This window comes from Garra rufa, chromosome 1, assembly GCF_049309525.1.
Source record: "Garra rufa chromosome 1, GarRuf1.0, whole genome shotgun sequence".
Taxonomy (NCBI): Eukaryota; Metazoa; Chordata; class Actinopteri; order Cypriniformes; family Cyprinidae; genus Garra; species Garra rufa.
In genome coordinates this window covers 19,211,995-19,282,716 of record NC_133361.1, presented here as the reverse complement: position 1 = coordinate 19,282,716, position 70,722 = coordinate 19,211,995, and the positions used below count along the sequence as shown (strand labels likewise).

The following is a 70,722-nucleotide window of genomic DNA, read 5'->3' as shown; positions in this document are numbered from 1 at the left end:
CCTCATTTCACCCATGTGACTGTGTTGTTTTTGTTTCATTAGTACTGTTGGCTTAGTCACTATTACTACATATGTAGTGATTTACACTAATGCCTAGCCCTTTGAGAATTACGGTTAATTGTCAAATTGAATAATGCTTCCTGAAACGTGCAAGTCTCAAGTGACTCACACTGGTTATTTGAGTATTACGTAACTGAGAGAACAACTCAGCAACTCGAGTTTTAATGCGGCATTTGCGCCGGTGCTTTGACAAAGGCTCTGTAGAAAAATCTAAATCTCTTCACAAGTGTTTATCTAGTAGATCAGTCTACAGGAACAATATACATAATAATAAATCTTGAGCTTTTCAGTAGGAGTTCACCAGGCAGTTAAACTTGTTTTGGTGGCTGCATACCTGCCGTCAAAGAAATGTGCAACGTAAGAATGTGGGTGAGCTGCTTTATAAAAGTCTTGGGGAGGGAAGGTTCCTGTCATTCGTTCTTCAGGCCCATCAGCCTGCCACACGTCCGTCGGCTCTCCTTATTTGAGCTTCTCCAAGATGGACTGCAAGGAAAGAGTGGGACGCTGCTTCCTCTTTCTGTTTTTGGCCATTCTGTGTGACGTGGCCGGACTAGTTCTCTTCCTCGTGGGCATTTTTGCACCCCTAAGTTTTTGGGACTTGTTCGTCCTGTCTGGACCACTCATCATCTTCCTCAGCCTGGTGTTCTGGATCTTTTGGTATCTGGGAAACCTGACGGTGCCGTACCACGAACTCTTGCCCAAGTGAGCACGGATTGGAAGAGGAATGTGGACTGGAGAAGTCGAATATGTATACTTCAAGGAAGGACTCCGGGAAACTGAGTGACTAACAGAAAGGATGAATGACGTGTCACTTGAAGGCCTGCTGGAGTCAACCATTGGACCGCCACAGTTTTAAAGCTTGGGAAAAGTGAGAAACATCTTAAGATGCTTCCAGAATGAGAATAAAAGTGGGGTGACAGAAAACACATCTTGTCAGTGAATTTTAACAGCAAAGAACTGGACAGCTCGACTGCCAAAAATGCAGCTACTTAAATTCTTATCCATGTTTTCCAGTTCACGAGACTTTCTAAACTTCTAAATATCACATGTAGTTCCTGTCTCTTTTTGGAAGAACCTGTTATGCACTTTATGGAAAACCTCAGGTGAACCTCTGAAATGCTGAACTTGGCCATTACACTATGATTATTGCATTGTACTGAAAGTGAATTATTGATTTATTCTTGCCTTTTGCACAGTCCTTTGCTTTTATTTACAGGTTTACAAAAAACTGTTGTTATTAGATCCAGTATAACCAATAAGACCTGAATGTGAACACCTATACTGTGGTATTGTGAACGTGACATACAAGTTTAATTTATAAAATGCAAATTTTATTTGGCCAGTGACAATTGGAGGCGTTGTCCTTTATAGTCTTGTGTTTTGGTTCAGAGATGCCTTCCTGGAAACCAGATGAACTGGAAATGCCAGCGCTATTGTCAGCATCGAGCGTGAGAGATCCACCCTGTGAGCATGACGCAGAATATTTTTACACTCATTTTGCATGAGGTGCTTCCCTGTCATGGGGTCCAGTTTGGTGAGTTCATATGACCAGCCAATGCTACAGATTCATCAGACATTTTGAACGCAGAAGAAATTGATCCTGGGTGCATTTCCGTGATCCACACCAGTAGGTGTCAGTATGAAATACATTTTCATATATGACGCTGGACCATAAGGATCAATTTTATGAAAGCTGAATAAATAAGCTTTCCACTGATGTATGGTTTGTTAGGAGAATATTTGGCTGAGATACAACTATTTGAAAATCTGCAATCTGAGGGTGCAAAAAAATCAAAATATTGAGAAAATCGCCTTTAAAGCTGTCCAAATGAAGTTCTTAGCAATGCATATTACTAATCAAAAATTATGTTTTGATATATTTACGGTAAGAAAATTACAAAATATCTGGATGTTTGCTTAATATCCTAATGATTTTTGGCATAAAAGAAAAGTTGATAATTTGACCAGTACAATGTATTGTTGGCTATTGCATCAGGGAAAAGCAATGCTGAATGCAAATGATAAAATGCAACTAAAACAAGCCCTCATGCACAAAACGATTGTGCAAGCAAGACTACTACATGTGTGTGAATTTTGATATTGCAGTGAATGTAAATATGGTTTGTGTTAAATTAGTAGCTTGCAAGGGCATAAAGGCATTGCAATAATTGTCCTATTCAGCTTGTGCTCTTGTAAAATTATTGTTTGTCAAACTAGATGAGCTGCATAAGCATCAGTTACCGTTTAGGGGTAGGCTAATTGAGGTACAAAGTGTAACTTTTGAATGGTAACAGCTTTTGTACTTTTTGTACTTGTATCCACCTTATTTTTCCCATAGAGTGGGCACAGCTGTTTGTAAATACTGCTTGATATTGCAAAATGGTGTTTCTTACCATATTACTTTAATGTATTATCTTCATTATAAACACAATGGTTTGTAGTGCAAGCTGTTTTACAGTTTACATTTTGTTATTCTTCTTGTTATTTCCCTACGGCGGCTTATAAACCCGGAAGTATAACACATTGTCTCCGCATTAAAAAATAAGGTGGACAGTCTCAGCAAACTACTGCCCAGCAAACAGTGAACTTTCCCAGAACTTTTAGCTAATGTTCCTGCAAGGTTCTCTTAAGTTATGAACAGTTATCCTCCAGTAATGTTAAAGGGTTAGTTCACCCCAAAATGAAAATTTGCCCATTATTTACTCACCCTCCAGGCATCCTAGGTGTATATGACTTCCTTCTTTCAGACGAATCCAATCAGGGTTGTGTTAAAAATTGTCCTGTCTCTTTCAAGCTTTATAATGGGAATGGGCGGGTGTTTCTCTTCATCAGTTTAAAACAAGTCCAATAAAGCGCATCTATCTATAATAAAAAAAAAATATCTCACACGGCTCCGGGTGGTGAATAAAGGCCTCCTGTAGTGAATCAATGCATTTTTGTAAAAAAAAAAAAAAAAAAAAAAAATCTCTCTCTCTCTCTCTCTCTCTCTCTCTCTCTCTCTCTCTCTCTCTCTCTCTCTCTCTCTCTCTATATATATATATATATATATATATATATATATATATAGCCATGTTTAAAATGTTATAATCACTTTTATCCAGCCTGCCCGAACTGTCGTACACTGAAGCTGTTTTGGGTGGATGACGTAGGCATATGCACCTGTGAGTCTCGTGAAAACCAATGTTTGTTTACAGGAGCAAAGGAAGCAAAGTTTTCTTACTTTAGCAAAGGACAACCAGTCTCCTCTTGGCTTATATTGAAATCACCTGACATTTTTCTTTACAAATCCTCGTTTTGTGCTTCTAATTTGTGACTGTTGTTTTGTTGTTTTTGATCTCTTCACTGTGCGTAACACGGCCAAGAACAGCTTCCATGTACGACAGTTTGCACAAGCTATATTAAAGTGATTATTAAGATTTAAATATGGATATTTTTCTTAACAAAAACACATTGATTCACTACATGAGGCCCTTTATTCAACCTCCGGAGCCGTGTGAGACACTTTTTTGGACTGATGAAAGGAAACACCCACCCACTGCCATAAAGCTTGACAGAGCCAGAACAATTTTTAATATAGCTTCGATTGTGTTAGTCTGAAATAAGGAAGTCATATACACCTAAGATGCCTGAATAAATAATGGGCTGATTTCCATTTTTTATTGGGTAAACTATAACCCTTTAATAGAATGATCTTTCAACGGTCATTTCTTAAACACAAACGCTGCGTCCGAAATCGCATACTTCCCTACTATATAGAATGCGAAAAACAGTTTGTGAGGCGAGTAGTATGTCCGAATTCATAGTATTCGAAATACAGTAGCCGAGAAGTACCCAGATGACCTACTGTTTCCGCCCGAATTCTGCAGTACGCATACCATGGACACTTCAGGCTCCAGGAGAGGAGTCGTCATATTTGAAAAGTGGTGGAAAGTGGAGACACGGCGGATGTAGTACGTCCGAATTACATTCATACTACCCATATTCATACTATATAGAACATCCCTGGTGAAAAAAATCAGCTAAAACCAGCCTAGGCTGGTTGGCTGGTTTTAGCTGGTCAACCAGCCTGGTTTTAGCTGGTCATAGCTGGTCGGCAGGCTGGTTTTAGAGGGGTTTTGGCCATTTTTCCAGGCTGGTCAGGCTGGTCTTAGCTGGTCAGGCTGGGAAACCACCAGCCTGACCAGCCTGGCCAGGCTGGGAGACCAGCTAAAACCAGCCATTTCCAGCTTAAACCAGCTAAGACCAGCCAACCAGCCTAGGCTGGTTTTAGCTGTTTTTTTCAGCAGGGATACTTTTTTAACGGTCGGGAAGTACGTTCAAATGTTAATGTAGTAGACTACCTACTGAAGCAGTATGCGATTTTGGACACAGCAAAAAAAAAAAAAAAAATGTTTGGAATGCTCAGAGAACCTCAGAAAATAACGTTTTCACAACATATAAGAAATGCTAGTGAAACAATCTTGAGCATATTTTTGTTAGCTGGGTTTTTGTTTTGTTTTTTGGTTGGGGAATTGTATAACAAAGGTCCGTTGCTGTGCTCGGGACGTTTCTGACAGCAACCTTTGGCCAATCGGTGTGTCGTTTGGAGCCATCAGCCAATGACGACGTGTGGCGCCGGTGAGGGCGGGACTTCAAAAAATGTCAGTGGCCAGATAGAAAGCAGTTACGAAAATGGTAGATGCTGCGTAGCGAGGCAAGATTTCGGGTGACAAAGCTCATTCCAAAAAGAGTAAATCTGTGGTTGGTTTTCACCTGCTGGCGAGCACTGAAGAAGAGATTTACTATTAAAAACGGCAGATTTACTGTTAGACAGGTATGTGCTGGTGGTTGACTTAGCTACAGCTTGGTAAGTAAGTTATTGGCTTTTCCATTCAACAAACGCAAAGTTCCTGCAGTAGAAGCTTGCGGTGTATGTACATGTACAACGAGTTTATACACTAAAATCCAACGCTATCCATTGACTTTGTATTGCGGGAAGCTGATTGTCATTTCTGACTTATAACAAAAACAGAACAATGTCTAAAAGCGGCTATGTGACTTGTGACAAGGTGTAGAGTAAACAAGCTAAACAACACAAAACGAATGTTTAAGGACACAAATAGCTGTACATGTCAGGATTCACTTTGGGCCATTCAGTAGGATCATTTCTCCAACAAAAGGAAGGTAAGGAAAAGGAGCACAGACATAGACTAATAAAATTTAGTTTCTCAATATATCCTACCTTTTTCAGGGTGGTGAAATAATCCTTTGACATGGTAAAAAATAATGTTTACTGTAGCTCTCAGAGTAATAAGACACGTTGCGCTCTACTTTCGTGTCCTTAAACGCCCGTTTTTTAGGTCGACAGCTTATAAAATTTAGGTTGTTTACTGTACACCTTGTCACATAGCAGCTTTTAGACATTGTTCAGTTTTTTTTGTTATAAGTCAGAAATGAAAAGGAGGCAGCTTCCCGCAATACAAAGTTAATCGAGAGCGTTGCCCAACCTCCCAATATTTTTGATGAAATTCTAGAGCTTGTTTTCTTTGGACAAAAAGCTTGTAGCTTCATAAAATTATGACTGATGTCACATCATGGACTATTTTAATGACGTCCTTACTATGTTTCTGTGCCTAGAACATGATAGGACCCTCGCAGTCTATGGAGAGTCAGAAAGCTCTCAGATTTCATGCAAAATATCTTAATTTGTGTTCCGAAGATGAACAAAAGTCTCACGGGTTTGGAACAACATGAGGCTGTGTAATTAATGACAGAATTGTCATTTCTGGGTGAACTATCCCTTTAAAAGCAGCTATATATTTTCAAATTTAAAAGCACAATTTATACTTGTTATTAAAAAAAATATAAATAAAATATGTAAAATATTATTTGATTTTTTTATTTTATTTTATGTCACATTTTAAAATTATTTCTATTCACTTGTTTATTTAATTAAATCATTTTTTTTCTTAATTAATTTTCAATAAATTATTTATTTATAGGCTACATATATATACTGTTTTTCTCTAAACTTTTCCAAGGCCCTTCTTGTGGATGCAGCATCAAAACATAAACTTCATACTACACTGGTTAGCTCTTACTCCAAATAAATTCATAAGACACTCAGAATGTGTGTTAATATGAAAACCTCACAAAATACTGTCATCAGATCTCTTTCACCTGACAGGCTCTCCAACAGGTAAGCAATTATGAGTTTTCATGTTCTTCATTACAGTGTTGAATTTTTACAGTGTATAATTTATGATGTTCATAGGGTTAAAGGAGAATATGAAAAAAGGCTGTCAGCAGATAAACTCACAGACTTACGAGACAGGTACGTATGTTTTACTGACAGGTGTGTTATTGAAATTATTATTTGACAATGAAGGGTGGTGTGGCTGACGCACTGGTTTGTTTTGGTCTGAATGGCTCTCATATGACATCTAGTGGATGAAAAAGTCATGCACATCACCTTTAAAAACGGGAAACTGGAAGCTTGTTTCCTGTTTGATAAAAAAAGACTAAGGATATATAAATCTTTCTAATCTCACAATTCTGACTTTTTCCTTGCAATTCAAATCTGACTTTTCAGATTTTTTGTATTCATTACCGTGTTGAACTTTTACAGTGCAAATATGCTTCATTTGTTCATAAGGTTAAAGAAAAATACAAAAGAAAAGTTAGAGAGTTTATATCACTCAATTCTGACTTTTCTGAATAAGCGAGGTATAAAATCGTAATTTTAAGAAGAAAAAAACAGAACTGTGAACTTTGGTGAAAAAAAGTCAGGTCAAATTTGTGAGGTAAAACAATTTTTATACAAAAACTTGGATGCTAGAAATGTTTTAAAAAACGAATATAGAGAAATCAATGTATTGTTTTTTTTAAACGTTATTTATTTGTGAATTACATTTTATGAACCTTCTGTATTTATTTGTTGATCCTATTCTAATTTATTATAATTCAAAATTTAAAAAAATAATTAAATAAAATAAAATCTCTACATTTATTTGTGGCTTTATTTTTCATGTAATTCCGTTAGGTGCCACTGGGGTGCTAAAACACACCTCAGCTTTATTTATTTATTTATTTTTTTAGGGTAAATTATTACCACCTTCTTTTGTTTTGTAATTTATGGGAGCAGCAGTTAAAAGTGCTCATTTATGGAAGCCTGTTTTCACCACGGGATGAAAAAAAAAATGTAAAAAAAGGTACTTGCAACTTTTTATCAGACATTTCTGACTATTTTTTGAAAATGTAAACTCGGAATTGCAAGAAAAAAGCCAGCATTTAGAATTTTTTCCCTGGAATTTTTGAGAATAAACTTCTGAATTGTGAGAGAAGAAGTCACAATTACGTGGAAATGGGCTTATATACTTACGCATGATTTATAAACTGTTATGACCTAACACTGTATACAAGCAACAAATTCCCATCATTCTGATTATTCTGATTCGTGATGCCTGAAATGTTGCAACCAGATGTTTATTTACAGTTCATGGGTTGGAATATATTTGATAAATTCTCGTAAAAGCTGCTAAAATCCCATTCTGCATAAGTGGGATGCTGTCGTTAGCCGCAGTCCCCCAGCTGAGTTATTACACCGCTTTCCTAAATGCGTTCTGTAAGAGCTTTCCAATGTAATTGTTGGCTTTCTGGAGTGCTGAATATTGATCGCTCCTCTCCTTACTTTAATAACCCATGAGCATGCATCCTGGTGGTCATCGGTAGATACAGAAAAAACCACAAAGAAGCACAAAAAGCAATTGTGTGTGTGAGAGAGACAAAAAGAAGCCATGCAGAAGAAGAGATGCTAATGGCGGCAATAATAGGATGAGGCCAGCCAAACAAGTAATCATATTTCATCACATAATAAGGATTGCATTTCGAATGATCCATATAATTAATGTGAAAACTAATATGATGGCATAGTCCAGCAATTTCTTCTTGTCCAATATGTTGATGCTCTCAAGACCAAATGTTGACCAAATGTTAATGACTCATCTTTTTCACAGGGCATCAAATGCTCTCTAGAATGAGCGTGAGTCTCTAATTTTTCACTGGATTCATCTTTTAGGTAGTTATGTTCGCATAAAGGGTTTTTCACCTTTATTACAGAAACTCAAATTGAGGAAAATGAACATTTGCTGAAAATGTATCCACCCTGAGGGCATCCAAGATGTAGCTGAGTTTGTTTCGTCATCAGAAAAGATTTGGAGAAATGTAGCATTACATCACTTGCTCACCAATGGATCCTCTCCAGTGAATGGGTGCCGTCAGAATGAGAGTCCAAACAGCTGATAAAAACATCACAATAATCCACACCACTTCAGTCCATCAATTAACATCTTGTGAAGTGGAAAGCTGCGTATTTTTAAGAAATCCATCAAGATGTTTTAACTTTAAAGCATTGCTTCCATCTTAAATACCAGTCTATAATCTGTAATAGTGCTTTCTCCAGTGAAAAATCTACACAGATCAAGCACCGTTTACAAGCCAAAACAGCTCTAAACAAACATGTTGGTGCATTTTCATGTGAGAGGACAACAGAAGATTTATTATTATTATGCATTATTATGGATTATGGAAGCAACAGTTTAACGTAAAAACATCTTATTGGATTTGTATTTTACAAACATGCAGTTTTTCTCTTCACAGGATGTTAATTGACCATATGCATGGATTACTTCCTTGTTTTAGACAAGCCAGCTCGGTGAAAGTGATTTAACCAAGTACAACATGTTCCTGGATCAACATCTTTAATTTGTGGTTACCATCCCAGATGGTAAATATAGTTTAACTATGGTTTTTGGTTTTTAGTGAAAACATGGTTAATTTTTGTAAGGGTTGTATTGTTGTTAGCCTTAGCTCCCTCTAAACGTGTTATAAAACAATGTGAATATTTGTCTGCTAAATTCCTACAAAATTATGCCATTTTGTTAATTTTGCAGCAAACTGACTGCTATTGATAATATTTGCAAGCAGTTTAATGCTTAACTAAGAAAACAAAACTACAATAGTCTATTTACAGATGTATCTGACAGGACAGTTTCGACTCTCTGCTCCACCTGGGCTCTCCATTCTCGAGTCTTGCATTCTTTTGGCGGACGCGCGGATGGGCGGAGCGTGCGCGTGGCGAATTGCGTTGTCAGTCAAGACAAACCGGATTACGATTTATTATTGAATGGCGAATTTGGAAATAATCACTTTAGTACATTCGGCAGGCAACAGAAACAACAATATATATGAAAATAAAATATAAATTAAAAAAATGGCAGCGGGCCAAATTGGCTGCCAGGCCACCGGGAATTGTCCCGGTTCTCCCGATGGCCAGTCCGCCCCTCGTAACAGGCATTACTTTTTCATTGTTTTATTGGCTTTAAGAACAACACATTAAATCTTTAACCTGACTCTAAGGTTTTGTACCTTATGTAGTTTTTCACATATGGATAATAAAACAAAGCATCGTGTCCTGTTGTTCGGATGTGTATTAGGTTAGGTGGCCTAATAGTGAGAATTGTTTCAAACATACCATCCACAATAATCAATTGCCACTTACATAACAAAGGACGCACCAGACATACAGATTTGAGTAAACACTAAAGGTCATTGCACACTGAGTGCGAAATTTTCGTCCGAAATGTTCGCACGTTAAAAACTAAATACGACCTCATGTTGTGTCAATCACGTTTGCAGACTGCCTCCGAGACGTTCGTCCGTCATAAAAAAGTTCGGATCAGGTTTGTGTTTTAGGGTTTCTTTATGTGAGTGTCATTTGGAGGCAGATTTTTTTGTTTTTCAGTGGTCGTTTGAAAGAGGTTTAAAGGATTGTATGGCAGTCAAATAAACATTATAAACAATAAACATTTGCTTAAACTGTCATTTTATTTGTGTGAATTTCACCATACTCGTTCCTAAAACAAATGACAACAACTTGACGTCTCCCTCTAGTGGATAAAGTGGAATTAACTAGTCCTATAATACTCATGTCGAACAAAAAAAAAGTGTTGTGCCATCAGAATAATCAAATTCACTTAAAAATAAAAGTGCTTTAAAAAGTTCACAGCGATGCCATAGAAGAACCATTTTTGGTTCCACAAAGAACCATTCAGTCTAAGGAACCTTCAAAGAACCGTCTCTTTCTTGCCTTTTAGAACCTTTTGTGAAACAGAAAGGTTCTTCAGATGTTAAAGGTTCTTTATAGAACCACTTAGACAAAAAGGTTATTCATTTTTATTTATTTTTTTATTATGTGCAACCATACTGTTAACATCCCAAAATGTGTTTTAGGGTTTCTTTATATGAGTGTCATTTGACAGCAGATTTTTTGTCCAGTGGTCTTTTGAAAGAGGTTCAAAGGATTGTATGGCAGTCAAATAAACGTTATAAACAATAAACATTCGCTTGAACTGTCATTTTATTTGTGTGAATGTCACCATACTCACTCCTAAAACAAATGACAACAACAGAAAGGTTCTTCAGATGTTAAAGGTTCTTTATAGAACCATTTAGACAAAAAGGTTCTTCTATGTTTTTTATTTTATTTATTTATTTATTTATTATGTGCAACCATATCTCTTAACATCTCAAAATATGTTTTAGGGTTTAATTTGGCAGCATTTTTTTTTCTAGTGGTCATTTAAAAGAGGTTCAGTCAAATAAACATTATAAACAATACATGTGTTTGAACTGTGTGTGTGTGTGTGTGTGTGTGTGTGTGTGTGTGTGTGTGTGTGTGTGTGTGTGTGTGTGTGTGTGTGTGTGTGTGTTTGAATGTCACCATATTCGCTGCTAAATCAAATTAAAACAGCTCAACGTCTCCCTCTAGTGCAGAAAGTGAAATTAGTCCTAATACTCATGTTGAACAGAAAAGTGCAAACATCTTACCTTTTGACAAGGACTATTTACCTTTAATACACTTATCACTTGCACTTATCAGTATTTACATTTAATAAACACCTTATTTTTAACAGTAGAGTATGGGCAACCATTTGTAACTTTGAATGTGCATTTCTTCAGGTGTCACTTCCAGTTATTTGACCTGTACAAAAATCAGTTATGCTGCATAATATTGCAAACTTTTTTTTCATCATAATATTTTAATTCAGATGAAAGGCTATAAATTGATAATGCAACCTCTGAACTAACCTATAGGACATGGAAAGCAATATATTTAAACATTTGTGCCATATGCAATCTGTCTTCTGAATAAGGGGTAAGAAATGGGGTGATAATAGCTTTTACAGTTTAAGATAAAGCTTAAAAGATGTAGTTATTAAATGATATAAAATATTTCAAATTGATTATTGAGTGCATTATTTAATTCTTATACTATTAATATTTAACTTATTTAACTTGTAGTGAATATATAAGTATAGAACTAAATCACCCTTATAGGCTGTTTGTGTCTGAGCTTAATGACTTTCTGCACTTGCTATACTATATACTTCAGTGCGGTAAAAGTACAATTTATTATACTAATTTTATAATTATTTGAAAAGCAAGACGTCTTAAAAACTAGGGAGTTGAAATGGCAGCTGCAGCCAATGATTGATCCTCTGCTGCCATCTTTTGGTTATATGAGTAATTTCATGTCATTTTCATTTTAAAAAGATGTTTTCTGTGAAAAGACATTTTTTCCATGTCGTCTTTATGAATGAAAAATGAATCTTTAAAGTATTGCACAGCTGTAGAGTTGAAAACAATAAAGGCTTTAAAATATTATATGTATATAATATTATTATAAAATAATATAATACTGTACAAAAACAATCAGTTGTGCTGGACAATATTGCAAACTTGTATTTGTCACCATATTATTTTAATTCAGATGAAAGGCTATAAATTGAAACATAATGCACCCTTTGAACTAGCCTATAGGACATGGAAAGCAGGGGCGTCGTAGTTGGGGGAAAAGGGGGACTAAATTACCAGGGCCCCAAGTGTGGGGAGGGCCCCCGAAGATCAACCCCCCCCCCGGAACGTAGTACAGCGGGGGCCCCTTAGCTGAGTCAGTGCACAGGGCCCAGAACGACGCAGCGACGCCCCTGATGGAAAGCAATATATAAGTAAACATTTGTGCCATATGCAATTGGTCTTCTGAATAAGGGGTAAGAAATGGGGTGATATAGGAAATGTAAAAAAAGTATTTATTTGATATTGTCAATGTGGATGTTGTGCGAGGCCAAGACCCATTTGTATTCAAGGCTAGGCAATAAAGTACAACTAACTAACTAAAACCGTGGTATATTCTTAAATACGGTATAGTAGCAATGTATAATGTACCTTAGTACCTATCCAAAGCATGGTTTTACTATAGTATCATCACCATAGGCTGCTTAAAAGAAAGAAAAAGGTGCTTTTTAGCAAGTGTGAAAGTCATTATGTTTTCTTTTGTTCCGCAAACAGCCTTTGCTTCCTCTAGGAGCTGTTATCGGGTGTGATGGGGTGTGAACGCGCCCGAGCGGGTCACACCCAGGAGCACTGTTTACAAACACCAGGAAGAGATGACGTCATCCTGCATGAGCACATGTTCTGCACGTACGCGCTCCCATCTCCCTATACGCGTGCACGCTTACTAAGAATTGACCTCTGCGTAACGTTTAAACGACGTTTTACGTGTTGCTTAAGGGAAGAGGCATTTTCGCTCTCAGAACGCGTCAATAAAGGCGTTTGTTTTCATGACCTCCATACCCAAAACACACGCTGACGGCGCTGAGGATTATGGGGGAATCGGCGACTGCAGACGTGGAGAGGCGTAAAACACGGAACGGAGTTCAATGAGATTTTACTCCAGGGTCCAAAATCAATAAGGCTCATTTCACTCCGAGATAGACTTTTTTAGTTTCTAATGATACATTGTAATACGCTTTTATGAAGGTAGATTTTAAAAATGCAATGATGATGAGCTAAAACCTTAGTTAGTTATAATAAATCGCATTTATAAATTATGAATTTCGTTTCTGGCAATATTTTATACAGAGTATGAAATAATTACATTTCATTTTAAAGAGCTTTTACTAGCGAGATCGCTACACATTCAAATTATGACCCCAATATGTATATATATATATATTTTTTTATTAAACAGAATACAAAAATTTGTAGAGGTACTCCAATAAATATAGCCATTGTAAAAAAAAAAAAAAAAAAACCGGTCTGTATTACAAGATTCTAACCTGTTTTGATTTTTTTTTTTATATGTTGGTATTGTATTAAATCATACTTTCATTCTACATCCACTCTATTATTTTTATCCGATTTATTATTAAATTATTGCCGTTATATTATAAACCATTTCACGTCCGTGATCAATCTCCAGTCCAGTGTTGACAACTCTCCACATACATGCGTGTTGAGGCACAGCGCAACCGACCTTCAATCCGTCAAGCCATCCATATTCCTTCTCTCATTGGTTGCGATTGAATTACCGCATTCCTTAAAGCGCCTCTGATTGGCTGCACCGCCTGTCAATCACAGCGCACTCTCCGCCAGCGCGCTTTGATTGGCTAATGCCCTCTTCCCTTTCTCTCTGTGGTGAATCGCGGCGGTGGGTCGAGTCGCCGCCGCTGATGCTGGTGTCTCCGGTCGGGCACGTTTAACGTTTCACCCCCTTCATATTCTCCATTCATTTTTTTTATCGTGCCCCGTTCCGTGTGCGGAAAGATAAAGATGGCAGCGGTGGCCCGTTTGGAGGGTCGCGAGTTTGAATATGTGATGAAGAAGCGCTCGGTGACGGTGGGTCGGAACTCGTCGCAGGGTTCGGTGGACGTGAGCATGGGCCACTCGAGCTTCATCTCCCGCCGGCACCTGGAGATCTTCACCGCCGCCGCGGAGGACACGGGCTCGGGTCCGGGCGGAGGAGAGTTTTATCTGCGCTGTCTGGGGAAAAACGGGGTGTTCGTGGACGGGGTGTTTCTGCGGCGGGGGGCGCCACCCCTGCAGCTGCCGAGAGTGTGAGTTATTATAACCTTCATCTTCTTCATGGTCATCGTTATCTTCGCTGTTATTGTTGTTGTTGTGGTGCAACACCGGGAGCACGTGTTAGTGTCCTTATGTTGCACATTTTTTCGTTTCGCTTTCAGAGCCCATGGGCTGTGTCTCAAACCCTAGTGAGCTGCCTAACTAGACAGCACTGACGGGCGTCATGTTCATGCATCGTTTTGGTCTTTGTGTACAGCCTCGTTTTTATGCGTGTTCATACGATGCACGTTACATTTCTGCTTATCCTAAGTCCATGGAGCGTTTTTGGGGCGTGACAGACGTGGGAAGCATTTCTGAGCAACAGGGGGCGAGTGCAGCGTTTTTGGACACCATACGTGCATGCAATACTTTGGGGGTGTCATAGGTGCGTGCTGCAGCAGATCAGAGCATTGCAAGCGCCTGTAGCGACATTTTGGGGGCCATCAAGGGTATGCAGATGTTTTCAGGTCATTGCTTGCAACAGTTTGGTGTGTTATAGAAAAACACATTTTTTAGACAAGTGTAACAGCATTTTTGGGCAACAATAGGTGCGTGCAGCATTTTGGGAGTCATAGGCACATGCTGCAGCAATTTGGGGCACAAAAGGCGTGTGCAGTAGCATTTTGGGGTGCGCTATAGGTGCTTACAGCAGCTTGATTTGTTATAGGTGCATGCATTGTATTTGAGCATCATCACAGATGCATGCAGGAGCATTTTGGGGTGCATCCAATGTGTCTGAGCATTATCTCAGATGCATGTAGCAGCATTTTAGGCACCACAAGTAATGTAGTAGAATTTCAGGATACTATAGGTACATGCAGTATTATATTCATAGGTGCATGCATCACAGGCATGTGCACCAACATTTTTGAGGGCGTCATGGAGTTTGTGGCAGGTGGGGTGTTATGGGTGTGTGCAATATTTTCTGGCATTATAGGTGCATGTTGCATCATTTTTGTGCAACAATAGGTGCATGCAGCATTTTGGGAGTCATAGGCACATGCTGCAGCAATTTGGGGCACAAAAGGCGTGTGCAGTAGCATTTTGGGGTGCTTACAGCAGCTTGGATTGTTATAGGTGCATGCAATGTATTTGAGCATCATCACAGATGCATGCAGCAGCATTTTGGGGTGCATCATAGGTGCTTGCAATGTGTCTGAGCTAGGGCTGGGCAATTTGGCCTAAAATCAAAATCTCGATTAATTGAACATTTTAACTCGATTACGATTAATGAATGATTATTTTATTTATTAATAAATTATATTTATATAATATTTATTTTTTTGCCCTCATAGTTCACTGACAAGTTTTGTACAGTAAATATGCGCACATATTACGAGTGAGAGATTTTTGAATGAAGGGTGCGTTACTTGATTTTAAAATAATTGAAGGAAACACACACACTATCAACTGTCTATGATTATTTATTGAACATCAATGTTGAACAACTGAAATTAAAACAAAAAGTCACATTTTTCTTAAATTTGTGAAAAATAAATAACTTGCACTTTTGGAAACAAAATGAATAATTTTCAATGTTTTTCATATTAAAAGTAGAAAAGAAGCGCTATCTCTTCTAAATAAAATTATGTAAATACTTTTTACTGTATAAATACTGTTTAAGCTCTCCATCGACATGGTGGCAGAATAACGTAACGGAGCGGCGTCCTGTGACTCCACACGCGGCAGTGTTTTTAAAGGGAAAGTAATCAAAATAATCTACCTGGAAAAATTTGATCGATTATAGGTTCTGAATGTCGATTTCGATTACTTTTCGATTAATCGCCCAGCCCTAGTCTGAGCATCATCTCAGATGCATGTAGCAGCATTTTAGGCATCTCAAGTAAGCAAAATTTCAAGCAAGTCCCTGTTTTAATAAATGATTTATTGAATTTGCAGAATTTTGTGTGTCATAAGCACATGCTGCAGCAGTTTGGGGTGGTATATGAGCTTCATGATAGATGCATGTAGCAGCATTGTGTGCAATTTTTGGACACTACCTGTGCATACTATATCTTGGGGCTGTCATATGTGCATGCTGCAGCAGATTAAAGCATCACAGGCATATGCAGCAACATTTTTGGGTTCATCAGGGGTATGCATATTTATTTGGGCTGTATAGGTCCTTGCAGCGATTTGGGGTGTTGCAGGTGCATGCAGTATTGGTTAGAGCTGGGCGGTATGACCAAAAATTTATATCACGGTATTTTTCAAAATTATACGGTATCACGGTATATGACGGTATTTTTTTTTTTCATGCATGACTAGGTGTTAACCACATTTCCTAATAAATTAGAGACTAATTACTGCAGTATATTGGCTTACATTGACTGGACTAGTATTAACCCAGGTTTGAATGGTCTCACAAAATGCTGTTGTTCACAAAGAAGTGACAGTGGCACTCATAATTGTAATGAGGTGAAGAAATCAGAATTCATGATTTGCAGTCAAAATACACAACACTTTATTGTGCATTCTTCACAAGTTCACATTTACAAGTCTACGCGTTTCTCTTCCAGCAGGAGGCGCTGTCAGAATGGTAGTATACAAAGTAGCGCAACAAATGATTTTGAAACGTGCAGCGCTCATATTTATTCAATGGATAGCCTTTTGAAGTTTCATCGCAATTCTTGTCTTTCAGTCCCCACATTTTAGACCACCTGAAATCATAATTATGACTTCCATAACCCCCTAATAACACTGCAGTCATCAATGAAAATTAAGAGCTTTATTTAATACTTTCAAAAACAAACCTTACACAAAATACGTTTCTTTTTTATTTTTTTTTCCCACCATGTTCGGGGCACAAGAAAAATATTAAGGGACTAAATTAATATCAGCATATGAAGTATAATCGTCTCTCATTGTCTGAAAGAATGCACATCAGATGCTGAAAGTCAGTTTTTACTTTCACTTTAACATATTGATCAGTTTTCACGTTGCTTGTGTGATATCCATTGGCTTTAAAACATAAATATTAATAAAAATACAGTATATAGAAAAGACATATCTTTAAAATATTGCGACGCAACACCAACGTAAAGCCATTGTTTTTCTCTCACTGAAAGCTACATCTGTCTGCGCACAATGCGCCGATCTCTGCTCTCATCTCTGCAGACACACCCCCTCTTGAAATTTCGGCATTACAAGTTTTGCAAATCGCTAACCCTGGGTCTTTCTCAGATATACTGAAATACGTCCACACCTCAGATGTGTTGCTTCAGACAAGCACGTGCAAGCTGCGGTTTCTGTTTGCGTCAACATACGTGTTCCCAGCGCTTTGTACGCACACACTCACCGGTATTGGGGTATATGTAAAATGAATATCATTTAAAAAAAAAAACACCGGTATTCGGTATGAAAAGGTATACCGCCCAGCCCTAGTATTGGTAGGCATTATCATAAGTGCATGTAGCAGCGTTTTGGGTGTCAGATAATAGGCATGCAAATTGACTACGGCAGTATAGGTGCTCATAGCAGTATGGGGTGTTATAGGTGTATGCAATATTTTTAGGCATCATAGGCATGCATAGCAGCATTTTTAGGCAACAATAGGGTGCTTGCAGCAGTTTGGGGTGTTACAGGTGCATGCAATATTTTTAGGCAACATCATAAATGCATGTTGCAGCATTTTGGGTGCCATAGGCATGTGTAGCAGCATTTTTAGGGGTATCATGGGCATGCAGATTTATTGGGGCGTTATAGATGTTCATAGCAGTTTAGGGTGTTATCGGTGTATGCAAAATTTTGGGGCATCATAGATGCATCTAGCAGCATTCTGTGCATCATAGGCATGCGTAGCAGCATTTTTGGGCAGCAATAGGTGCTTGCAGCAGTTTGGGGTGGTACATATGCATGCAATGTTTTTAGGCATCATTATAGATGCATGTTGCAGAATTTTGGGTGTCATAGGCATATGTAACAACATTTTTGGGGGTATCATGGGCAATTGTGCATGCAGATTTACTGGTGCGGTGTTCATAGCAAGTTGGGGTGTTATGGGTGTATGTAATATGTTTGGACATCATGCATGTAGTAGTATTTTGTGCATTATAGGCATGCGTAGCAGCATTTTTGGGAAACAATAGGTGCTTGCAGCCGTTTTGGGTGTTACCGGTGCATGCAATATTTTTAGGCAGCAGATTAGATCACAGGCACGTGCAGCAACATTTTTGGGTTCATCATGGGTATACAGATTAATTGGGGCTGCATCTGTGCTTGCAGCAGTTTGGGGTGTTACAGGTACATGCAGTATTGTTGGGCATCATCATAGATGCATGTTGCAGCATTTTGGGTGTCATAGGCATATGTAGCAGCATTTTTGGGGGTATCATGTGCATGCAGATCTATTGGGGCTGCATAGGTGTTCATAGCACTATGGGGTGTTATGGGTGTATGCAATATTTTCAGCCATCATCAAAGATGCATGTAGCAGTATTTTGTGCATTTTGGGGCAATAATGTAGCATTTTGGGAGTCACAGGCACATGCTGCAGCAATTGGGGCATCATAGGCAAGTGCAGCACAAATTTTGGGGTGCATCATTGGTGTGTGCAGCATTTTGGAGAATAAGAGGTGTATACTGCATTCTGAGGCATTATTGCATGCATGTGCAGAATTATGCATGCAGCACAATTTTTAAAGCATCATAGACAAGTGCAGCAGTTTTAGGCATCATAGAGATGGTCTAGGTGGGCAGCCCACTACCGCTTCTAATTTACATCCATATTCAGACATATGCATGCGAATATCACCTGTTATGCTTGTCAGAAATGTGCCTGAAAGATAAAATGTGTATTTTGTTTTCCATGAAAAGATGAGTGTTTCATCTTGCTTGTGTTAACTAGAGGTTTGAGGCTCAAATCCTGACTTTATGCATCATACTCTGTTTTTTAAGTGCTTATGTAGGTTTTTTAGAAAAGCACAGCCTGTCCGTTAGGTAGACTAACTGTCAGCTGTTTCCATTTTCATTATTTGTTTATCTTGAGAAGATGTTGTACATCTGGGTGTGTTGACATTATCCTGAAGTCGACATTTGGATGGTGCTTTATCTGTTTTGAATGTCTGATTTGTATTAAGTCTCACCCACAGCTGGCCAGAGTATTTCAGAATCGGTTTGCAGAGCGGATTTGTATCTCTCAGGTGTATTTTTTTTGTTTTTTCGCACGTCATCGAATCACAGCATCAAGCACGGCTGTAGTGCACACTTATCCCTTAGCTTTTTTTAACACATGACCCACATATCTCAATATAACAACAAATCTGTTGCACCCTACAATGCCAGCATTGAAAGCAATTTTATGCACAGCCGTTTTCAGCCCGTCTCATTTCAGCAAAGCTTTCTGATTTAAAAAGGCATGCTCATCTTGATATGCAGCGTCACATTTAGAGTGAACGCATATAGTTTGACTGATTAGCGCTTTCTAAATAAGGAAGCATACATGTTTGTTTGAGTCGTCTGATGTCTTTGTACTGACAGACATGAAGCAGCTTCAGAAAATGTGTAAATAAGGCTTTTTATAGCCAGCATCTCTCTTCAGTGTGAGTGCTTTATGAAATCTGTTTCATTTTAACCCAATTTCCATTTAGTTTATTCCCAAATGTTTGTGTTCTCCATTTTAGTGTTAATGGTTTAACATGGATATAGAATTAGCTAAAGGGATAGTTTACCCAAAAAATAAATTCTGTCATTTACTTACCCTCAAGTTGTTCCAAACCCATGATTGACTTCCATATGTGACCCTGGACCACAGAAACCAGTCATTAGTAGCACAGCTATATTTGCAGAAATAGCTGTATGGGTCAAAATTATCGATTTTTCTTTTATGCTAAAATCATTAGGATATTAAGTAAAGGTCATGTTCCATGAAGATTTTTTTGTAAATTTCCTACCATAAATATATCAAAGCGTAATTTTTGGATTAGTTATATGCATTGCTGAGAACTTTATTTTCATGTTTTTTTCATGCACCTATCAAGTTTGAGATTTTGGGCTTTTTGGTCTTTCATAAAGTGTTTTTTCAGACTAGTGAAAAGAAAACTTCCAAAAACACTGTTAAGTGTTTCTTTTATAGTGCTTTATCTATTTGTGTCAATAGATTTCAATTACAGTACATATATTTAAAGGCCGTTTTCTCAAAATAAGTTTTTTCTCCTAAACTGAGCCATAAATCTCCACTTCATTAACACTTACACACACCAAACTTTACTGTTTTATTCCTGTCTTTATCCTTTATCCAAGTTTTTTTTACAGAGGGATTTGTACATGTATGATTTGCTTGTATACAACTAGGGGTGGGCGATATGGTAAAAATATCATATCACGATTTTTTCAAGAAATATCACGATTCACGATTTTATCACGATTCTTTGTCATGTTGGTTTTACTTTTTTACAAGTTGTCTGAGTAGTACAGCCAAATTAATTTTTCTATTTTAAAACCAAAACCTTACAAGGTAACAAAATATAAAATAAAAAGAATGGCAGATATTTAAGCCAAAGTGGGCGAAGACAAAAAATCTTTGTCATTATTTTCTTTGTTTTTAAAAAATAAGAACAAAGATAAGCTACATGTTACAAATACACATACTATACAAATAAAACAAACAGTGCTTTAATTTTCAGGTACAGTCCATGTATTTATCAGTAGCATTCAAGAAATTTAATTAACAAATATAAAAATAAAACACTATATACATTATATACATAAATTATACATAGAAGCAACATTTAAAGCAACTGTATTGAAGTTCTTCAGTCAAGAGCAGTGAGTGATTTTCCTTTGTGTTTTGTTTTATTAGTGTATCATCACCCAAAAATGACAATTCTGTCATCATTTACTCACTCTCGCATTTTTTTAAGCATAAAACATGCTGAACATAAAACTTATTTTGAATAATGTGGGTAACCAAACAGTTGCTGGGTCCCCAGTTACTTCCATATATTTTATTTATTTATTTTAAGTCAGTAGGGACCAGCTACTGTTACCCACATTCTTCAAAATATCTTATTTTGTGTTAAGCACAAGAAAAATTAATAGAGATTTAGGACATGTGAGTGACAACATTTTTGGGTGTACTGTCCCTTTAATGACAATCGACAGCATGTTTAGCTCTGTCGCAGAGCTGCACGCATCTATACAGGCGCGCATCCGTTTTTCTCTTAACTGTTTACTTTCACTTTAGACAACCGACTGTGTTTATATGTAATCCTTGCGTGTTTTTGACAGTATAAGCAAATTAAACGCCAAAGATAGCTCAGTTTAGTAATCAGGTGCTGTTTGACAGGCTTTTAGCGCACGTGCTTCAGGTTTACGCGCTCATGAAGCGCATGCCAGAACAGCGCGCGGACCAAATGGCGTTATTTTACCGGCAAGACTTTGAAGCACATTCAAATAATGTACTTTTGTGATCGCGAATATGAATAAGTGCAGTGTCCCGTGAGTGAATGTACAGTATATTAAGACGAAGGCACACTGTAGCACGATACTACGATATTTATTCAAAAGCAGATCGTGGAGACATTTTAATCGTCCACGATCAAAAATCGTCATATCGCACACCCAAGTGTTTCCTCTCTGTTCTAGTTTTTTTTTCTGAATTATGGAGAGATATAATAAGACCCAAAATCCCCTATAAAAAGTTTTGACTCTAATATGTCAAACAAATTCAACAAGAATTTTAAAACTGACTCCATCCAGTGTTCAGATTTTTGTACTAGAAATGTATGCAAATTAGTGCATTTTTTTCATTAAATAATGTGCCATTTGCATATTTAAACCTTACATTTTAGAAAACTTGTAATACAAAAAAATGTTTGCAAATATCATTGTAATCAATCAACTGAGTAAGTAAGGTAATAACTATTAGTTCATTTTTGTACCCTTGTCTGTGTCTCGCCTTAAAGATGATTTTCTCAATATTTAGATTTTTTTTTTGCACCCTCAGATTCCAGATTTTCAAATAGTTGTATCTCAGGAAAGTATTGTCCTATCCTAACAAACCTTATATCAATGGAAACCTTATTCATTTAAAAAATGGACCCTTATGACTAGGGATGCTCATATTGACCGTTTAACCGTTAACTGACAGTAAGAATTTTAACCGATTATTACTATCAGTTAAACGGTTTAAAAGGGTTTTTTTCTATTCTTTTTTTTTTTTTTTTTTTTTTTTTTTACGTTTGCTGCATGGTGAAAGAAATAATGCTATTTGTAAGTTATCTGTTTACTCACGCGCGCGTGTCGACACGTGCAGTGTGGCTGTACAGACATATTTCGCTTCACCTTTACCTAGTAAACAGATATATGCAACTCAATGGCAAGTGGCGTTATTGGGTTATTAGAGAGTGAATCCGTGAGCGAATGTATTCAAATTCTGAATGAATTATAGTCTAGAAAGTGCGCAATAGGCGCTCCTGTTACAATCACTGGAAAGCTATCACTCATCCTAGAGTAGTTCATCGCAATCTCATAAAGTTATTAAAAAGTAATAAAATAACCTTTACACTGCACAATTAATCTCTTATTTATATAATGCCAACACTTTCTTTGTTTTAATAAGAGAGTTCGCGAAAGTGTAGAAATCAGCAAAACTGAAACCGGCACTTTGGTTGGTGAGTGGATTGTAACATAGCCTCCTCTGATTGGCCACAGTGATAATCAACTCAACATACATGTCTGTGATTGGCTATTGCTGAACGCTGTAAAACACGCGCTTCTCCACACGCATATGACAGTGGATGGAAGTCCCGAACCGCAAATTGAAAGGGTTTTTGTGGTGGTGTTTTTTCGCGGATCTAAAAGTTAACAGGCAGCGGTCCTGCCTATCCGTACAGCATGTGGACATGTTAAAAACTAGGCACACTGAGGTATTGGCTGGCCTGCTATGTATTTTTATGTCCGACGAGAAGAATAAGACCGGTACAGTTCTTCAAAGCGCATAAAAGGATTCAGTGTGTTTTAGTTTTGTCATCTTAATTAGGTAGTTATTTAATTTATCCATATTTAGTGTAGGCCTATTTATATTATTCTTTTTTTTTCATTCAGATTTTCTCTGTTCTCAGAACCGCTGCTGATGCGTGATAATTTAAGTATATGTCAATACAGTTTTTGTTGTTGCTCTGTATGCTGCTGTTTGCACGTTAAAATAAAACATTTGCTTGTATTTTTAATGTATCATCACAGATACTCGTGCATTCCATTTTTATTTTAAACTAATTTATTATTCTAATTTTATCAGTTAACGGTTAATGTTCGGATAATGAGCAGCGGTTGTCGGTCAGGAAAATTAACCGAAATGAGCATCCCTACTTATGACTGGTTCTGTGGTCCAGGGTCACATATAGTGTGGGGAAAAATATTGTGGTCAAGTCAATGGCTACCGTTAACTTTTTGGTCATTAAAAATATCTTCTTTTGTGTTCAGCAGAAGAAAGAAACTCATACATGTTTGGAACATTTTTGGATGAACTATCCCTTTATTTTCCGTTAACTTATATGTTATAAGTTTATGCATTTCATAATCGAACTCAGGCATTGCTTGGCTGACTTATAATGGCTTACATATAGATGACTGTGTTAAAATGGCTTACAGCTTGAGTTTGTTTATGAACGCTCATCCTTAACCAGCAGTTTTGCGTGTCTTTAAAGTCGTTAGTGTGCTGGATGTTGTGCTAATTAGACTGCCACTTCTCAGAAGATTAGAAAAGAGCCGCGTCCACATACTGTAATTAGCAAGAAATCAATCGTCGCACCGGCTGAGGACGTCCAGATGGTTTGTGTGGACTATAATGGACAGCGCATTTGAGGTAGAGACGCTTCGAGTTACAATATTGATCAAGAAGCTAAAGAGCATTTAATTAGTGGAGGGTTTTGCAGCGATTGGCTCTCTGTCAGCACAAAGAGATGCTGACGTTTCAACAGATGTTGTGATGAGGAAACGACACAAACCAGAGTTTTTCCAGCGTTTTTGTCCTCCTCATTAGGGAAAAATCTACATAATGGTTTCAAACATGCACAAATGTGTAATGCATACTTATTTTATATAGCTCTTTTGACATTTCAGGGTGTTTACCATGTAATTACGCTGATGAGTCTTGTCTTAATGCCCTGTCAATCCAGGTGGTCTTATTCACAGTGTCTCTGTGATTTACTGTGATGGTTTTATGGGCAGCAGCAGCAGTGAGGTGTCAGGTGAGGAGAAGCTCTTTGATTTGAGATGCCATTAAAAGACAATGCTAAACCAATGCACCTCCCGCTAAGGGTTGGTTGAAGCCAGAGAAACCCAAACAGTGACCCCAGCTGACCTGCGCTGTCTGAGAAAACGCTTTGAGCCCATTGACAGCAATCAAGATGTAGAAGGAAAAAAAAACATTTCTGTCTGTCAATCTTTAGAGAGATTCCACTTGTTTTTGTCAGCCAAAACTCTTTGACCAAAAGTTAATATTTCAATTTAACAGCACATTTGCACATTCACTGTTTTCTGATGTTGATTAATGGTTAATGGACATGCAGGAAAACAAATAATGTAATACGTTTTTAGTAGGTTTTATTTAGGGTTGCACCGAAATTAAAATTCTTTGCAGAAGCCGAAGCTGAACAAAATGAAACACTGGACCTAAGGCTGAAGGCTGTACCCCCATGTATTTTGCCCATTTTTTTCACCAATGCATAAATTAAATAGCCAAAATGTGCTTTTTACAGTTTAGTCTTGCTTTTCAAAGAAATAAAAAATTAAAACACAACAATATTTACTTAACACTGAACATTTTTAACATTTTAGTAGACATTATAGCCTACCATTCTACTATTCAGCTCAGTATGACGTATGCATCTTAATTAAAAAAACATATCACATATGTGACACTGGACTACAAAACCAGTCATATGGGTCAATTTTTCGAAATTTAAAAGCTGAATGAATAGGTTTTCAATTAATTTATGATTTGTTAGGATAGGACAATATTTGGCAGAGATAAAACTATTTGAAAATCTGGAATCTGAGGGTGCAAAAAATTGAAAATATTGGGAAAATTGCCTTTAAAGTTCTTAGCAATGCATATTACTAATCAAAAATTACGTTTTTATATATTTACGGTAGGAAATTTACAAAATATGATGATCTTATCATGATCTTTACTTAATATCCTACTGATTTTTGGCATGAAAGAAATTTATCATTTTGACCCATACAATGTATTTTTTTGGCTATTGCTACAAGTATACCCATGCTACTTAAGACTGGTTTTGTGGTCCAGGGTCACATATAGTACAGACCACATTTTGGGTTAATCTTACCCATTGATTTGGGTTGTTTTTTCAAATTAGCATAATGGGTTGATACATTTTTACTATGATATAGCTTATTTTTACTTCATACATGAAATAATGTTTACAGATGAACTTAGCCTACCCACATACATTGGAGTAACTTGATAAAAATGGTCTCATTTCACAGAAAATACCCTAAATTTTAACACATGAGTGGAATAATTTAAATATTTTTGGATTTATTCTTAATTTTATGATAAACACACCAAAATAAATCAAATTCCGATATTTTCTTTTACTAAGTTTTTATTTGAAAGTCTGTTTTTTAAGATCTGTTTGGCCCATCGTCTTGCAGAAAGATTCTTTTGATTCAACTAGGTGCCAGTAAACAGGGAAAACAATTTCTTTGTAACATTTTGTTTTTAAAAGTTATTGAGATTTATTTGAGCAATATTTATTGGCAATATGTCCTTTAAATGTCTCCATTTTCCAAGATAAGGTATACCTGAATTCAAAAGTGTCCCATTCCCACATACATTGGGCTGAATGGATAAAAATGGTCTCCATAAAAACACAATCCATAGTTTCCCAACTCATATGACACATTACGTGATGACGGAATAACCCGCCAATACAAACGTGTTAAAGCTGCCATAGAATGCATTTATACAATGTTAAATTGTTCTTTGATACCTACATAGAAGGCAAAAATTCAGCAGAAACGGTTTTACAGGTCCATTTACAACCTTAGGATTTGTCCCTAGAATGAAATGTCTGTTATTACCTTATTTGGAAGGTTCATGAATATTAATAGTGAGCTCTGCTCTGATTGGCTGTTTTACAGAGCGGCTCATTTCAGTAGTGCACACATGGAGGAAAATATATATTTAATCCCGGAGCTCTAGCCTCCATTAATATGCAGGGCATTGAAACTGCCGTTTTGAATGCACGATCATTTTACTTTCACTTTTGTCATCGCACCTGCTCTGTGTAACATTATACTACTGCGGCAGTACTTACCACGTATTTTACAAGTTTAGATGCTTGTTAGTGGTGCTCAGGATCTGTAAATCATCGTCCGCCTTACTCTGTTTATGTGGCAAGTGAAATCTTATGTACTGCAATGTTAGCTAACCATGTCCCTTCAGTGGCTCGCCTTATTTTATTAGAAAGCCTTGTTTTCCTTCACAATAGCCTACCTGCAGAACTTCTGATGATTGGTCTATGCAAATGTTGGGGGCATGACTATTAACGATCGCGACTCTTACGTAATAGTCGCTGTTATGTTGGAATTGGCCTATTTTTCAGTGGTCTTTCGCAAACACCACATTTATATAAGGAGGGGGAAACGATGGTGTTTGAGACTCACGGTATGTCATGTCCATGTAAAACTGTTATTATTCAACTATGCCAAGGTAAATACAGTTTTCCATTCTATGGCACCTTTAAGGCAAAACTAGTAGAAAATGCACCATTTAACTCCATTGCACACATTGATAGGTTTAGCCGTGTAGCCATACAAGCGTAATCTCATTTTAAAGATAACAACCTAATCTAAGTGCTTTTATAAAGTTTGTTGCCACTTTTAGCAAAATTTTAGTAGTAATTGGAGCAGGAATGTCACATAAATGTTTATTTGTTTACAGAAGTCATTTCCATCGTCGTGATACATTTGGTCATAATTCTCTGTAAAGTGTTAAATTGAATAAATAAACTACATAATCACTTTCTAGGGAATGAGAGCTTTCATTTGGTATATGACTTATCTATGTTTGGTAAGTTTGAGTGATATGAATATTATTACGTCGATCTTCACGCGGAGTGGCTTGTTTGTGGAGGGCGAATTCAGACCTCATTATTTTACGTTATGTAACATAAATGCTAAAACAATGTATGTATTCTGAAAGTTTAGATTGTAAGCTTTCAAAAGATACTATATATGTCTATGTTTGTGCTCCAAAACGTATAATATTTCAAATAAAACACGCAATGATTCAATTCCTAAACCGGTACCGGTATTATGAGCTCAAGGGGTTAACAATCATTAGAAGTAAAAATTAAACATTAAACACTAGGTTCATGTGTAATCTGAATAAAATTGAACGATATACACAGTACAGCACTGTAACAATTTAATAGATAAAATAAAATGTGCACAAATCTGTATTTTACCGAAGAAATTCATCAATTCGTTGGTGCTTAGAATCGCTCTCTTCTGAAGAGAACGCAAAATCCCCATGAGGAATAACTTAACCGCTGGGTTACCTCTGACCCAGGATCTGAGTAACACAAAAACCACCCAAACATTGGGTTATGTCATGTCTGGTTGTTGACCCAGGAGCTATTTTTTATTGTTAAAAAATACCAAACTAATTGCTAATGACTTTATATTCTATTTATTTATTCATATTATAGGTCCGATATGGCTTCATGGTTTATGTAGTCCTAGTCTTTCCCTCTTAGACTGCATTTTAGTTTTCTGGCTGTAGACAAGACTAGAGCGCTGGAGGAGTGAGTCAGGTTTTAATATCTGTTTTAAAACAGCGTAGTGACTTTTTTCCTGTTGTAAGGGAGTGAGTCACTGGGATTGGGGTTGTTTCTGTCTGGAAAGCGTTAGGGTTTGGTGCTTTGGTCTGACTTTGAGCACATACACCCCAGCTTGTGACGCAATCTCGTTTTGGACTCGACTCAATTCTCCTTCTCTCCTGTAGCTGTTTTAAGTGTTTACATATATGAACCTTAACATGCAGAACATATTTCATATCTTTTGTTATTTACTTTAAATATATTTATTGTATATTTCCTGGCCACTTCATAAACTAAGCCTTTTCACTTGACAAAAAAACAGTGAGATTCTTCATGATTTTGTTTTTCATTTTCATTTTGGTTGCTTAATGTGAATGTCACGCCACATGCACTTCGTTACGACAATAAAAGAAAGTTAAACGTCTAGTGGTAAGTTGTTAGATGCCAAAATCAGTGATCTTTTCATTAGATGTTGTATGTCTGTAATTTGACTGACTGACGTCAGATGCAGTTAAACAAAGCATCATGTTGCAGTTGCATTTTATTCATTTTGTTACGTAACACTGAAACATGCACTTTCTGTCAAGTCAACTTTATTAGAGAGCTTGATGCATTACAGAACAGGAAAATAATCAGTGATTCAAACAGAGTTTAGTTCTGTTGTAGAGCAGCCCACCACTGTCTATGCCCACCACTAATTTAAACATGATCCGTCATTTTTTTTATTTGTAAATATTAATTTATTTATTTTGGTAAACATGCATTCTTTTTGTAAAACAGCTTTGAAAAAATATTGATTGAAAATGATCCAATAAGTTTATTATTTTTGGGGTAAATGTGCATTTTCTACAAAGTTGTTTTGAAAAAATTTAATATTGAAAAATTGGGGGTAAACCTGGATTTTATGTAAAACCACTTTGAAACAAATTGAATTGAATTAAAAATGATCCAGTAAAATGTTACATTTTTCAGTTAACATGCATATTCTGTAAAGTTGTAAAAAAAATAATTCATTAAGAAATTATCTGGTAATTTATTTATTAATTTGTTTTTATGAACATGCATTGTCTGTAAAACAGCTTGAAACAAGTTACATTGAAAATGGTCCAGTAAGTTTATTATTTTTGGGTAAACATTCATCTAATGTAAAAACCGCTTTAAAGCAAATTGAATTGAATTAATTAAATGATCCAATAATTTCATTTTTGGGGGTAAACATGCATTTTCTGTAAAGCTAACCCTAACCCACATATAAAAAAATTGGGGGGTATACATGCATTTTAATTTTTTGGGTTAACATGCATTTTTGAAAAGGTTGAAAGTTGTTTAAAGCAGCTGTGCAGAAAATGCACTTTTACTCCAAAAACAGTAAAATTACTTGATCATTTTCAATTCAAATAGTTTCAAAGCGGTTTTACAGAAAATGCATGTTTACAAAATAAATAAATAAATGGATATTTTTTAATATTCTAATTTTAAAGCAAATTAAATTAAATGATCCAACAAGATTATTATTTTGGGGTTAAACATGCATTTTCTGTAAAGTTGTTTTGAAAAAATAAAATAAAAATTGTGGGGTAAAAATGCATTTTCATTTTTTGGGTTAACATGCATTTTTCTTTAAGTTCTTTAAAAAAAGAATATGAAAAATTATCCAATATTTTTTTTATTTTTTTATTTGGTAAACATGCATTTTCTGTAAAACCGCTTTAAAACAAATTGAATTGAAAATGATCAAGTAAGTTTATTGTTTTTGGAGTAAAAGTGCATTTTCTGCACAGCTGCTTTAAAGCAAATTTAATTCAATTAAATGATCAAACAGGATTATTATTTTTGGGGTAAACATGCATTTTCTTTTAAAGCTGTTTTGAAAAAAAAATAACAAAAAAATAATGGGGGCGGGGGGGGGGGTAAACATGCATTTACATTTTTTGGGTTAACATGCATTTTTGAAAACGTTAAAAGAATATAAAGATCCAATATTTTTTTTTATTTTTTTTATTTTGTAAACATGCATTTTCTGTAAAACTGCTTTAAAACAAAGTTAATTGAAAATGATCCAGTAATTTTATTGTTTTTGGAGTATAAGTGCATTTTCTGCACAGCTGCTTTAAAGCAAATTTAATTCAATTAAATGATCCAACAAGATGATAATTTTTGGGGTAAACGTGCATTTTCCGTAAAGTTGTTTTGAAAAATGTGAATTTATTTAAAAATGCAAATAGGCAGGCAGGATAGATTAAGTTTCTTTTGCTACATCTAAAGAACTTAATTCCGTCTAAATTCTCAACACGTTGTGTTAACAGTGTCTTATTGTTGCTAAACTCAGTTTGTAAAGAGTGTAAAGCTTGGCACGATTCCCTGGCTTTAAGTATAGAGCTGTGCAGACTGATGAGAGTCTGAATACTCCCTCAATAGTCAAATACCTTCAGTCTCATTAGCTAATGCCAACACTTTCACAGCTTTTACCACGGTAAAAGCTATAATGCTTCACTCAACCACTTTGGTGCTAAAATGTAATCTTTTCACTTTTACTTTTCAGCCATTTTTGGCACGTTAGCAAGAAAAACAAAGCACAGTTTTGGTAGTTTGGGTAAACCACGCTTCCTGTGTGAGATCTGTAGAGTATTTCTGTTCAAACTCAACTGTGTTCTGGTGTTTTGTGGGAAAGATGCATAGAGATATGCAGGAACAAGTCTGTTCGGATCTCATTCACACACACACACCACCCACAGGGAGGAATGTGAGGGCTTGAGATCCCAGCATTCCTGTTTTAAAGAGCACCTCGTAGTTGCCATGACGGGATTGTGCTCGGAATGGCTGCCTGGAGCAGGAACACATTTAACATTCAATCCTGAATAATCTAATTACAATTTGCATGAACAGAACGATTGTTGGATATCTGACGGAGACAGCTGGCGAAGTTTAATGAATGTTTATTGAAAGCGTTTCAATATTTTAGATGAAAGTGAATGTAGTTTTCTTCTCTGAAATGCATTTGTTAAACTAGTATTATTATTATTATTTTTTTTAGTTTTTCATTAACATTTTTGTTTTTCTGTTGTACCTCTAAGTTTGTAAAGGAGTTCTGTTATAATTAACTAGCTTCTAAGTATCAGTGCTGAAAACTGAGTGTTTAAGTGTTGATGGTCAAAAATTACAAATCTGTGAAACACACAGTAATATATTTTTGATTAAACCTTTGTCACTTTTTTTGTCAGTATTTAAAGTTCAGGTTACCAAAACGTAGAAGTCTAAAAAGGTCCTCCTAAGCAGAAAGTCTTAAGTTCATAGAGTCATGCATTACATGTTGCATGCACTGCAAAAAAGAAAAATTAAAACGCTACAAGTCAATTTTTTTTTTTTTTTTTTTTTAATGTATTTATTCTTTAAAGAAGTTTTTTCTGCACACCAAGCCTGCATTTATTTGATCCGAAGTACAGCAAAAACAAGAATGTATAGAAATACTTTTTTTAGCAGGGATGCTTTAAATTGATCCAAAGTGATGATAAAGTCATTTATAATGTTACAAGTTACAGTATTTTTATTTATTATTATTATTTTTTTTTTTTTTTTTTGTAAAAGTGCATTTTCTGCAAAGCTGCTTTAAATTTAAATGCAATTTAATTAAATGATCCAACAAGATTATTATTTTTTTGGGTAAACATGCATTTTCTGTAAAGTAGTTCTGAAGAAAAAAATAAATATAAAAAATTTGGGGGTTAAACATGCATTTTCATTTTTTGGGTTAACATGCATTTTTGAAAAAGTTTGAAAAAGTTGTTTAAAAAATATATAAATTATTAAATTTTTTTAATTTTTATTTATCTATTTATTTATTTTCTAAACATGCATTTTCTGTAAAACCGCTTTAAAACAAATTGAATTAAATGATCAAGTAAGTCTATTGTTTTTGGAGTAAAAGTGCATTTTCTGCAAAGCTGCTTTAAATTTAAATTTAATTTAATTTAATTAAATGATCCAACAAGATTATTATTTTTTGGGTAAACATGCATTTTCTGTAAAGTAGTTCTGAAGAAAAAAATAAATATAAAAAATTTGGGGGTTAAACATGCATTTTCATTTTTTGGGTTAACATGCATTTTTGAAAAAGTTTGAAGAAGTTGTTTAAAAAAATATATAAATTATCCAATTTTTTAAATTATTTTATTTATTTATTTTCTAAACATGCATTTTCTGTAAAACTGCTTTAAAACAAATTGACTTGAAAATGATCAAGTAAGTTTATTGTTTTTGGAGTAAAAGTGCATTTTCTGCAAAGCTGCTTTAAATTTAAATTTAATTTAAAGGAACCATATGTAAGAAATTTATGTCAGTTAATCATAAAATGGCCCTGAAATGTCACTAGACATTAAGAAATCATGTTCATTTCAAATACTTATATCACTGACAACAGTGGTCTGGCCAGGATATTGTCATTTAAAAGTGAGAGTTGCAGCCCACAACTGATGTTATTGTTGTCGTTTTGTGTTTTGGTCTGAGGCTCCACCCTCCAGCTATCTACCAATCACGAAGTCAGTAGAGTTTCGTGAGACGGGTTGCCAGCTCTGTTACAGCTGCGGCTATACTAACGTGTCGGATTAAACATGTATAACGTTACGAAACGAAAAAGACCTCGTTTTGAAACCGAAATACGTTGTGACAAAGTCCGAAATAAAACAAGGATTGGTATAGGATATGCCTTTGAAAGATGGAGACGGCTGAAAACGGAGAAGAATTTGAAGACAGATGCTTTCGTTGGTAATTTTTTCCTGAACAGGTAAGATTGATCTATGTTTGGCTAACTTTGCTTCAGTACTCAGTGGATTTTCCGCGGTCGGCCGAGCTAAATGCGTTCATAAAAAGCTTTATATCGCACCACTAGCAGGGTATGAAAACAATCTATGTTCCGACTGAAATGTGGTATTACAGTACATCTTTGCGAAATATTTGGCTAATCGCCATCTGTAAATTTTTGCGATACATAATTACTTCGCAAAACATCTCTTGTGAAGCATAAACATAATTAACAGAAGAAAAACAAATTACTGTGTGTCACTTGCCGTTGGAAGCTCCTTATTGCAGCCTACTCCTGCAGCTTAGCTGGCAACCTCGAGTCAGGGGGGAGCGGGAGGGGAAACACCATTCTACAGTATTTTGAATGTGATTGCAGTACCAGTTTTGGCCACAATCCTACATACGGTTCCTTTAATTAAATGATCCAACAAGATTATTATTTTTTGGGTAAACATGCATTTTCTGTAAAGTAGTTCTGAAGAAAAAAATAAATATAAAAAATTTGGGGGTTAAACATGCATTTTCATTTTTTGGGTTAACATGCATTTTTGAAAAAGTTTGAAAAAGTTGTTTAAAAAATATATAAATTATTAAATTTTTTTTAATTTTTATTTATCTATTTATTTATTTTCTAAACATGCATTTTCTGTAAAACCGCTTTAAAACAAATTGACTTAAATGATCAAGTAAGTCTATTGTTTTTGGAGTAAAAGTGCATTTTCTGCAAAGCTGCTTTAAATTTAAATTTAATTTAATTAAATGATCCAACAAGATTATTATTTTTTGGGGTAAACATGCATTTTCTGATAAAGTCATTTGTAATGTTACAAAAGATTTCTATTTCAGATAAATGTTGTTCTTCTTAACTTTCTATTCGTCAAAGAAACCTGAAAAAATTCTACTCAGCTGTTTTCAACATAATAATAAAGTTTTTTTTTGCACAGCAAATCAGAATATTAGAATGATTTCTGAAGTATCATGTGACTGGAGTAATAATGCTAAAAATTCAGCTTTGAAATCACAGGAATAAATTACATTTTAACATATCTTCAAATAGAAAACTGTTATTTTAAATAGCAAAAATATTTCAGAATGTTACTGTAATTACTGTACTTTGGATCAAATAAATGCAGGCTAGGTGAGCAGAAGAGACTTTTTAAAAATTGTACTGTTTAAAACTGTTTTGTAGGAAACTGAACAAAATTAACTAAAACAAAAATTTCAGTGAGGTCTGAACTTTTTGCATGAAGTATTAAATTGATTTTTACAAACCCACTGGCAGATATGTTTGGTTTTGATCATAAATGATCTTAATTTTGATCAGTTTCTCAGAAAACACTGGAACTCAGAACAGAAATAACGATGAAAATCCTTCACTTTTTGCAGTGAGATCAGAAAGCACAGATAGCACAAGTTATTTCCATACAATTGCTTTATATAGTGAACAGATTTAATTTAAGCTTTTATTTACAACTAAACAATGATTGACACACAGACACAAGGCATGTCACATTTGGTAAATACAGAAACTCGAATGCTTTTTGGATCAATTATGCATTTAACATACTTTGCAAAAAATGAAAATTCTGTCATTTACTCACCTTCAAGTCGTTCCAAACCTGGATGAGTTTCTTTCTTCTGTTGAGCACAAAAGGATATATTTTGAAGACTCTTGGTCTTTTCCAAATTAATTTTTTTCCATTTAATTTATTTCTGGATTCCGTTTGAATGGTTAAATTAAAAAATATTAATCAAAAAGAATGTCTAATTAACTGAAATCATGAAACGTACACAGTTTAACAGCAATTTATTCAAAGTTTGACAAAAAAAATTGAGGCCCTATGAAACTTTTTTTTTTTCTCTCTCTCTCTCAAATTCAGTTTTATTTTTTGCCTAATTCTATGATTCCATTCATTTTCTAGATTGCATTTTAATGGTTGCAGAAATGTGTTGTATATTCAATTTTTAAACAAGTAAACAAATTCTGGTAAACATTCCTAATAGTAATGTTATTAGTAGTATTATCATTACATTAAGTAATATATTTCTTTAACAATTTCAAGTTAAACTAAACTTTTATTTTGATGAATTGCTGTGAAGACCTTGAAGATTCTGTTTATAGATGATAAGATGATAGTTTTTTTGGTATGATGCTCATGAAGTGCAATTCTAGAGATAGATGATTCATTATGTGTGTAGTAAACAAAACTGTCTGTCTGCGGAATTCATTCACACAGAGACACGCAGAACATGCGGGATTCATATTTCAGGATATCATATAACAGTATTTCTTCTGCATAATGTTCATAGACACTAGTCCATGTTGCGTGCTGATTTAACTTTAACCAACCTGCTTTTGATTTATTCATCTCAAAGTCTGTTATGTCCGTATATGTAGTTATGTAGTAAATTCCATTTTTATGACTGGATTCTGCAATTCTGTCCTTGTTTTCTGCAAAATCATAGGACCCTAGTAACCAAACAGTTGGCAGTAGCCACTGATGGTAGCCATTGGCTTGCATAGAATGGAGAAACAAATACTATGGAAGTCAATGGCTGCATTCTTAAAATTAAAGTTGTGTCACGATGCCATAGAACCACCTTTTTTTTTGTTTAAATGGTTCCATAAAGAACCTTTAACATCTGAAGAACCTTTCTGTTTTACAAAAGGTTCTTTGTGGTGAAAGAAGGATCTTCAGATTATAAAAAGGCAAGATGGTTCTTTTAAAGAACCTTTGACCGAATGCTTCTTTGTGGAACCAAAAATGGTTCTTCTATGGCATCGCTGTGAAGAACCTTTTAAAGCACCTTTATTTTTAAGAGTGTACAAAAAATCTTAGAAACATCCTCTTTTGTGCTTAACAGAAGAAAGGAATTTATACTAGTTTAGAATAGAGCTGTGCAATTAATCGAAATTCAGTTTCAATTTTGATTTTGGCTTCAAAAGATAATGAAAATACAGTAATCGAGATGAAACGGTTATTGCGCCCCATTCCACCCCCTTTCTAGTGGTACGCCTTCGCTCCTCCATAAAAGCCTAATTTCACATGCAAATCAGCAAAATCATGTAACGTGCCTTTCATAAAACGGAACATGGTTGTTTTATTAATGTTTCTTTGATATTGAGGTTTTTAAAAGTGCAAAAGAAAACTTGCGCTGCTCTGTGTATGCACTCGGAGACGGATATTTAAAGTTATCTCTAAGCTCAAGGTGCGCGCCTAAACGGTCAAATACACACAAAAGAATTTCAAAACGAGGCGCTTGGAGATTATTCATGCAAACCCTTGTCAGTTATGTCTTAAATGATCAAAAACAGTTAAGAATGAAAATACGTGTGTAACAGTATACTGGATCCGTGTGGCTCTTAAAGCGGCAACAAATAATATTCCTTCTGCCGTCTCTGTGCTTAGTAGGGATGGCTCGATACCACAATTTTGACTTCGGTACGATACTAGGATCTAATACCTTGGTATCGATACCATAGGTAAAAAAAACAAAAAAAAACAAAAAACAGGCAAATATAGGTGAATTGAAAACTCTATGAACAACTGTGCAAAGAAATTGTTACAAAAAAAATAATAACTACAATTTTGATTTTAGAAGAAACAAAACTGAAGAGATCTAATTAAAATAAAGTAATCTCTTAATATATGTGACCCTGGACCACAAAACCAGTCTTAAGTCGCTGGGGTATATTTGTAGCAATAGCCAAAAATACATTGAATGGGTCAAAATTATTGATTTTTTTTATGCCAAAAATTGTTAGGAAATTAAGTAAAGATCATGTTCCATGAAGATTTTTTGTAAAATTCCTACTATAAATATATCAAAATGTATATATATTTTTTATTAGTAATATGCATTGTTAAGAACTTAATTTGAACAACTTTAAAGGTGATTTTCTCAGTATTTAGAATTTTTTTGCACCCTTAGATTCCAGATTTTCAAATAGTTGTATCTCGGCCAAATATTGTCCTATCCTAACAAACCATACATCAATAGAAAGCTTATTTATTCAGCTTTCATGTGATGTATACACCTCAGTTTTGTAAAATGCAAGCTTATGACTGGTTTTGTGGTCCAGGGTCACATATTTTCAGTCTTTATCACAAAGAAAATGTGAATGCAACCAGAATGCAACAACAACAACAACAACAAAAAACCCAACAGAGTAGAGGATACAGGTTGGATTGTGATTTTGGGACTGAATAAAATGGGTTCACATATACATATCTTTTCAGTCTTTATTTTTTTGCTTGCTCCTTTGACCGCTGCAGAGCGCGTTTCATCTGTGTGATCCATTGCCATTTGTCTGTTATCACGCTTGCCGGTTTTACGCCAGTTTGCGGGACACTGCCGCATAGTGGTGAAAATCGGAACAGCGGATGAAATACCGAACTGAGCAAACTTTTGATATTGTACCGTTTAAAAAAAATAAAATACCAGTATTTTCACAGTACCAGTATACCGCACATCCCTAGTGCTTAGTATTAATAAAACCTAAAAATACAAAGAGAAAAATCACTCACTGCTCTCGAATGACTTTTTTAGTTTTAATAAGAAACAAAGCATGTTTAATTCTTACCGTGAAGACGCGGTTTTATTTTACATTCAAATAATTCCATTCAATTTCTGTAGGCTGTTAGACTACTTTAGACTTTCATAAAAGTATTCAGTATTTTTTTCCCCTCGTTTGTGTCTTTTTTCTGTTGTATTGCTATCTTTAAATTAATCACTAATATAAAGTTTTGGACCGAGTCATAATCGTGTTAAATAATCGCGATTACAATATTGACCAAAATAATTGTGATTATGATTTTTTCCATAATCGAGCAGCCCTAGTTTGGAAAAACATGGTGTTTGGACTGGAGAGGAACTGAATTTCTGTGTCATGTAGAACATCAAACTCTTGTCTGACAAGAGAAGAATTCTGTTTTCCGCAACATGACCTCAAGGAATGAAGTCGTCACTCCAGAAAAGTCCAGCAGATGTTGTTGATAAAGCGTCTCGGCCCGCTGCTCATTCATGACTGCTGTGAATCTGAATGGAGCTACAGTTCTGTCGTCACGCAGCCAATGAGCAGATGTTTTACTCATAAGAGCCAGATCATGTGGTGTTCTTATCAACCGTCTTCTTGAATGTGGAAAATGTTGCTTTATTTGTTTATAAGCCTGTTGTTTATTGTGTTTTAGTTCAGGCTCTAATCAAGAGCAGATTTGCCCACTAGAGAGATTGCAGTTTACAATACAGGTTCAATTGTTAACTTTAGTTAACATCAGCTAACAATAAACAATACTTCCGCAGAACTTAGAAGTATTAGAAGTACACACCCTTCACAACACACAAATGTGTAATAAAACATCGTGAGACAGCTAAAAAATAGATATTTTTAGCTGCATCGCCCAGCCCTAGTGACGTGAATTTGCAGTTGGGAAAAAAAGTCCTAACACTAAGTAACACTTCAAAAGGGTCAAAAAGTCACTTTAACTGTTTAATAAAAGAAGTATGGGTAACACTTTATAATAAAGATTTCATTTGTTAAAGGAACCATATGTAAGAAATTTATGTCAGTTAATCATAAAATGGCCCTGAAATGTCACTAGACATTAAGAAATCATGTTCATTTCAAATACTTATATCACTGACAACAGTGGTCTGGCCAGGATATTGTCATTTAAAAGTGAGAGTTGCAGCCCACAACTGATGTTATTGTTGTCGTTTTGTGTTTTGGTCTGAGGCTCCACCCTCCAGCTATCTACCAATCACGAAATCAGTAGAGTTTCGTGAGACGGGTTGCCAGCTCTGTTACAGCTGCGGCTATACTAACGTGTCGGATTAAACATGTATAACGTTACGAAACGAAAAAGACCTCGTTTTGAAACCGAAATACGTCGTGACAAAGTCCGAAATAAAACAAGGATTGGTATAGGATATGCCTTTGAAAGATGGAGACGGCTGAAAACGGAGAAGAATTTGAAGACAGATGCTTTCGTTGGTAATTTTTTCCTGAACAGGTAAGATTGATCTATGTTTGGCTAACTTTGCTTCAGTACTCAGTGGATTTTCCGCGGTCGGCCGAGCTAAATGCGTTCATAAAAAGCTTTATATCGCACCACTAGCAGGGTATGAAAACAACCTATGTTCCGACTGAAATGTGGTATTACAGTACATCTTTGCGAAATATTTGGCTAATCGCCATCTGTAAATTTTTGCGATACATAATTACTTCGCAAAACATCTCTTGTGAAGCATAAACATAATTAACAGAAGAAAAACAAATTACTGTGTGTCACTTGCTGTTGGAAGCTCCTTATTGCAGCCTACTCCTGCAGCTTAGCTGGCAACCTCGAGTCAGGGGGGAGCGGGAGGGGAAACACCATTCTACAGTATTTTGAATGTGATTGCAGTACCAGTTTTGGCCACAATCCTACATACGGTTCCTTTAACATTAGTTAATGTACTAACTCACATGAACGAAAAATTAACAATGCATTACACTTTATTAATCTTTGTTAATATTATTTAAAATATGTGACCCTGGACCACAAAACCAGTCATAAGGTTAAATTTTACAAAATTGAGACGTATACATCATATGAATACTCAATAAATAAGCTTACTATTGATGTATGGTTTGTTAGGATAGGACAATATTTGGCCGAGATACATCTATTTGAAAATCTGGAATCTAAGGGTGCAAAAAAATCAAAATACTGAGAAAATCACCTTTAAAGTTGTCCAAATTAGGTTCTTAACAATGCATGTTACTAATCAAAAATTACATTTTGATATATTTACAGTAGGAATTTTACAAAGAATCATCATGTAACATGATCTTTACTTAATTTCCTAATGATTTTTGGCATAAAAGAAAAATCAAAAATTTTGACCCATGCAATGTATTTTTGGCTATTGCTACAAATAAACCCCAGCGACTTAAGACTGGTTTTGTGGTCCAGGGTCACATATGTACTAGTTGTTAACTAGTACTAGTTAACAAATGCATTTCAGAGAAGAAAACAACGTTCACTTTCATCTAAAATATTGAAACGCTTTCAATAAACATTCATTTAAAAAGCCTTCTTAACAATGCAGTGGAAAGTTTTTTTCGGGATTAAGTTAATTTTCATGGCAAAGAAGGACTATGCAATTCATCTGATCACTCTTCATAACATTCTGGAGTATATGCAAATTGCTATTATAAAAACTTCAGGAGCAACTTTTCAAATTTCCAAAATTTATGTAATTCTCAAAACTTTTGACCACGGCTGTAGACAACATTTTATTTGGAAGTGTAAAACACCTAAATACAAATTTTTAAAGGGGTGCTATTATGTTTTTTCAGTTTTTGAACTTTAGCCAGTGTGTAGTGTGTACGTTTGGGCATAAAAAACATCTACAAAGTTACAAATCTCAAAGTCCACTCCAAAGGGAGATATTTAGTTTTTAAAAAGTCCCTTTTCAAGAACTACAACGAACGGCTCATTTGGACTACAGCATTTGTTTTCCGCATGCAATGATGTCACAACGCGGTATCCCGCATACTGAAATTCAATTCGTTAGCGGGTTGGGGATTCGCCTAACTTTAGCATGTATTATGGACAGCCGCTTCTGGGATGCTTCAGCGAGCCGCAGGTCATCTCAGCTTTAACTAAAGAGTCCGCGAACTGCTCCGGAATCCGTGCTGGAGCCGCGCCATTGAGGTTTCAAACACAAGTAAAAATGAGAGTTTGCAAAAGAACAAAAAATAAAACTAAATCAAGCAAACAAAAAAGCTACCACCCATTTAGACAAGAAGCATCAACTTAATTGACACGCAAAATGTTTGGTTGTTTTTTGCTAAAATTGTCACTGGTTTGATGGAAATACTGTTAGTGTGTTTTGAGGAACGAAAATTAAAATAATGCACAAAAACTAAAGAAAATTAGTAATTGTCCAAATGAACAACTTTTTGAACAGTTAACATGAACTAAACCATAATAGACAATCAAAATGAAATGAAGTATCAGATCGCACAAGCATCAGATCACTTTTTGCAGAATTTGTCTGTATGCTAAAAGCTGAAGCTGATTTGAATGCAGCACAGTTTCTTCTCACGGCTTCAGTTTCTTAAAGTTGAGTCCGGTTGTTGTCCGTAACTTGACTCAGGACGGTGTTTATTCCAGACACGTACGAATGCCGTCTATGTTCCCGAACGCAGAATGCAGAATGAAATCCTTCTTTTATTTGTGAGTGAATAAGCAGGATTCGGGATAATTGAAGACGCTGGGTGTGATTGGTGTGCATGTGTGCCGGCCTGTGTGCCAGGTCTGCAGGGGCTGGCGCAAAGTTTAGTACAAGGTTTGGCACTAAAACTCCTCGTCCTGTGCCAACCATATGGACCGTGACGCTGAAGCAGAGAGACTGGCCCTCGTCCACCGCAGAGGAAAATCTCTTCACAGCTTCTCAACTCCTTCAAGGGGATGCTTGTGCACTTTATGAAATGTAACAGTTTTGATGTGTTTTCTTTCTCTTTTGTCCTCTCGGGTTAACAAGTAGCTGTTTATAAATGAAACTGGCATTAAAATCCATGCTGTAAGTGTTTTTACGGCAGTGTCAATAATTCATAAGTTGGTAAAACTTGAAGCAGTGTTTACATAAGGAAGACTAGAAGAGTACATGCACTTTTAAATTCTTATTAATATTTATAGAATCATTTTGAAAGAAAATTTTGTGATTATATGCATTTATTTATTATTTAGTTATATAATGGAATGAAAAATAATTACATAATAAAAAATGCCTAATTAGACAAGAAGCATCAGTTTAATTGACATGCAAACTGTTTGTTGGTTGTTTTGTTGCTTTTCCCAATTAAATGTTTTGTCATCATTGTCAGAATGTAAGTATTTGTTAGTGTTTGTTAGCTGTACGAAGAAAAAAATTAATACATAAAAACTGAACTAAAATAGCAATTGTCCAAAGATAACTTAATAAAAAATAAAACTAAACTGAAATTGGAAATTAAAATGCATGAAATTAAAATGAAGATAAAATCAAAAGCATCAGATCAGACTATTAATGCTATAAGAAATGTTTTAATAACCTGATATAACTTCAGTTAACTGTTTTAAAATTTATTGCAGTTAATTTGTTTCAAAACTGCTTATGTAAATGCATGTTTCTTAAATGTATTTATTTGTAATAATAATGTACGTAAACATTCCTGTTTATTGCTGAATTGTTGCATATAATTTATGATAATATTTTATTTATATATGTTAGTATTACCTAATATACTTATATATTTGTCTAATATATTTATTTTAAATTATAAGCTTTTTTTAAAGGCATTCATTTTGGAAGTATTGTGATTTATTAATATATTTCATTATTATTTATTGAACATGGTGTTTTATTGTAATGCTGTATGTCATTAGCAGTGCTAAAATAACTGGTTTCTGCTTGAGCCGTGTTTGGTCATGTTTTGGTGGGTGAAGTGACTTGTTTACTCCTGGGGCTGTTAGTGTTAACACTGAATATTAGTTTGTCAAGGGGCGGTTAATTTTAGCATCGCTTAGAGATCTACTTATACTCCTGAGCTTTATTACCACAGTCGTCTCAGTCAAAGAAAACTTCAGTTTGAAGCACAGTGAGAGTGTTTACACGCATTTAATAAACCGATTACACTTATTAAACTGCACATATAAACATCTTGAACTGTGAGTTTCTGTTTCTCTGCTTGCTCCTGTAAATTTGTTTCGCATGTAAACACCTTTAAGTTGCTTATTCACAAGGCCTCATTTATGAAACATGAGCAGAACATATTTCTGTTAATTGCTTGTAAAAACATTTCCATGGGAAATAATATTGTCACTTCAGACCCCTCTTTGAATGCTAAACGCTCTCTTCTCCGCCTTAAACGCTCCACCCATGTGTTTTAGAAGTGTGAAGCTTTGTTTTCTTTGGTTCGTGTTGATTCTTGTTCGATCCATAACAAGTATGTCTCTTAAGTTGCATAATCACTTTCTCTCTCTTTTTCAGGTGTACGTTTCGGTTCCCCAGTACGAACATCAAGATCACGTTCACTGCCCTGGCGAGCATCAAGCGTGAGAAGCAGGAACCGGAGTCTCCGGTGAAAGCGGTTCAGCCACAGATCTCCCCTTTAACCATCAACATCCCCGATAACATTGCTCACCTCATGAGCCCCCTGCCCTCGCCCACCGGCACCATCAGGTACAAACACAGCATTACCAACACACACCATAAGATACAAACACATCCTAACCGACACACCATCAGATACAAACACTTCATAACCAAAACACACCATCAAATACAAACACAGCATTACTGACACACACCATCAGGAACAAACACATCCTAACCGACACACCGTCAGATACAAACACATCCTAACCGACACACCATCATGTACAAACACAGCATTACCAACACACACCGTCAGATACAAACACATCCTAACCGACACACCGTCAGATACAAACACATCCTAACCGACACACCGTCAGATACAAACACATCCTAACCGACACACCGTCAGATACAAACACATCCTAACCGACACACCATCATGTACAAACACAGCATTACCAACACACACCGTCAGATACAAACACATCCTAACCGACACACCGTCAGATACAAACACATCCTAACCGACACACCATCATGTACAAACACAGCATTACCAACACACACCGTCAGATACAAACACATCCTAACCGACACACCGTCAGATACAAACACATCCTAACCGACACACCGTCAGATACAAACACATCCTAACCGACACACCGTCAGGTACAAACACAGCATTACCAACACACACCGTCAGATACAAACACATCCTAACCGACACACCATCATGTACAAACACAGCATTACCAACACACACCGTCAGATACAAACACATCCTAACCGACACACCATCATGTACAAACACAGCATTACCAACACACACCGTCAGATACAAACACATCCTAACCGACACACCATCATGTACAAACACTTAATAACCAACACACACCATCAAATACAAACACCATTACTGATACACACCATCATGTACAAACACAGCATTACCAACACACACCGTCAGATACAAACACATCCTAACCGACACACCATCATGTACAAACACAGCATTACCAACACACACCGTCAGATACAAACACATCCTAACCGACACACCATCATGTACAAACACAGCATTACCAACACACACCGTCAGATACAAACACATCCTAACCGACACACCATCATGTACAAACACAGCATTACCAACACACACCGTCAGATACAAACACATCCTAACCGACACACCATCATGTACAAACACAGCATTACCAACACACACCGTCAGATACAAACACATCCTAACCAACACACCATCATGTACAAACACTTAATAACCAACACACACCATCAAATACAAACACCATTACTGATACACACCATCATGTACAAACACTTAATAACCAAAACACACCATCAAATACAAACACCATTACTGATACACACCATCAGAAACAAACACTTAATAACCAACACACACCATCAAATACAAACACCATTACTGATACACACCATCAGGAACAAACACTTAATAACCAACACACACCATCATATACAAAACACACCATTACTGACACACACCACGTACGAACACCATTACTGACACACACACCATCAAATACAGACACTTCATAACCAACACACACCATCATATACAAACACACCATTACTGACACACACCATCAAATACAGACACTTCATAACCAACACACACCATCATATACAAACACACCATTACTGACACACACCATCAAATACAGACACTTCATAACCAAAACACACACCATCAAATACAGACACTTCATAACCAACACACACCATCATATACAAACACACCATTACTGACACACACCATCAAATACAGACACTTCATAACCAACACACACCATCATATACAAACACACCATTACTGACACACACCATCAAATACAGACACTTCATAACCAACACACACCATCATATACAAACACACCATTACTGACACACACCATCAAATACAGACACTTCATAACCAACACACACCATCATATACAAACACACCATTACTGACACACACCATCAAATACAGACACTTCATAACCAAAACACACCATCAAATACAAACACCATTACTGATACACACCATCAAATACAAACACCATTACTGATACACACCATCAGGAACAAACACTTAATAACCAACACACACCATCAAATACAAACACACCATTACTGATACACACCATCAAATACAGACACTTCATAACCAAAACACACACCATCATATACAAACACACCATTACTGACACACACCATCAAATACAGACACTTCATAACCAACACACACCATCAAATACAAACACACCATTACTGACACACACCACGTACGAACACCATTACTGACACACACCATCAAATACAGACACTTCATAACCAAAACACACACCATCATATACAAACACACCATTACTGACACACACCATCAAATACAGACACTTCATAACCAACACACACCATCAAATACAAACACACCATTACTGACACACACCACGTACGAACACCATTACTGACACACACCATCAAATACAGACACTTCATAACCAAAACACACCATCAAATACAAACACCATTACTGATACACACCATCAGGAACAAACACTTAATAACCAACACACACCATCAAATACAAACACACCATTACTGACACACACCACGTACGAACACCATTACTGACACACACCATCAAATACAGACACTTCATAACCAAAACACACCATCAAATACAAACACCATTACTGATACACACCATCAGGAACAAACACTTAATAACCAACACACACCATCAAATACAAACACACCATTACTGACACACACCACGTACGAACACCATTACTGATACACACCATCAAATACAGACACTTCATAACCAAAACACACACCATCATATACAAACACACCATTACTGACACACACCATCAAATACAGACACTTCATAACCAAAACACACCATCAAATACAAACACCATTACTGATACACACCATCAAATACAGACACCATTACTGACACACACCACGTACGAACACCATTACTGACACACACCATCAAATACAAACACACCATTACTGACACACACCACGTACGAACACCATTACTGACACACACACACCATCAAATACAAACACACCATTACTGACACACACCATCAAATACAGACACTTCATAACCAAAACACACCATCAAATACAAACACCATTACTGATACACACCATCAAATACAAACACCATTACTGATACACACCATCAGGAACAAACACTTAATAACCAACACACACCATCAAATACAAACACACCATTACTGACACACACCACATACGAACACCATTACTGACACACACCATCAAATGCAAACACATCATAACCAAAACACACCATCAAATACAAACACCATTACTGACACACACCATCAAATACAGACACTTCATAACCAAAACACACACCATCATATACAAACACACCATTACTGACACACACCATCAAATACAAACACACCATTACTGACACACACCATCAAATACAAACACACCATTACTGACACACACCATCAAATGCAAACACATCATAACCAAAACACACCATCAAATACAAACACCATTACTGATACACACCATCAGATACAAACACTTCATAACCAACACACACCATCAAATACAAACACACCATTACTGACACACACCACGTACGAACACCATTACTGACACACACCATCAAATACAAACACACCATTACTGACACACACCACGTACGAACACCATTACTGACACACACCATCAAATACAAACACACCATTACTGACACACACCACGTACGAACACCATTACTGACACACACCATCAAATACAGACACACCATTACTGACACACACCATCAAATGCAAACACATCATAACCAAAACACACCATCAAATACAAACACACCATTACTGACACACACCACGTACGAACACCATAACCAACACACACCATCAAATACAAACACCATTACTGATACACACCATCAGGAACAAACACTTAATAACCAACACACACCATCAAATACAAACACCATTACTGATACACACCATCAGGAACAAACACTTAATAACCAACACACACCATCAAATACAAACACACCATTACTGACACACACCACGTACGAACACCATAACCAACACACACCATCAAATACAAACACACCATTACTGATACACACCACGTACGAACACCATTACTGACACACACCATCAAATACAAACACATCATAACCAAAACACACCATCAAATACAAACACCATTACTGATACACACCATCAAATACAAACACCATTACTGATACACACCATCAGGAACAAACACTTAATAACCAACACACACCATCAAATACAAACACACCATTACTGATACACACCATCAGGAACAAACACTTCATAACCAACACACACCATCAAATACAAACACACCATTACTGATACACACCATCAGGAACAAACACTTAATAACCAACACACACCATCAAATACAAACACACCATTACTGATACACACCATCAGGAACAAACACTTCATAACCAACACACACACCATCAAATACAAACACACCATTACTGATACACACCATCAGGAACAAACACTTCATAACCAACACACACCATCAAATACAAACACACCATTACTGATACACACCATCAGGAACAAACACTTAATAACCAACACACACCATCAAATACAAACACACCATTACTGATACACACCATCAGGAACAAACACTTCATAACCAACACACACCATCAAATACAAACACACCATTACTGATACACACCATCAGGAACAAACACTTAATAACCAACACACACCATCAAATACAAACACACCATTACTGATACACACCATCAGGAACAAACACTTCATAACCAACACACACCATCAAATACAAACACACCATTACTGATACACACCATCAGGAACAAACACTTCATAACCAACACACACCATCATATACAAACACACCATTACTGATACACACCACGTACGAACACCATTACTGACACACACCATCAAATACAAACACATCATAACCAAAACACACCATCAAATACAAACACCATTACTGATACACACCATCAGGAACAAACACTTAATAACCAACACACACCATCATATACAAAACACACCATTACTGACACACACCACGTACGAACACCATTACTGACACACACACCATCAAATACAGACACTTCATAACCAACACACACCATCATATACAAACACACCATTACTGACACACACCATCAAATACAGACACTTCATAACCAACACACACCATCATATACAAACACACCATTACTGACACACACCATCAAATACAGACACTTCATAACCAAAACACACACCATCAAATACAGACACTTCATAACCAACACACACACCATCATATACAAACACACCATTACTGACACACACCATCAAATACAGACACTTCATAACCAACACACACCATCATATACAAACACACCATTACTGACACACACCATCAAATACAGACACTTCATAACCAACACACACCATCATATACAAACACACCATTACTGACACACACCATCAAATACAGACACTTCATAACCAACACACACCATCATATACAAACACACCATTACTGACACACACCATCAAATACAGACACTTCATAACCAAAACACACCATCAAATACAAACACCATTACTGATACACACCATCAAATACAAACACCATTACTGATACACACCATCAGGAACAAACACTTAATAACCAACACACACCATCAAATACAAACACACCATTACTGATACACACCATCAAATACAGACACTTCATAACCAAAACACACACCATCATATACAAACACACCATTACTGACACACACCATCAAATACAGACACTTCATAACCAACACACACCATCAAATACAAACACACCATTACTGACACACACCACGTACGAACACCATTACTGACACACACCATCAAATACAGACACTTCATAACCAAAACACACACCATCATATACAAACACACCATTACTGACACACACCATCAAATACAGACACTTCATAACCAACACACACCATCAAATACAAACACACCATTACTGACACACACCACGTACGAACACCATTACTGACACACACCATCAAATACAGACACTTCATAACCAAAACACACCATCAAATACAAACACCATTACTGATACACACCATCAGGAACAAACACTTAATAACCAACACACACCATCAAATACAAACACACCATTACTGACACACACCACGTACGAACACCATTACTGACACACACCATCAAATACAGACACTTCATAACCAAAACACACCATCAAATACAAACACCATTACTGATACACACCATCAGGAACAAACACTTAATAACCAACACACACCATCAAATACAAACACACCATTACTGACACACACCACGTACGAACACCATTACTGATACACACCATCAAATACAGACACTTCATAACCAAAACACACACCATCATATACAAACACACCATTACTGACACACACCATCAAATACAGACACTTCATAACCAAAACACACCATCAAATACAAACACCATTACTGATACACACCATCAAATACAGACACACCATTACTGACACACACCACGTACGAACACCATTACTGACACACACCATCAAATACAAACACACCATTACTGACACACACCACGTACGAACACCATTACTGACACACACACACCATCAAATACAAACACACCATTACTGACACACACCATCAAATACAGACACTTCATAACCAAAACACACCATCAAATACAAACACCATTACTGATACACACCATCAAATACAAACACCATTACTGATACACACCATCAGGAACAAACACTTAATAACCAACACACACCATCAAATACAAACACACCATTACTGACACACACCACATACGAACACCATTACTGACACACACCATCAAATGCAAACACATCATAACCAAAACACACCATCAAATACAAACACCATTACTGACACACACCATCAAATACAGACACTTCATAACCAAAACACACACCATCATATACAAACACACCATTACTGACACACACCATCAAATACAAACACACCATTACTGACACACACCATCAAATACAAACACACCATTACTGACACACACCATCAAATGCAAACACATCATAACCAAAACACACCATCAAATACAAACACCATTACTGATACACACCATCAGATACAAACACTTCATAACCAACACACACCATCAAATACAAACACACCATTACTGACACACACCACGTACGAACACCATTACTGACACACACCATCAAATACAAACACACCATTACTGACACACACCACGTACGAACACCATTACTGACACACACCATCAAATACAAACACACCATTACTGACACACACCACGTACGAACACCATTACTGACACACACCATCAAATACAGACACACCATTACTGACACACACCATCAAATGCAAACACATCATAACCAAAACACACCATCAAATACAAACACACCATTACTGACACACACCACGTACGAACACCATAACCAACACACACCATCAAATACAAACACCATTACTGATACACACCATCAGGAACAAACACTTAATAACCAACACACACCATCAAATACAAACACCATTACTGATACACACCATCAGGAACAAACACTTAATAACCAACACACACCATCAAATACAAACACACCATTACTGACACACACCACGTACGAACACCATAACCAACACACACCATCAAATACAAACACACCATTACTGATACACACCACGTACGAACACCATTACTGACACACACCATCAAATACAAACACATCATTAAAGCTGCAAGCAGCGATGAACGGGCCCTCGCACACGGGCTAACCGCCGATCGGTGGCTTCAGGAACACAGCTAATGGTGGGCAGTATGCTTTTAATAGAGTAAAAATAGGAGAAATATGTCAAAGTCACTTAAAAGTGCCAAATTTCCTGCTGCCAGCTGGTGGCGCTATGCCTATAACTGATTATTGGCATTTAGATGTGTTCAGGCCAGCACTTTTATCAAACATATGAAGTTTGGTGCAGATTGGCCTTGGTATGTTTGAGTTAGTGAAAGATATGATATATCCTGCTGCCAAAAGGTGGCGCTATGATAATATCTGAATATTGTCCTTTAGGTATCTTCAGGCCAGGACTCTTACCAAACCTGTGTAGTTTGAGGCAGATCAGACATTTTATGGCTGAGTTATAACAACTTCTATGTCCATGGCGAAACATCAAACTTTGTCACGCCGCCACAGACACGCCCTTTAACGAAAACTCAAGATCTTCGCAATTTAACATCTCTAAGGCCTCTAGATCAGAATGACCAAATATAATGTTGATATCATTAAATCTCTAGGAGGAGTTTGATACAAGTAATTTCCTGTTGCCAACAGGTGGCGCTGTGATTATAATAGAATATTGGCCTTCAGATGTGTTCAGGCCAGGACTCTTATCGAATATGTGAAGTTTGAGGCAAATCGGACATTTTATGGCTGAGTTATAACAAGTTTTATATCCATGGCGAGACCTCGAAATTTGTCAGGCTGCCACGGACACGCCCTTTACCGAAAACTCAAGATCTTTACAATTTAACATCGCTCAGGCCTTTATATTAGACTGGCCTATTTTGGTATTGATCTGTATAAATCTCTAGGAGGAGTTGGTTGAAGAGTACAGCATGACACTTCCTGTTGCCTGCAGGTGGCGCTATGACTATAACTGAATAAGGGCATGTAGATGTCTTCAGGTCAGGAGTGTTATCACACATGTGAAGTTTGGGACAGATCGGACATTTTATGGCTAAGTTATAGCAACTTCCTTTTTCATGGCGAAACATCGAAATTTGCGAGGCCGCCACGGACACGCCCTCTGATGAAAACTCTAGATCTTCACAATTTAACGTCACAAAGGGCTTTAGGTTAGACTCACCAAATTTGCTGTTGATCGGAATAAATCTCTAGGAGGAGTTCGTTCAAGTACGACGCCTGAAAATGGCAAAAATGACACAAATTTTGTTGAGAATATTAATATTAACCGACTTCCTGTTGGGTTCTGGATTTTGCTCCAAGAGGCTTTTTTGTAGGTATTGGTGTGTTACATGTGTGTACCGATTTCCGTGCATGTACGTGAATCACAGCTGAAAGCGCACACCGCTGAAAATCTAAAGGTGGCGCTGTCGAGCCATTTTGCCACACCCACTTCTGAAACCCATATCAGACGTAAATTTTCGCCAGGTTTGATGTGTGTGCAAAGTTTTGTGAGTTTTCGGGCATGTTTAGGTCCTCTAAAATGCGATTCATTTTGGAGAAGAATAATAATAATAATAATAATAATAATAATAATAATAAACGGAGCAGATTCAATAGGGTCCTCACACCATCGGTGCTCGGGCCCTAATAACCAAAACACACCATCAAATACAAACACCATTACTGATACACACCATCAAATACAAACACCATTAAAGCTGCAAGCAGCGATGAACGGGCCCTCGCACACGGGCTCACCGCCGACCGGTGGCTTTAGGAACACAGCAAATGGTGGGTAGTATGCTTTTAATACAGTAAAAATAGGAGAAATATGTCAAAGTCACTTAAATGTGCCAAATTTCCTGCTGCCAGCTGGTGGCGCTATGCCTATAACTGATTATTGGCATGTAGATGTGTTCAGGCTGGCACTTTCATCAAACATATGAAGTTTGGTGCAGATTGACCTTGGTATGTTTGAGTTAGTGAAAGATATGATATATCCTGCTGCCAACAGGTGGCGCTATGATAATATCTGAATATTGGCCTTTAGGTATCTTCAGGCCAGGACTCTTACCAAACCTGTGAAGTTTGAGGCAAATCGGACATTTTATGGCTGAGTTATAACAACTTCTATGTCCATGGCGAAACATCAAACTTTGTCACGCCGCCACAGACACGCCCTTTAACGAAAACTCAAGATCTTCGCAATTTAACATCTCTAAGGCCTCTAGATCAGGCTGAGCAAATATAAAGTTGATATCATTAAATCTCTAGGAGGAGTTTGCTACAAGTCATTTCCTGTTGCCAACAGGTGGCGCTGTGATTATAATAGAATATTGGCCTTCAGATTTGTTCAGGCCAGGACTCTTATCGAACATGTGAAGTTTGAGGCAAATCGGACATTTTATGGCTGAGTTATAACAAGTTTTATATCCATGGCGAGACCTCGAAATTTGTCAGGCCGCCACGGACACGCCCTTCAGCGAAAACTCAAGATCTTCGCAATTTAACATCACTAAAGCCTTTTGATTAGACTGACCGATTTTGGTGTTGATCTGTATAAATCTCTAGGAGGAGTTTGTTGCAGAGTACAGCATGACACTTCCTGTTGCCAGCAGGTGGCGCTATGACTATAACTGAATATGGACATATAGATGTCATCAGGTCAGGAGTGTTATCACACATGTAAAGTTTGGGGCAGATCGGACATTTTATGCCTGAGTTATAACAACTTCCTTTTTCATGGCGAAGCATCGAAATTTGCCAGGCCGCCACGGACACGCCCTCCGATGAAAACTCTAGATCTTCGCAATTTAACGTCACAAAGGGCTTTAGATTAGACTCATCAAATTTGGCGTTTATCCGAATAAATCTCTAGGAGGAGTTCGTTCAAGTACGAGGCCTGAAAATGGCAAAAATGACACAAAATTTGCTGAGAAAATTAAAAATAACCGACTTCCTGTTGGGTCTCAAATTTAGCTCCAAGAGGCTTTTTTGTAGGTATTGGTGTGTTACATGTGTGTACCTATTTTCGTGCATGTACGTGAATCACAGTTGAATGCGCACACCGCGGAACGTGTAAAGGTGGCGCTGTCGAGCCATTTTGCCACACCCACTTCTGCAACCCATATCAGACGTAAATTTTCGCCAGGTCTGATGTGTGTGCGAAGTTTCATGAGTTTTCGGGTATGTCTAAGCCCTCAAAAATGCGATTCATTTTGGAGAAGAATAATAATAATAATAATAATAATAATAATAATAATAAACGAAGCAGATCCAATAGGGTCCTCACACCATCGGTGCTCGGGCCCTAATTAAAGCTGCAAGCAGCGATGAACGGGCCCTCGCACACGGGCTCACCGCCGACCGGTGGCTTTAGGAACACAGCAAACGGTGGGCAGTATGCTTTTTCAGTAAATGTAGGAAAAATAGATCAAAGTCACTTAAATGTGCCAAACTTCCTGCTGCCAGCTGGTGGCGCTATGCTATAACTGATTATTGGCATGTTCAGGCCAGCACTTTCATCAAACATATGAAGTTTGGTGCAGATTGACCTTGGTATGTGTGAGTTAGTGCAAGATATGATATATCCTGCTGCCAATAGGTGGCGCTATGATAATATCTGTATATTGGCCTTTAGATGTCTTCAGGCCAGGACTCTTACCAAACATGTGAAGTTTGAGGCAGATCAGACATTTTATGGCTGAGTTATAACAACTTTTATGTCCATGGCGAAACATCAAACTTTGTCAGGCCGCCATGGACACGCCCTTTAACGAAAACTCAAGATCTTCACAATTTAACATCTCTAAGGCCTCGAGATCAGACTGACCAAATATAATGTTAATATAATTAAATCTCTAGGAGGAGTTTGGTACAAGTCATTTCCTGTTGCCAACAGGTGGCGCTGTGATTATAATAGAATATAGGCCTTCAGATTGGTTCAGGCCAGGACTCTTATCGAACATGTGAAGTTTGAGGCAAATCGGACATTTTATGGCTGAGTTATAACAAGATTTATATCCATGGCGAGACCACGAAATTTGCCAGGCCGCCACGGACACGCCCTTCAACGAAAACTCAAGATCTTCGCAATTTAACATCGCTAAAGCCTTTTTATTAGACTGACCGATTTTGGTGTTGATCTGATTAAATCTCCAGGAGGAATTTGTTGCAGAGTACAGCATGACACTTCCTGGTGCCTGCAGGTGGCGCTATGAGTAAAACTGAATATGGGCATGTAGATGTCTTCAGGTCAGGAGTGTTATCACACATGTGAAGTTTGGGGCAGATCGGGCATTTTATGCCTGAGTTATAGCAACTTCCTTTTTCATGGCGAAACATCGAAATTTGCGAGGCCGCCACGGACACGCCCTCTGATGAAAACTCTAGATCTTCGCAATTTAACGTCACAAAGGGCTTTAGATTAGACTCACCAAATTTGGTGTTGATCCGAATAAATCTCTAGGAGGAGTTCGTTCAAGTATGACGCCTGAAAATGGCAAAAATGACACAAATTTTGCTAAGAAAATTAATAATAACCGACTTCCTGTTGGGTTTTGGATTTTGTCCCAGGAGGCTTTTTTGTAGGTATTGGTGAGTTACATGTGTGTACCGATTTGCGTGCATGTACGTGAATCACAGCTGAATGCGCACACCGCGGAACGTGTAAAGGTGGCGCTATTGAGCCATTTTGCCACACCCACTTCTGCAACCCATATCAGACGTCCATTTTCGCCAGGTTTGATGTGTGTGCAAAGTTTCATGAGTTTTCGGGTATGTTTAGGCCCTCAAAAATGCGATTCATTCCGGAGAAGAAGAATAATAATAATAAGAAACGGAGCAGATCCAATAGGGTCCTCACACCATCGGTGCTCGGGCCCTAATTACTGATACACACCATCAGGAACAAACACTTAATAACCAACACACACCATCAAATACAAACACACCATTACTGATACACACCATCAGGAACAAACACTTCATAACCAACACACACCATCAAATACAAACACACCATTACTGATACACACCATCAGGAACAAACACTTAATAACCAACACACACCATCAAATACAAACACACCATTACTGATACACACCATCAGGAACAAACACTTCATAACCAACACACACCATCAAATACAAACACACCATTACTGATACACACCATCAGGAACAAACACTTCATAACCAACACACACCATCAAATACAAACACACCATTACTGATACACACCATCAGGAACAAACACTTAATAACCAACACACACCATCAAATACAAACACACCATTACTGATACACACCATCAGGAACAAACACTTCATAACCAACACACACCATCAAATACAAACACACCATTACTGATACACACCATCAGGAACAAACACTTAATAACCAACACACACCATCAAATACAAACACACCATTACTGATACACACCATCAGGAACAAACACTTCATAACCAACACACACCATCAAATACAAACACACCATTACTGATACACACCATCAGGAACAAACACTTCATAACCAACACACACCATCATATACAAACACACCATTACTGATACACACCACGTACGAACACCATTACTGACACACACCATCAAATACAAACACATCATAACCAAAACACACCATCAAATACAAACACCATTACTGATACACACCATCAAATACAAACACCATTACTGATACACACCATCAGGAACAAACACTTAATAACCAACACACACCATCAAATACAAACACACCATTACTGATACACACCATCAGGAACAAACACTTCATAACCAACACACACCATCAAATACAAACACACCATTACTGATACACACCATCAGGAACAAACACTTAATAACCAACACACACCATCAAATACAAACACACCATTACTGATACACACCATCAGGAACAAACACTTCATAACCAACACACACCATCATATACAAACACACCATTACTGATACACACACTATCAGGAACAAACACTTCATAACCAACACACACCATCATATACAAACACACCATTACTGATACACACCATCAGGAACAAACACTTCATAACCAACACACACCATCATATACAAACACACCATTACTGATACACACCATCAGGAACAAACACTTCATAACCAACACACACCATCAAATACAAACACTTCATAACCAACACACACCATCAAACAACACACACTATCAGATACAAACACAGCATACCCAATACACACCGTCAGCTTTCCAGGTTTTTTTTTTTTTATTTAAAGTGCGTTTGGATCAGAAACTTGGTGATTTTGTGCGCTTGCGTTTGAATTGGGGCTGCAGCTGTCCTTTATGGGCCACTTTTGATTTGATTGATTTAATTGAGTTTGGCTGCCACACAAATGAGGCAGTTTCCTGTTCTGCATAGAAAATTAAACTTCCTCCTTCTCTGAGGTCCATCTGTTTCCATCGCTCAGTTTCAGATGATGCTCGTGGAGTGTTTGGTAATGCATTTCTCTGTCGTTTCTCCATCAGCGCTGCTAACTCATGCCCGTCCAGTCCGCGTGGCGCGGGATCGTCCGGCTACAGGCTGGGCAGGATCGTGCCTGACCTGCACCTAATGAATGATAACTCTCAGTCTGAGAACGACAAAGAGGCGTCAGAAGGAGACAGTCCAAAGGTGACAAACCCTTTCTGTACTGATTAACATCACACTATCAGAAGTGTAATGTCAAGAGAGATCTGTAACACCAGTCAAATTTAAGTTGTTTTTGAAATAAGTCTCCTCTTATCACCAAGGCTGCGTATATTTGGTCAAAAATTGTGTAAATACAGTAAAAATGTGAAATATTATTACAATTTAAAATAAATGTTTTCCGTGTGATTATATTGTAAAATGTAATTTATTCCTGTGATCAAAAGCTGAATTTCCAGCATTATTATTCCAGTCTTCAGTGTCACATGAAATCCTTCAGAAATCATGCTACTATGATTCATTAAATCGACCAAAAGTAAGAGTAAAAACATTTGAAAGGTTACAGATAAATGCTGTTCTTTTGAACTTTCTATTTATCAAAGAATCCTGAAAAATAAATGTATCTTATCTTACTTAGATATTTTGACTAAAAACAAGACAAAATACTAAGAATTCTTAAATTCAGATGCATTTACTGGATAAGATATTTAGTCTTGTTTTTTAGCAAAATGCACTTAATTTAGTTTTTTTCCCCCTGGAAACAAGTAAAATTATCTGCCAAAACAAGAGTATTTTACTTACCCCACTGGCAGATAATTTTGTTTATTTTAAGCAAACTGCACTTGCTTTTTTTTCCCTTGAAACAAGACAAAATATCTTATGTCATTTTGCTTATTTAGTAAATGCATCTTAATTTAAGAATTCTGAGATAGTTTGACTAAAAACAAGACAAAAATACTAAGTAAGATAAGCCTTTTTTTGCAGTGTGGTTTCCACAAAAATATAAAGCAAGTGTTTTCAACACTGATAATAAAAATAAATGTTTTGTGAGCAGCAAATCAGCATATTATAGTGATGATGCTGAAAATTCAACTTTGCGTCACAGGAATAAATTATATTTTAAAATATAATAAAATAAAAAAGCACTCTTTTAAATGGTAATATAGTGAAATATTATTACTATGTTTTTACTGTATTTTTAATCAGATAAATGCAGCCATGGCGAGCAAAAGAGACTTCAAAATGTTTAACAGATAGTGTATAATACCTGGTGAAACTGTCCATCTATTCTAATCGAATCTGAATTTGTTAATCTCAAATCTTCTAATAATCTGTTTCTATTTCTTTAGGACGACTCCAAACCCCCATACTCGTATGCTCAGCTGATCGTTCAGGCGATCACAATGGCGCAGGACAAGCAGCTAACACTAAACGGCATCTACACACACATCACCAAGAACTACCCGTACTACAGGACGGCAGATAAGGGCTGGCAGGTCAGTACCACAACATCAGATCAGCTGAAGACTATGCTGTTTGATCTGAAAAGACAGATTCAGAAAGGAGTTGCAGTAAATCTTGAATCTGAATGATTTCTGGGAAATGTAATCCTTTTTGGCACACCATGAGAATTTTTTTTCATTTTAGTTTGTTGCGTTTTTAAGTAGATAAGTAGTCAGTTTTAAGTTAAAACTTTTATTTTAGAGTAATTTATTCAAGTTATACTATTTAGTCCAATAGAAAAACAAGTGTTCATGAATGAGACTATGAATCCTTCATTCAAAATATTGTTTTTTAATTTCCAATATTTTTTTCGCAATTTAAATTAAACAAAACATTTGAGATTCTCAATTTATCCAGAATCGTGTAGCTCTAGTATGTACGCAAGATGATTTCCTGCATTTTAATTATTATTTTTTTATCGGTAATTTCCTTTTTTATGATTTTGTTTGTTATAGAAATAACTAAATGTGACCCTGGACCACAAAACCAGTCTTAAGTAGCACAGGCATATTTGTAGCAACAACCAAAAATGCATTGTATGGGTCAAAATTATCAATTTAACTTTTTTTGTCAAAAATCATTAGGATATTAAGTAAAGATCATGTTCCATGAAGATATTTTGTCAATTTCCGACCGTAAATACACTACCAGTCAAAGGTTTAGACACACTTCCCCATTCTCCTTAATGGGGAAGTTTGTCCAAACCTTTGACTGGTAGTGTATATCAAATTTAAATTTTTGTTTAGTAATGTGCATTAAGAACTTAATTTGGACAACTTTAAAGGCGATTTTCTCAATATTTAGTTTTTTTGCACTTCAGGTTCCAGATTTTCTAATAGTTGTATCTCAGCCAAATATTGTTCTATCCTAACAATGGAAAGTGTATTTATTCAGCTTTTAGATGATGTATAAATCTCAATTTCAAAAAATGTACACTTATGACTGGTTTTGTGGTCGAGAGTCACAAATAAGAATAATTACCTCTTAACATGTCTGTCAAAATCTGTGCATGGGACAGTTGAAGATCTCATTTGACAGTATGACTATCTCTGTTTCAGAACTCTATTCGTCATAACCTGTCGCTGAATCGGTACTTCATCAAAGTCCCACGCTCACAGGAAGAGCCAGGCAAGGGCTCGTTCTGGAGGATAGACCCATCATCTGAGAGCAAACTTGTGGAGCAGGCATTTAGGAAACGCAGGCCACGGGGTGTCCCATGCTTCAGGACCCCGCTGGGACCCCTCTCATCCAGGTCAGGGTCATAACACTGACTTCTGAACATGCAATATTCTCTTTATCAATGTTGAAAACAGTTGCGCTGCTTCATATTTTTGAGGAAATTTGATACTTTTTTTTTTTTTTTTGAGGTAGAAGATTAACAATAACAATTTGTAGCATTACTGTCACTTTTAATCAGTTTAATGCATTTTCGCTGAATAACAGTTTTCATTTCTATTTAAATAAAATCATACTGACCCCAAACTTCCTCTCTAATGACAGGAGCGCCCCAGCGTCGCCCAATCACTCGGGCGTTCTCTCTGCCCACTCCAGCGGTGTGCAGACACCCGACAGCCTATCACGGGAAGGCTCACCTGTTCCCATGGACCCAGAGCCCGCCTCTGCTCCACCCCCTGCTGCTGCTTCTGCCGCTGCCGTCCAACCCAAACTAGCTGTGATTCAAGAGGCCCGTTTTACCCAGAACACCACAGGTACACAAATAAGAGTAAACAAACATTCACTTGTGTTGATCTTTTACTCCAAGAAATTCATCATTTTTATATGTTATCAATTTTATAATTGTAGACTAATCTGTTATTCTAATATTCTTACATTTTTATGTACTTATTACCAGGGTTTGAAATTACACACCTGCCAAATGGGGGTGAAAATCAGCTGTGGCGGGTAACGCTGTAAAATCACTATCTAATTTGGCTGGTTACATCTTGTGTATATTCACTCATTAATTTATTTGAGAAGTTCATGCAAGCCAGGTTTAGCGCAAATACTGAACTCATGACATTATGGAGTGTATTGCAAAAATCAAACAAAACACTCCTACAGAAATGCACGCATTCACGAGTCACGACTAAGTGATAAATCCGGTTAGATGTATGTAGTGCATGTGTGCACTTAGAGTGCGTTCTTTCACTGCATGAATCAGTCTATTGATATGCATTAAGAACGATCACATAGTTCAAGATATGGGGCAGAAAAGTTATATATTTATATCATTTCATTTAGTTATAATATTACAAAAAGAGTGCTGTTTTTCTTAAAAAAATCAGCATGATTACAAATGTCATATTGATTTTATACTGTTCAATTAACAATAAGAGACTTGCGTACGTTTTAGACACGATATTGGCTGTTTTTGCTCTATTTCGCCAACAAAAACCATTCCAAACACAGCCACAGCTCTGTAATGCATCTCAGAGCAACATGACGGTGTTTCTTTCCCGAATGAATCAACTGTTCAAATGGTTCGGTTCAATCGCAAAAACTCACTTATTAACAGTAACTTACTGCCACCTTCTGGCGGTTTTAATTTCACATTTAAAGTATCTTTTCATTTTTAAGATCATTTCAAATATCAGTATTCAACGTTTGGTTTAAAATATCAAAACATTATTTATGAATATGTAACTGCAGGTTAAAGCATTCCATGTCTCTCTGGGCTGCATTAAACACTGTGTAAATACTTAATGGCACCTTAGATGCAACTTCTGCAAAGATGAATTTTGTTGATACTGATTTCGTTTCAAATGTATTATTATTATTATATTTGACTGATTAAATGTAAGAATTTCACTCCAAACGTGATGCACACTTTTTTATAAATGTAAAAATCGAACTGCAGTGAACTGGCCACACGGAATATGAAGAATATCAAAGAATTCAGTCAGTTGTCCAGCCGTGAAATTGCATTTTAAATTCCATTTTAAAATATATTCAAATAGAAAACAGTTATTTTAAATAATAACAATATTTCAAAATTGTACTGTTTTTGCTGTACTTTGAATCAAATAAATGCAAGCTTGGTAAGCATCGAAAATCTTACAGTTCAAAAACTTTTGACTGGTAATGTATATAATTTCATTGATACTGAAATAACACTATTTATCATCATCTCTCTGAATCTGTGCATTAATAGGGCATCAATTAGTTTACATTGCATTTTTTTTTTTTTCTCAGCATCTCCGATCACCACCCAGCCGGTTCTGATCGCGGTCCAGCGTCCGTTAACGCAGACGATCAAACCCGTCACGTACGCTGTGGCCACCCCCGTCACGTCCTCCACATCTGCACAGCCGCTGATGCAGACGGTGCACGTTGTGCATCAGATCCCTGCGATGGCCGTCAGTACCGTTGGCGGACCCAACCTGCAGGCCGCCATCAAAGCAGAAACGCTGGAGAACGGAGAGGAAGTCAAAGGTGAGCGCTTAGATCGAAGAACTTGACCTGATTTGAGTTTCTTGAGATGTCAGTTACAAAATGTGTTCTTTCTCTCTTTAGTGAAGGTAGAGTCAGTTCCTGGCATCACCCACGGCTCTATAGGCTCGGCCAATAGGATCATTCAGAGCAGCGCTGCAGCCACGCCCCTCCAGACGGTTACCATAGTCCAACAAGCTCCATTGGGCCAGCACCAACTGCCAATCAAAACCATCACCCAGAATGGCACTCATGTAGTGCCCATCGCCACGGCGATACAGAGCCAGGCTAACGCAGGTATTTATTCACACGTCTGATATCACAATAAATATTCATCATATCATTAAAGAAAAACAGTTTAAATTGAAATTACAGTGCTTATGATTTAAATGTAAATTATTTGTATTTTTTTTTTTTTACATTTTTACATTGTTAACCCTTTGAAGCAAAGCAAATATGAAAGGCTGAAAATCTTGAAAGTGAAGAAATTAATTCATTTCATGTAATTTTGCTACTATAAAGTAAAACAATGAATATGCTTATGAAATATTCTTTTTTTATTTTTACTACCACTGGTAACCCTTTGAAGCAAGGCAAAAATGAATTCTAATGTCAAAGAAAACCAAAAAAAATCTGAGATTAAACTCTTGAAATTGAAGAAATGAAGTCACAATTCTTGCAGTTTTTACTATTGTACAGTAACTGTACTTTGTCACAACTTTAACCCTTTGAAACAAGCAAAAAATGTATTCTAATGTCAAAGAAAACAACTTCAAAATGAAACTCTTGAAATTTAAGAAATTCTCACCATTCCTGTCATGTTACTATTGTAAGGTAATTGTATTTGTGAAATATTGTCTTTTTTTTCTCACAACTGCTGTTAACTTAATTCTAATGTCAAAAAGCTCAAGGCTTAAACTCTAGAAAGTGAAGAAATAATAAATATGCTTATTATTTGGATGTTCTTTTAAATTGTATATAACTGCTGTTCTTTTGAAATGAGGCAAACATTAATTTCAATGGGGAAAAAAAACAAAAGCCCAAGGCTTTAACTCTTGAAAGTAAAGAAATTGTTAAAAGTATTGTATTTTACTACTGTAAACTTTTCATTAACCCTTTGAAGTGAAGCAAAAATGAACAATGCACTTATGAAATATTCATTTTTATTTTTTACAACTGTTAACCCTTTAAAGTGAAGTGTAAACTCCTGAAAGTGAAAAAATAAAGTCATAAATTAAGCCAGTTTTACTATTTTAAAGTAAAATAATTATAATTATTATGAAATTTTTTTATTTATGAAAATATAGTGATTTTACTATTATATAGTCATATAATAAATATACTTGGTAGCAACTGCTGTTCACCTTTTGAAGTGAAGCAGAAGTGAATTCTAATGTTAAAAAAATGCTCAAGACATTAACTCTATACTTGCTTTTTTAATTTACAAAGCAGTTGTTTTACTGTCGTAGTAGAAGTAGTAATATATTTCTGTCTTAGAAATAATAATCATGTTTATTAATAATGTCAGGTCTTAGGAATCTCTTCCTCAGAATTGGGAGAGAATTTTAATGTTTTTTAATGTCAAAACCCCAAAAGCGCAAGGCATGAACTCCTGAAAATGTCATAAATTAAGCAAAAATTTTACTGTTTTAAAGTAAAAAAAATATAATTATTATTAAAAAAAAATCACGACTGCTGTTAACCCTTGAAAGTGAAACAAAAATAAATTCTAATGTCAAGCCCCAAAAGCTCAAGGCATGAACTCCTGGAAGTGTGCAAGTTAAGTCATAAATTAAGCAAAAAAAATTAGTATTTTAAAGTAAGGCATTTTTTAAGTAAGAAGTTTTACTATTTTAAAGTAAAATAATTCTAATTATTATAAAATCAATTTTTTTTTACAACTGCTGTTAACCTTTTGAAGTGAAGCAAAAATTAATTCTTATGTCAAACCCTAAAAGCACAAGGCATTAACTCCTAAAAGTGTAGAAATTAAGTCATAAATTAAGCAAAAAAAAAAAAATAATAATAATAGTATTTTAAAGTAAAATAAATATAATTATTATAAAATATTTTTTTTCACAACTGCTGTTAACCCTTTGAAGTGAAGCAAAAATTAATTCCAATGTCAAACCCCAAAAGCACAAGGCATTAACTCCTAAAAGTGAAGAAATTAAGTCATAAATTAGGTCAATTTTACTATTTTAAAGTAAAATAATTATAATTATTATAAAATCATTTTTTTACAACTGCTGTTGACCCTTAGAAGTGAAGCAAAAATTAAATCTAATGTCAAACCCCAAAAGTGCAAGGCATTAACTCCTAAAAGTGTAGAAATGTAAGTGTAAAGCAAGGCATTAACTCCTGAAAGTGAAGAAATTAAGTTATAAATTAAGCCAAAAAAAAAATACTATTTTAAAGTAAAATAAATATAATTATTATAAAATGTTTTTTCACAACTGCTGTTAACCCTTGGAAGTGAATCAAAAATGAATTCTTATGTCAAACCCTAAAAGCGCAAGGCATCAACTCCTGAAATATAAGAAATTAAGTCATAAAGTAATCAAGAAATTTTACTATTTTAAAGTAAAATAATTATAATTATTTAAAAAATTCACACCTGCTGTTAACTCTTTGAAGTGAAACAAAAATGAATTCTAATGACAAACCCCAAAAGCCCAAGGCATTAACTCCTAAAAGTGTAAAAATTAAGTCATAAATTAAGCAAAAAATGTTACCATTTTAAAGTAAATAATTATAATTATTGTTTTTTCCCGCAACTGCTGTTAACCCTAAAAATGAAGCAAAAATGAGTTCTAATTATGAATTCGTGAAAGTGAAGAAGTCATAAGTCATATTAAGTCACAAATTAAGTCAATTTTACTACTTTAAAGTGAAATAATAATTAAATATATTTTTATTTATGAAAATATAGTCATTTTACTATTATATAGTCATAGAATAAATACTTATTATGCATTATTACTAAATTTTAATGACAAAAAATGCTCAAGACTTTAACTCTATACTTGCTCAGTTGTTTTACAGCCATAGTAGTAGTAAAATATTTCTGTCTTTGAAACAATAATCATGTTTATTAATAATGTCAGGTCTTAGGACTCTCTTCCTCGAACTGTGGAGAGAATTTTAACGTCAAACCTCTCTTTCTGTTCATCTCCAGTGTCGAGTCCGTTACACATGTTGGCCACCCACGCCTCAGCGTCCGCCTCCCTCCCCATGAAGCGGCAGAACGGAGAAAACGGGAGCGAGCCGCCAGAAAGCAAACGATTGAAAACCGAGGGCGAAGAACACAAAGTCACCACCGACCCCAACGGAACCGCTGTGGACACAAACTCCACCAACCAGCACAACTAGTCCCATTAACCCATTAACCACCACTTTCCCTCCCTTCTTCTGTGGTTTTCTCTGTTCCTTTTTCTCGTTCTCATCACGGTTTCTCTTCCATCCAGCAGCAGCAGCAGCTCACGGTGCCAAAACGAAAGGCTTAGACAATAACTCTTTGAACCGAAGCAAAAACGTCAAAAAAAAAGAAAGAACCAAATGCATAAAATACTATCCGTCATTTTATCACTCGAATGCCTGATTGAACAAAAAACTCGCACCTCAACTCAAGAGCAACTGCCATGTGGTCCGTAACCGGGCATTTTATTACAGACTTTAACAGATGTTGGAGGCGTTCGATCAGCTTGGATTCCGTTCTTCAGGAGTCATGGTGATTTTTAGCAACTCCCAGCCAAAACTGAAAGGAATGCACGGCATCTCAGAAGTTTTGCGACGTGCGATGCCCTCCGGACAAGCAGATGTTGATCCCCTGCGTAACTCAAAGGATTCTAGAACCTCTGGAACTCGTGCGTTGCTCACAGCAGACTGAGAATTCCAGAACTCCCGCTCGCGGAATCCGGAGTTTTTTTGGCGCTGACAGCGGAACACGGGCTTCGATCCAACATTCCAAAGTTTGGCAGTCCACTTACGGAGGAGAGTGAGAAGCCAAGAGGATGTCCTGGAATGGAATTACACACCATGAACCACAAATAGGTTGTTGTCTTTTTTAAAATAGTGCATACTAGGGCTGTACGTGGAGCCAAAGGGATCAAAATATTCCGAAACACATCAGATATTCCTAAACATTTGGCAGCTAGCCTGACAGCATCTCCCACAATCCCCTGCAGCCGTCGTAGTGGATAATATGCAGTATTTTGTCGTTCATACGTGGAGCATAGGATCTGGGCGTTTTTCATTTATAGAGACGTTTTAAAAGTAATAATAACAACATATATTAAGCAGCAGCAGCATATGAGCAGAAGAGGACATGGGACGTCCGTGTCTGTTTTCTGTTTTGTGGAACTAAGCGTAGTTTCTTTTCTAAAGATGGTTAAAAAAATGTATCAGTGGAGTATTTCCTTCCTAAGTTTTTCTTTTCTGTTTATTTTTAAATCTGAGCAAAACCGGCTTTGTTGCACCGACATATTTTCATACAGATGCTCGAGCGGACGTGTCATTTCCATGTGTCGTCGAACTGTTTTCATCCAGCTTGCATGTAACGGACTAGACAAACGTACCCGAGCCGTCGATTTAAACATGTAATCCAGAAGAAAAAAAGAAAAAGATACGAGAAACTGCTGTCGAATCAGACCAGATCTGCACTTGATTAGACTGTTTACTTTTTCCCTGTTTCCTTTCCGTTTCGTTCCCTTTTCTTTTTAGGCTGTATTGGTGTAGGCCGATTCTGTCCGCTTAATAATTTGATTCTGCTCAGGCTGGTGAGTCTGACGGATTATATATGTTTCAAACAAAAGCAAAAAATATGATTGATGTTTGTTCTGCTTCAGTGGGTCAATGCTTTTTTTTATAAATTAATTTAAAACCTTATGCTTGCGATGTTCTTGTCTTTTCTCTCATTCGAAATTCTAATTCAACATCTCTTCAGCTCTCCAAGGCTGAGTTTATTTCATAAAAATAGAAAAACTTCAGATTTGTGAAATTTTAATACAATTTAGAACTGTTTTCTATTTGAAAATACACTGCCAATCGGTTTGGGATCAGTTAGTATTTTAAATAAGTTTCTAATGCTCGTCAAGGCTTGGTTTATTTGATCAAAAATACAGGAAAATTATGATGACGTAAAATAACGTTCTCCAATTTTAATATACATTAAAAATCAAATTTATTTCTGTGATCAAAGCTGATTTTTTCAGCATTATTACTACTCAGAAATCATTCCAATATGCTGATTTATTATCAGTGCTCATATCATAATTTTTTGGAACCTGTGAAATTTTTTTTAGGATTCATTAATGAATAAAAAGGTCAAAAGAACAGCATATATTTAAAATAGATTTTTTTCTAATATACCCTACTGTTCTTTTTTTTTTTTTAAGAAATTAGTACTTTTATTAAGCAAGGATGTGTTAAATTGATAAAAAAAAAAGTGATAAGTAAAAACGTACATTGTTGGAAAAAATTCATATTTTAAATAAATGCTTTTTTAAAAAAACTTTTTATTCATCAAAGAATGCTGAAAAAATTCTACAAATAAATCAGCGTATTAGAATGATTTCTGAAGGATCATGTGAGACTTAAGACGAGTAATGGCTGATGAAAATTCAGCTTTGCATTACAGAAATAAATTATATTTTAAAGTATTTTAAAATAGAAACTATTATATTAGATTGTAATAACATTTTGCAATATTGCTGTCTCTCTGATCAAATAAATGCAGCCTTGATGAGCAAAATAAAGGTGCTTTGCGATGCCATAGAAGAACCTTTTTCGTCTAAATGGTTCCATAAAGAACTTTTAACATCTGAAGAACCTTTCTGTTTCTCAAAAGGTTCTTTGTGGTGAAAGAAGGTTCTTCAGATTGTAAAATGATAAGAAAGAGATGGTTCTTTAAAGAACCTTTGACTGAATGCTTCTTTATGGAACCAAAAATGGTTCTTCTGTGGCATCGCTGTGAAGAACCTTTTAAAGCACCTTTGTTTTCAAGAGTGTATATTAAACTGTAATCATAGCAGAATTTCCAGCATCATTACTCCAGTCACATGATCCTTCAGAGATAATTCTGATATGCTGATTTGCAGATCAAGAAACATTTCTTATTGTCAGTGTTAACAAAATTGTGCTTTTTTTAAAGCCAAGTTCAACGGTCCTCAAATGAAGAGTAAAATGTTTTAGTTTACACAGGATGGCTTCCATATGATTTAAATGTCCCAAAATGGTCTCACTGGTAAAATGTAATCATCAATAATCAAATTTCAGATTTGTTGATGGGACTTTGCAATAAGGGACTTTAAACCACAAGTGTTGTCATTCCTCAGATGACCACTGTGTGGCGCTGGTGATTAAGCATTGACATTCAGTGTGTGGCATTCTGTTATTTTGTGTACTAGAAGGTACATTTCAAGTCCTGTCGTCCTACAGATGATCTTAACACATGTGGTGTTGTTAATGTGGTCTAGATTTTTTAAATGCATACCAAAAATAGTCCAACCTTTAACCTCTCCTTATAAGATTGATCTCTAGAGAATGCAGATCTCTTTAGAGTACTGTTAGTAAAGATGATTTGATTGACCTCTACACCCCTCCTGAGGGGCTCGTCCTCCCCTTGTTGAGTTTTGACCTCTTTATGGGCTGAATTTCAACATGCAAGATGGCGTCAAAATGCACTTCATCTGTAAGGGCTGAGATTTGGTCTTAAAGTGCTTTAGATAAGATATTCTGATGTTTGCATGCTTATCATGAATGAAAATGAGGCTTTACAATGGCAAGCACTCTGTGTTAGATCATGTCATTTTCACAACTCACAAATTTCAAAACTCTTTTCAGAGATATTTGACTAAAAGTTTTTTGTAAAGGTGTTTCATCAGCTAAACAGTTGCTATGTTGGTAAACAACAGTGCAAAGACTGAACTGACTTCTATTCCTCACAGCCTTGTTTTCATTTCTTTTCAAAATTAAATATGGTGCAATTTTGACTAAGGTCTGATTTATACGTTTTAAGCACATATGAAAAAAGATATTTAAGCCAGTTATTTAAAAAAAAGCATTTTAGCAAATCCAGGTAATTATAGAAATATTGTTTTTTTTTTTTTTTGGCGCTATAATAATCTTAAAACTTTGCATGCTTGTTTAGAATCACCTTTCACATGTGCTCACCAGGTTTTGAGTTTTCCTTTAGGCTTTATAGGATTTTGGGTACATTTGGACAGGCCCCTTTTCTAAACGACCCCATTATAGCTTCCCAAAGGGTAAATTTCAACTTTTTTATACTTATTGACCTAGAGTCCAGAGAATTGTACAGTGAAAACCTTGGACTAGTTCGCAAAAGTAGTTTTCTTTTTTACATCTTGTCAATCATTTCACAAACAATTAGTTTGACAGCAGTGGTTCTAGAGGCAAAGTTGTCCGGAATAAGGAGTTCTATCATATGATACGAATATTGCATGTATTTGGGAAAAACGTGCAATTCACAATCATTTACACATTTAAAAAATGTGAAATCTCTTTCAAATGTCTCACAGACCTTTTGGGCTATGAGTCAAATAGTCTCACTGAGTTTTGTTCCAATCGGAACAATTAACCTTGTCTAACAGGTGCTTAAACTTTCAATGGCGGCCATGTTTGTTTGTTTGATTTTTTTTTTTAGATACGCAAATGCCCTTATAGGCACTTTGAACCAACACCATGCTCAACCATTGTGATGTTGATAGGAAAAAAAAGCCATTTTTGAGTTTTTCTTTTTTTTCCTCTTATAGCGCCACCAAGTGGCCAATCTCCATGATTTTTGTGACCTCAGATTGAGCTTCTACATAAGTGTTCTGAATCTGATCTCATTCTGTTCAGGAGTTATAGACATTTTAGTAAAAGTGGCCCTGCCCCTTTCAAACGTTTTGTCATCCCTTTTTTTTTTTTTTTGATAATTATTGATATTCACTTTCCAGAGAATCTTTCTGCACTGGTTTGATTCCGATCGGCTGAAAAACCTAGGACTAGTTCACAAAATAAAAAATACAAAATACCCAAAAATTCCATGTGAGCCAAGGATTACAATGACATAAGTCAACTGAGCCTGCGACTGACAGTTTAGGTGTTATGAGAAATTTCGTACTTTTGATTACTGTAGCACCCCCGTCAGGCCGATTGGGTCAAGCCTTGGTGATGTTGTCTAGCCTGGGTTTCCCCATACTGCCTTACACGCAGCGCAATTTTATTCACGCTGCTAGGCAGCCTGGAGACCATGGACCAAATTTTCACCTCAGATAGGGAACCAATCACAGAACGGGGAGGGAGCAGCAAGACGATGATGCCTTCTATGCGACTCACCGAAGCAGTTTGTTTATAACTATGGATCCAGCATGGCAGCAGACGCGAAGTTATCTTTCGATGCAGCCTTAGATCGTGTTCTAAGTAGTTTAGAACGCAAGTTTATTTTGAAAAAAGAGCAACTTTTGGCGTTAAACCATTTCATAACCAAGAAGCATGTTTTTGCCCTGCTACCAACAGGCTTTGGCAAAAGCCTTATGTATCAACTAGCCCCGTTAGTGGCTACACCGTGTCTACACCGGACGCAACAGTTATCGCGTCGCGCCGCAACAGCTAAAGTCTGTCTACACTGGACGCGACAAAGCGACCGTTGCAAATCATTTAAACTTTGTGTGAGCACGGCAGCAGATTACTGTCGGGGATTTGCCGTGTCGCATCGCTCCGCGCCGCTCCGCTCCGCTCGCGTCCGGTGTAGACACGGTGTTAGGCAATGGGGCTTAGCGAGACCCCAGTCGTTATGGTTA

General features: G+C 36.4%; 1 protein-coding gene across 1 annotated transcript; it reads left to right on the top strand.

Annotated features, from left to right (window-relative positions):
- Positions 1-13,564: 13,564 nt before the first annotated feature.
- On the top strand, positions 13,565-66,805 carry foxk2b (forkhead box K2b). The gene is made up of 9 exons (XM_073848234.1): positions 13,565-13,994; positions 42,615-42,806; positions 57,046-57,190; positions 58,336-58,482; positions 59,548-59,741; positions 59,990-60,198; positions 61,682-61,921; positions 62,003-62,215; positions 65,097-66,805. The coding sequence occupies exons 1-9, from the start codon at positions 13,711-13,713 to the stop codon at positions 65,288-65,290; spliced, it is 1,818 nt and encodes a 605-aa protein (XP_073704335.1). The 5' UTR covers positions 13,565-13,710; the 3' UTR covers positions 65,291-66,805.
- The last annotated feature ends 3,917 nt before the right edge of the window (positions 66,806-70,722 follow it).

What these genes read in the sequence shown, in the direction of transcription:
- foxk2b (XM_073848234.1), top strand. Translation starts at nt 13,711, where the DNA reads ATGGCAGCGGTGGCCCGTTTGGAGGGTCGCGAGTTTGAATATGTGATG. An exon ending in CAGAAGGAGACAGTCCAAAG is followed by an intron (nt 57,191 to 58,335) that starts GTGACAAACCCT and finishes CTATTTCTTTAG; the next exon opens with GACGACTCCAAACCCCCATA. An exon ending in CGGCAGATAAGGGCTGGCAG is followed by an intron (nt 58,483 to 59,547) that starts GTCAGTACCACA and finishes TCTCTGTTTCAG; the next exon opens with AACTCTATTCGTCATAACCT.